Genomic DNA, 72,089 nt, shown 5'->3' on the forward strand with positions numbered 1-72,089 from the left:
GACTCTCTCACCAGCCCACCCGGCTGACTCTCTCACCTGCCCACCCGGCTGACTCTCTCACCAGCCTACCCTGCTGACTCTCTCACCAGCCCACCCTGCTGACTCTCTCACCAGCCCACCCTGCTGACTCTCTCACCAGCCCACCCTGCTGACTTTCTCACCAGCCCACCCTGCTGACTCTCTCACCAGCCCACCCTGCTGACTCTCTCACCAGCCCACCCGGCTGACTCTCTCACCAGCCCACCCGGCTGACTCTCTCACCAGCCCACCCTGCTGACTCTCTCACCAGCCCACCCTGCTGACTCTCTCACCTGCCCACCCGGCTGACTCTCTCACCAGCCCACCCTGCTGACTCTCTCACCTGCCCACCCTACTGACTCTCTCACCAGCCAACCCTGCTGACTCTCTCACCAGCCCACCCGGCTGACTCTCTCACCAGCCCACCCGGCTGACTCTCTCACCAGCCCACCCGGCTGACTCTCTCACCAGCCCACCCTGCTGACTCTCTCACCTGCCCACCCTACTGACTCTCTCACCAGCCAACCCTGCTGACTCTCTTACCAACCCACCCAGCTGACTCTCTCACCAGCCCACCCGGCTGACTCTCTCACCAGCCCACCCGGCTGACTCTCTCACCAGCCCACCCGGCTGACTCTCTCACCAGCCCACCCGGCTGACTCTCTCACCAGCCCACCCGGCTGATTCTCTCACCAGCCCACCCGGCTGATTCTCTCACCAGCCCACCCCGCTGACTCTCTCACCAGCCCACCCCGCTGACTCTCTCACCAGCCCACCCTGCTGACTCTCTCACCAGCCCACCCCGCTGACTCTCTCACCAGCCCACCCCGCTGACTCTCTCACCTGCCCACCCGGCTGACTCTCTCACCAGCCCACCCGGCTGACTCTCTCACCAGCCCACCCCGCTGACTCTCTCACCAGCCCACCCGGCTGACTCTCTCACCAGCCCACCCGGCTGACTCTCTCACCAGCCCACCCGGCTGAGTCTCTCACCAGCCCACCTGGCTGACTCTCTCACCAGCCCACCCGGCCGACTCTCTCACCAGCCCACCCGGCTGATTCTCTCACCAGCCCACCCGGCTGATTCTCTCACCAGCCCACCCGGCTGAGTCTCTCACCAGCCCACCCCGCTGACTCTCTCACCAGCCCACCCCGCTGACTCTCTCACCAGCCCCCCCGGCTGACTCTCTCACCTGCCCACCCGGCTGAGTCTCTCACCAGCCCACCCCACTGACTCTCTCACCTGCTCACCCGGCTGATTCTCTCACCAGCCCACCCAGCTGACTCTCTCACCAAAAATAGATAAAAAAACAGGGAAAGAGGAGGATCTCAGGGTGTGTAGGGAAAAGATTTTTCCTTTTATATAAAGTATCACAATTTAAATGGTAATTTGTACCAGGAACCACAGGCAACCGAAAAAAACACTACAAAGAGGTATAGGGGTAGAGGGGATATAGATCCTCTCAAGATGGTTGCAATGACTAGGCTCACTAAATTCAGCAGTGCATAAATAATTTTATTAAGTGATATCAAAACAAGTGAACAAAAATAAACAAAGAATTCATGTAGCTGACATTTCAGCAAAAATGTGGTTAAAATCGCAGGACCCTATGGACCAGGAAAGGTATATTGCTTTTCAGCAATATCCTTACCATGCCACGTCCACCTGGTGGAAATAATCTTAATGTAAAGAGATTATGCAGAAGCTATGGGTGATCAATCCCTTAGGATTGTATTAACCTCTACTGTAATCTTTTCTAAGAGTATACAGAGATGCCTTAAGAAATGCACTTTTCAAATAATAATGATTCTTGCATAAATATACAGATATAAGCAATTTCAAATTTACAGCATGCGCATATAGTCATAGGCATAAAGCTTCTTCCGACCTTGGAAGGATTGGAGATGTAGTGGGTTAATGACCCAATTATGGCAAAAATAGAGTGGGGAGTGAAGATGCCCCTTGAACAAATATATATGTTTGGTTCTTGCACGTGGGTTTAACCGTTGGAGCTCATATAGTGGAGAGATACAATTTAAATGATACAATCCGGATTATGGGCATGACACTATGCAGCGGCTTGGGGTACCATGGAGTACGATTTTATGGAAAAGTAGTGTAGATCAGATATCTGTGGAGACTGAGGGGATATCCTTTCCCTTTGCTGAGCAAGATATGTATGGCTTCTTCTAGGGCTATTGCTTACTCGGCTTTATAGAGGGGCTCATGCTGTAAATTGCTTATATCTGTATATTTATGCAAGAATCAGTATTATTTGAAAAGTGCATTTCTTAAGGCATCTCTGTATACTCTTAGAAAAGATTACAGTAGAGGTAATACAATCCTAAGGGATTGATCACCCATAGATTCTGCATAATCTCTTTACATTAAGATTATTTCCACCAGGTGGACGTGGCATGGTAAGGATATTGCTGAAAAGCAATATACCTTTCCTGGTCCATAGGGTCCTGCGATTTTAACCACATTTTTGCTGAAATGTCAGCTACATGAATTCTTTGTTTATTTTTGTTCACTTGTTTTGATATCACTTAATAAAATTATTTATGCACTGCTGAATTTAGTGAGCCTAGTCATTGCAACCATCTTGAGAGGATCTATATCCCCTCTACCCCTATACCTCTTTGTAGTGACTCTCTCACCAGCCCACCCTGCTGACTCTCTCACCAGCCCACCCTGCTGACTCTCTCACCAGCCCACCCAGCTGACTCTCTCACCAGCCCACCCAGCTGACTCTCTCACCAGCCCACCCTGCTGACTCTCTCACCAGCCCACCCTGCTGACTCTCTCACCAGCCCACCCTGCTGACTCTCTCACCAGCCCACCCTGCTGACTCTCTCACCAGCCCACCCTGCTGACTCTCTCACCAGCCCACCCAGCTGACTCTCTCACCAGCCAACTTGGGTGACTTTTTCACTAGCCAACTTGGCTGACTCTTTTACCAGCCCACCTGGCTGACTCTCAGGAGATCCCCCGGGGAATGTTGAAGACTTGGCATACTGCTGTCCTCAGGGAGACCGGCTACATGTGGCAATCTACCCCCTTGTAAGTCCCCAGTAGGACCCACACCCTCCATCCAGTGAAAAAAACAGACAAAAGTGAAAAAGTGACAATATGAAGGAGAAAATATATTAAATAGTGGCTGTGAAATGTGAACTAGCTAGGCCCTGCAGCCTGGAAACAAATGTAATGCACCCCCTTAGGAGCCGCAGGTGAACTGGGAATCCCCACCCTGCCTAGCCAGGCACACCAAATTTTCCCAGTCATTCCCCAGTCAGAGAGCAGTCCGTGCAGCTGTCCCTTTCTCTATCCCTCCAGGCTAACTCTTCACACCAGTCTTTAAGACTGACTCCATCACCAGCCCACCCGGCTGACTCTCTCGCCAGCCCACCCGGCTGACTCTCTCACCAGCCCACCCGGCTGACTCTCTCGCCAGCCCACCCGGCTGACTCTCTCGCCAGCCCACCCGGCTGACTCTCTCACCAGCCCACCCGGCTGACTCTCTCGCCAGCCCACCCGGCTGACTCTCTCACCAGCCCACCCGGCTGACTCTCTCGCCAGCCCACCCGGCTGACTCTCACCAGCCTACTCCACTGACTCTCTCACCAGCCAACCCGGATGATTCTCAGGAGATGTCCCAGAGAATGTTGAAGACTTGGCATACCGCTGTCCTTAGGGAGACCGGCTACATGTGGCAATCTCCCTCCTTGTAAGTCCCCAGTAGTGCTGTACTACTCACACTGTCCCCTCTTGCTCCCGTGCCTCCAGGAAGGGCTCCTTCCAGCACCTAATCCCTGTCCCAAGGTCACCCCCACCAGACTAGTGGGTACCCCTTAGAGCCTCCTCAGCACTACATCTCCATCTTCTACCCGACTCCCCTGCTGGCCTGGCTCATATTTATGAGGTAAGCCTTGCCCCCTGCCAGCATATTCCTTGGGATTGGCCGAGGCCTCATAAAAATCTTCCAGGCAGCTCCTCCTAACCTCCTGCCCACTAGCTCTAGAAGTTTCTACAACCTTCTAGACCACGGGGGGGGGGGAGCCTGTCAGGGTGAGTCTTCCAGCCCTGAGTCACTGAACACTGGCCCAGATTCAACAGCTCAGGCTTAGCCCTGAGCCAACTAAATTTACCTACACTAACAAGCCCTACACTAACATCTAGCACACATAGAGGGTGCTACACAAAAATTGCTCCGGACTTAGCCAAAAGTCCTAGCCCATAGAGGTGCAGTGCAGGAAAAGTTTTAGTGCCATGACCATGTGTCTGTTCACACAGTGGGTTTCCCACACCAAAGTGATACTAAGACTACCCCTGGGGCAACCTTGCCCAGGGGGCAAAGACACCGTGGGCTCTCTGCCTTCCCAGCCCATGGCCAAACAAGGTAGACCCATTCAAATCAGGAGCCAATGGGCCTCCTGATTTTCCCCATTTTTCCAAGGGAATTACTCCCGTGCCCCAACTGCCTGTGGGTGTCCTGCAATGACCTGGGTTCAGTGGGAGAAACCACAGGGACCAATAGGAAGGATCCAATATATGACTAGCCTGAGGAGGGAGTATCACAGAAAGAAACAAAAAACTAAAATAAAAGAAATGTAAAACCACAAAACATAAATGACAATCAAAACACACAAAAAACAAACAAAAAACAAAAAAACAAAACACTAATTAAAATAAACGGAACTGTTCCAAATAATTCCCTCCCCCTTCCAAAAAAAAAAAAAAAAATCAAAAACCACATTCTTTATATAAAGAATAAACATTTGATTCTTTAGCCTCCTCAATACCATCATGTTACTTTATTTACTTTATTTAAAAAAAAAAAAATGGGGCAAAACTGATATCGAATTGGGGTTTCCAAAAAGGGTTGTATTTGGGGGTCTGTCTTATTTTCTGGCATTTTTTTTTCAACATAAAGTAAAAGAAACATTTTTTTTTTTTATTTAAATGTTTGGTATTTTTTCTATTATATAGGTAAAAAGAACCCCAATGGTGATTAAATACCACCCAGTGAAAGCTCTATCTGTCTAAACAAAAAAAACAAAAACAAAAAAAGCTATACCATGAATTTGGTTCCAGTGTTGTATTCTAGAGTAATTGTCAATCAAAGTATCACAACACTGAAAAATGGCCTACAGAGTACAGAATATGGTATTAATCCCAACAAAGTAAATTATTAAATTGCAGATTCCCCTTAAAATTAAGACAAAAAAATTATAAAGTCACAGTAACAAACAAATTAATATATTGTAGCAGAGTGTCCCAGAGAGAGCCAGGAAAAGTCCTGTTCGGGGTTTATACGTCACCCAGGCATCTCTCCTATACCTTTAGGGATCTCTGAGCCATGATCCAGTTCGGATCTTGGCCTCTTCACCAGGCCAATTTAATCTCACCTGAGACAAACAGCAGGGCTCTCTCAGCCTGGAAACACAGACAACGTTTGTCTAGGAGAGCAGAAGGTCAGTAAAGCCCCATACACACACGCAGATCGTCGTCATACAAACGTCTGCGGACGAAAGATCTGCCGATTGTATGCGTGTTAGTATGGTGCCTCCGACAGCTGTCTGCACACAATCCGCGGACAAGAGTCTTTCTTGCAAACATGAAAATTTTTGTCTGCGGACACCAGAACGGACGATTGTTTGCCTGTCAGTACAGAAATCAGCCGACAGACCGCAGATTTGCAAGACTGGGCATGCTCAGAAAATAAAAAACACAGGGAAAGTTAACCATTACATGACATCACTTCTGCAGTCAGCTGAAGTCTGCGGACAAAATTCTTGTGCTGTCCTTGTGCTGTCTTTGCACTTTTCAACAGACACCGACATCCCGGGGAGAAAAGACGAACATTTGTATGACGACGATCTGCGTGTGTGTATGGGGCTTAAAACTACCTGTGTCTGTCTTTGGAAGCTGACAAGCTGTAGGCTTGCTCAGTCTGGGTTAGTTAGGGACTGCATTGTGTGTAGTAAGCGCCGGGACACGGCTAGGATTTTGTTTATTATTAGTATTCCTGTTTGTTTTCCTTAAAGCACTGTACAGCACCTAATCTGTTAAAGTGCAGTGCAAATACAGCGCAAAAATAAGTGAAATGACTAATAACAATATTTTAAATTATCTAGAATGCAGCTGTTCATAAATAGTGGTATCCAAAATTCATAAATATGAGAAAAATATATATCACAGCGCAAACAATAATAAAGTGGTTACGTTCTACTTAAAAAACTCATAAAGTGCACCGTGCAATTGTGTGCAAAAATTGGGGTGTAGAAACCATATAGACATATACTATATAAATATAATTAAAATGTATAAATATAAAGTGCCAGTCCAGATGTAATAGTTGTTTAAGATCTCAGTAGATGATAAGATGTACACAGTCCCAAAAGATGTCTCACAAAGGTGCTGGAGTGCCAGGAAGAAAGTGCACAAAACATGCAATCTTTTGTGGTGCAGTGAGCCAGTGCCGGACCTCCCCCTTTGGGTGTTCACTTACCGGACAATGGTGACCCCTATGCTGTATAGCAATAGAGATCGACAAGGCTTATGTCCTAGTAAGGAACCGGCTATTAACTCCTCCAAGGCGAAAGTATCTCCACAGATGTAAATACCCCGATACATGTATTGGAGAAAAGGATGCTCATATAGTGTAAATCCGATAAAAGGTTGTTTATTGTGCAAAATAATGAAAATACACTCACATTTCGTTGCTTAGAAAAAGGCATATAGGTTAAAAATCTTGTCCTTCCTGGTAGCAGGTGCCGCTAGAACGCCCCGTGGTTTCGGCGTGCGTTCCACCGCACCGGAAGTGACGTATCGCTAGGACGTAGACCGGAAGTGCGTCGACGCGTTTCGCCCTCCTCTTCCGGGCGTTTTCACAGACGTATTTCCGGTCTGCGGCGATGGGCAGTGTTTAAGTATTGCTCCATCTAATTAGCAAGTGACGAACTTCCTGTTCCACACTGTACAGCACCTGTTTATAAACTTGTATATAACACCAATAAACACCGCACTGTTTGTCACTACATCAGAGGATTTGGTATCTGTGCCTTAAAGACTGCTCATCCCAGGGAGTTTTGCACCTGCTACCTGTTCCCCAGCTTACAATATACAATAACCATGGATTAAAGATAAAATGTAGAATATAAATTAATAAATACTGTACTGTGAATAAATTGTGTGATCCCTTGGAAGCACTGCACAATAAATAACAGCAATTGAACAACAGAAAGTGTCAGACAATAAAAATACAAATATTGCTCCTCTATCTGTAAGTATGACACCCAGGAATTATTACACAATAAATAGGACATAAAAATCAGAATCATTAATAACATCGCATCCCGCACCCAGAGAGCGGAATGATAGTATATAGATGATATATAAATATACAAAGATAATATACAGTATCTCACAAAAGTAAGTACACCCCTCCCATTTTGTAAATATTTTATTCTATCTTTTCATGTGACAACACTGAAGAAATGACACTTTGCTACAATGTAAAGTAGTGAGTGTACAGCTTGTATAACAGTGTAAATTTACTGTCCCCTCAAAATAACTCAACACACAGCCATTAATGTCTAAACCGCTGGCAACAAAAGTGAGTACACCCCTAAGTGACAATGTCCAAATTGGGCCCAATTAGCCATTTTCCCTCCCCGGTGTCATGTGACTCGTTAGTGTTACAAGGTCTCAGGTGTGAATGGGGAGCAGGTGTGTTAAATTTGGTGTTATCGCTCTCACTCTCTCATACTGGTCACTGGAAGTTCAACATGGCACCTCATGGCAAAGAACTCTCTGAGGATCTGAAAAAAAAAATTGTTGCTCTACATAAAGATGGCCTAGGCTATAAGAAGTTTGCCAAGACCCTGAAACTGAGCTGCAGCACGGTGGCCAAGACCATAAAGCGGTTTAACAGGACAGGTTCCACTCAGAAGAGGGCTCGCCATGGTAGACCAAAGAAGTTGAGTGCACGTGCTCAGCGTCATATCCAGAGGTTGTCTTTGGGAAATAGACGTATGAGTGCTGTCAGCATTGCTGCAGAGGTTGGAGGGGTGGGGGGTCAGCCTGTCAGTGCTCAGACCATACGCAGCACACTGCATCAAATTGGTCTGCATGGCTGTCGTTCCAGAAGGGAGCCTCTTCTAAAGATGATGCACAAGAAAGCCCACAAACAGTTTGCTGAAGACAAGCAGACTAAGGACATGGATTACTGGAACCATCTCCTGTGGTCTGATGAGACCAAGATAAACGTATTTGGTTCAGATGGTGTCAAGCGTGTGTGGTGGCAACCAGGAGACTGGGCCGCAGTATTCCAACATAAGGACCCCAAACACCTCCAAGATGACCACTGCCTTGCTAAAGAAGCTGAGGGTAAAGGTGATGGACTGGCCAAGCATGTCTCCAGACCTAAACCCTATTGAGCATCTGTGGGGATCCTCAGACAGAAGGTGGAGGAGCGCAAGGCCTCAAACATCCACCAGCTCTGTGATGTCATCATGGAGGAGGGGAAGAGGACACAAGTGGCAACCTGTGAAGCTCTGGTGAACTCCATGCCCAAGCGGGTTAAGGCAGTGCTGGAAAATAATGGCTGCCACACAAAATATTGACACTTTGGGCCCAATTTGGACATTGTCACTTAGGGGTGAACTGACTTTTGTTGCCAGCGGTTTAGACATTAATGGCTGTGTGTTGAGTTATTTTGAGGGGACAGCAAATTTACACTGTTATACAAGCTGTACACTCACTACTTTACATTGTAGCAAAGTGTCATTTCTTCAGTGTTGTCACATGAAAGGATAGAATAAAATATTTACAAAAATGTGAGGGGTGTACTTACTTTTGTGAAATACTGTATAAATGATATATAAATATACAATGATAATATATAAATATACAATAATAATATATAGATGATATATAAATACTGTATTTAATAATAGTATATAGATGATATATAAAGACATACAATAACATATAGATGTTTAATAGATATACAGTTCAATGATATTATATCAATAATATATACACTGACAATATATAAATGATTAATAAATATACAATGATAATATATATCTCTCTCTGGAGAAGAGACGATTGAGGGGGGATATGATATCAATGTACAAATACTGTACTGGCGACCCCAGCATAGGGAACAAACTATTCAGAGAAAGGGAATACAATAAGACACGTGGCCACTCACTAAAACTAGAGGAAAGGCGGTTTAACCTTAAAATACGTAAGAGGTTCTTCACTGTCAGAGCAGTAAGGATGTGGAATTCTCTTCCGCAAACAGTCGTATCAGCAGGGAGCATTGATAGTTTCAAAAAACTATTAGATGGACACCTTAAAGACCACAACATACAGGGGTATACAATGTACAACATACAGGGGTATACAATGTATAACATACAGGGGTATACAATGTACAACATACAGGGGTATACAATGTATAACATACAGGGGTATACAATGTACAACATACAGGGGTATACAGTGTACAACATACAGGGGTATACAATGTACAACATAGAGGGGGTATACAATGTACAACATACAGGGGTATACAGTGTACAACATACAGGGGTATACAATGTACAACATACAGGGGCATACAATGTACAACCTACAGGGGGTATACAATGTACAACCTACAGGGGGTATACAATGTACAACATACAGGGGTATACAATGTACAACCTACAGGGGGTAAACAATGTACAACATACAGGGGTATACAATGTACAACATAGAGGGGTATACAATGTACAACATAGAGGGGTATACAATGTACAACATAGAGGGGTATACAATGTACAACCTACAGGGGTATACAATGTACAACATACAGGGGTATACAATGTACGACATACAGGGGTATACAATGTACAACCTACAGGGGGTATACAATGTACAACATACAGGGGTATACAATGTACAACATACAGGGGTATACAATGTACAACATACAGGGGTATACAATGTACAACATACAGGGGTATACAATGTACAACATACAGGGGTATACAATGTACAACATACAGGGGTATACAATGTACGGTTAACAGCAAATACACACACATCATAGGGTGGACTGATGTCTTTTTTCAACCTCACTAACTATGTAACTATATAGATGATATATAAAGATATACAATGATGATATATAAACATACAATGATAATATATAGATGATATATAAATATACAATGATAATATATACCGGTAAATATACAATAATAATATATAGATGATATATAAATATACAATGATAGTAGTAGATAGATGATATATAAAGACATACAATAACATATAGATGATTTATAGATTTATACAGTACAATGATATTATATTGATATAAATATACAACGATAATATATAGATGATATATAAACATACAATGATAGAAGGAGAGTGTATATAGCCTTCCCTCTAATGTATAGTTTTCATCATATAGTAGGAATGAAATCCTCTAATTTTAGGAAAAGGAATGAAAGACGGCAATTTTTGGGAGGTGAAAATAAACTTCAGCAAAACAAACTTATAACATAATTGCTACGTATAAAATCCATAGATACAAATTATCACACTGCTTAGTCACAGACCGCGGAGCCATAGACTGTCGCTGTTCTGTGAATTCTTCTTATTTATAAACTGCCGGACGGATAATTACTACTTCCCAGCCTGTGGGAAATCACTTTTAAAGGGCCAGTGAAGTGTATTTAGAGGAGATATACTGTATACTGCTGCTTCTGCCAATGCCACTCTATGGGATTTATGGATTAAAAATAAATAAATTGCTTAGTGGATGTGTTAAAGTGATTGTAAAAGCAATTTTTATTAATAAACCACTTGACCTCCAGAAGATTTTAACCCCTTCATTCATTTTTTGCCATTTAGCACAGTGCTACTTTAACTGGTAATTGCGGAGTGATGCAACGCTGTACCCAAATGCAGTTTATATCATTTCACATAAATAGTTTTCTTTTGGTGTTATTTGATCACCATTGTGTTTTTTTTTTTCTGTGATATAAATATTTTGAAAAAAAAAAAAACAATATTTATTACTTTCTGCTATAAAACACATATATATATATAAAAATAAATAAATAAAAAAAATCAAATCTCAACCACTTGCCTACCGCCGCAAGTACATTTTCAGCCCCGTACAGGCAAAGTGACGTAGTACTACGTCGCTAGCCTGTGAGCCTCTAGGGGGTGAGTGCGCGCCGCCGGAGGCGCGCTCCCGCCCCCGCTCGTTCCCCAACATGTCTGCGCGTGTGACCGGTGGCTCCGATGTCCGCCGGTCACTCGCAATCTCTAGCTGGAGAGGGAGAAAGGCAGACGGCTGATGTAAACAAAGCCGTCTGTCATTCTCCCTGATGTAACTGCAGAGATCATACGATTCTGCTATGTAGGATCGTATGTCTCTGTGGTTGCATGAAAAGCCACGCCCCTTTACAGTAAGAAGCACACCCCTAGGGACACACTTAACCCCTTGATCACTAATAAAGTTAACCCCTTCCCTGCCAGTGTCATTTTTAAAGTAACAGTGCATATATATAGCACTGATTACTGTAGTAATGTCACTGGTAACCCCAAAAGTGTCAAAAATGTCAGTCAAGGGTCCGATCTGCCCGCCGCAATGTCGCAGTCCCGCAAAAAAAAAAAAAAAGAAAAAAAAAAAACCCGCAGATCGCCGCCATTACTCATTAAAAAAAAAAACAATAAAAATGACAAAAATCTTTCCCTTAGTAAACGCAATAACTTTTGCGCAATCCAATCAAAATAGGCTTATTGCGATTTTTTTTTACCAAACATATGTAGCAGAAAACAAATTGACCTATAATGTTAAAAAATTTAGATTTTTATATTTTTTTTGGGAAATTTCATATAAAAAAATGTGAAAAATATTGTTATTTTTTCAAAATTGTCGCTCTTTTTTTGTTTATAGCGCAAAAAATAAAAATCGCACAGGTGATTAAATACCACAAAAAGAAAGCTCTATTTATGGGGGAAAAAAAGACATAAATTTAATTTGGGTACAGCGTCGCACGACCGTGAAATTGTCCATTAAAATAGCACAGTGCCGAATCGCAAAATATGGCCTGGTCAGGAATGGGGTAAAATCTTCCGGTCTTAAAGCGGTTAAAAATACGCTCATTGAGAATTTTTTTGTCAAGGACATGTAGCTAAATACATTTTGGCCTAAATATATGACAAATATTGAATATATTGGATATTTTTTAACTGTCAAAGTATAAAAATATTGTTATTTTTTCAAAATTGTCGCTTTTTTTTTTATTAATATTGCAAAGAATTAAATGCGCAGAGGTGATCAAATACCACCAAAAGAAAGCTCTGTTTGTGGGAAAAAAAGGACGCAAATTTCGTTTGGGTACGGCGTTGCATGACCGCGCAATTGTCAGGTAAATTTGCACAGTCGCGAATCGCAAAAAGTGGCCCGGACGTAAAGCAGGAAAATCGTCCGGTGGTAAAGTGGTTAATGCCCTTCTTAATTTTTTCTATTTTTTCTTAATATTTAATGTTGGTAATATATTCAGGTAATATGTGCAATGAGAGTCCAGCCAATAGAGATTACAGGTTTTTGGTTATTTTTGTATTTTAAAGTTGCACTTCTGTTTGTCAAAAAGCAATATTTTTATTTGTTTAAGAAACTCGGTTTTATTTATAAAGACATTATTTATCACAACGGCTAATCTGTGTCTGTAGTGCGTGTTCAACCCGTAATACCAGAAATAATAACGTTATTACATTTTTACTCCAGGAGTATATAATTAGTTTGGAAATTCTAGAGAAATGGTTAAATAATGCATTACAATTTACCTAAACTCATCGATTTGTAGTTGACTAAAATGTTTGAGATTTTAGTTGACTAAAATGTACTGGAAACTTAAGTCGACTAAAATATTACTAAAACTAAAACAATTCAGATGACTAAAATACAACTAAAACTAAAATTGCATTTTAGTCAAAAGGCTATAACTAAAACTAAAGTGAAATTTGCTGCAAAAATGAACACTGATTAGCATTAAGGGTTAGGGTTACAGGCTAGGGTTAGGGTTAGCATTAAGGGCTAGGGTTAGCATTAAGGGTTAGAATTTAGGACTAGGGTTAGCATTAAGGGTTAGGGCTAGAGATAGGGTTAGCATTAAGAGTTAGGGCTAGAGATAGGGTTAGGGTTAGCATTAACCACTTGAGCCCCGGAGGATTTGGCTGCTCAAAGACCAGGCCCTATTTTGCGATTTGGCACTGCGTGATTTTAACGTACAATTGCGCAGTCATGCGAAGCTGTACCCAAATAAATTTGATGTCCTTTTTTTCCCACAAATAGAGCTTTCTTTTGGTGGTATTTGATCACCTGTGCGATTTTTATTTCTTGCGCTATAAACAAAAAAAGAGCGACAATTTTAGGCCAATTTGTTTTCTCCTACATATTTTTGGTAAAAAAAATCGAAATAAGCGTATTTTGATTGGTTTGCACAAAAGTTATTGCGTTTACCAGTAATGGCGGCGACCTGCGATTTTTTTTTTGCGGGACTGTGACATTGTGGCGGACAGATCGGACCCCTGACTGACATTTTTGGGGGTACAGTGACATCAGTGCTATACATATGCACTGTTACTTTATAAATGACACTGGCAGGGAAGGGGTTAACTTTATTGGTGATCAAGGGGTTTAGTGTGTCTCTAGGGGTGTGATTCTAACTGTTAGGGGGCGTGGCTAGATAAGTAATCACAGAGACAAGCGATCCTATATAGCAGGATCGCATAGCCTCTGTGATCACTTCAGGGAGAATGTATTTCTCCCTCTGCAGTGGAAGATCGCAAGTGGCCGGCGGACATCGGAGCCGCCGGTCACACGCACTGGCTAGGCAGGGAACGAGCGGGGGCGGGAGCTAGTGGGCGAGCGGCGTACCCATACATCACTTTGCCTGTAGGGGGCTGACTGCCGCAGTATATAGTCGTGCGGCAGTCGGCAAGTGGTTAAGGGCTAGAGATAGGGTTAAAGGCCAGGGTCAGCATTAAGGGTTAGGGTTAATGGCAAGGGTTAGGGCTAGAGATAGGGTTAAGGACTAGGGTTAGCATTAACGGTTAGGGTTAAGGTTAGGGGCTAGGGTTAGCATTAAGGGTTAGGGCTAGCGATAGGGTTAGGGTTAGGGTTAGCGTTAGCATTAAGGGGTAGGGTTAGGGCTAATGATAGGCTTAGGGTTAAGGGCTAGGGTTAGCATTAAGTGTTAGGGTTAAGGGTTAGGGTTAGCATTAAGGGTTAGGGTTAAGGGCTAGGGTTAGCATTAAAGGTTAGGGTTAAGGGCTAGTGTTAGCATTAAGGGTTAGGGCTAGAGATAGGGTTAGGGTTAAGGACTAGGGTTAGCATTAATGGTTAGGGTTAAGGGCTAGGGTTTGCATTAATGGTTAGGGTTATGGGTTAGGGTTAGCATTAAGGGTTAGGGCTAGAGATAGGGTTAGTGTTAAGGGCTATGGTTAGCATTAATGGTTAGGGTTAAGGGCTAGGGTTAGCATTAAGGGTTAGGATCAAGGACGAAGGTTTGCATTAAGGGTTAGGGCTAGAGATAGGGTTGGGGTTAAGGTTAACATTAAGAGTTAGGGCTAGAGATGGGGTTGGGGTTAAGGGCTAGGGTTAGCATTAAGGGTTAGCGTTAAGGGCTAGGGTTAGCATTAAGGGTTAGGGTTAAGGACTATTGTTAGCATTAATGGTTAGGGTTAAGGGTTAGGTTTAGCATTAAGGAATAGGGCTAGTGATAGGGTTAGGGTTAACAATAAGGGTTAGGGTTAAGGTTTGCATTAAGGGTTAGGGCTAGAGATAGGGTTGGGGTTTGGGTTAAGGGCTAGGGTTAGCATTATGGTTAGGGCTACAGATAGGGTTAGGGTTAAGAGCTAGGGTTAGCATTAAGGGTTAGGGTTAAGGGCTAGGGTTAGCATTAAGGGTTAGGGCTAGAGGTAGGGTTAGGGTAAAGGGCTAGGGTTAGCATTAAGGGTTAGGGTTAAGGGCTAGGGTTAGCATTAAGGGTTAGGGCTAGAGATAGGGTTAGTATTAAGGGCTAGGGTTAGCATAAAGGGTAAAATTCAGGACTAGGGTTAGCATTAAGGGTTAGGGCTAGAGATAGGGTTAGGGTAAAGGGCTAGGGTTAGCATTAACGGGTAGGGTTAAGGGTTAGGGTTAGCATTAAGGGCTAGGGCTAGAGATAGGGTTAGGGTTAAGGGCTAGAGTTAGCTTAAGGGACTAGGGCCAGAGATAGGGTTAGGGGCTAGGGTTAGCATTAAGGGTTGGGGTCAAGGGCTAGGGTTAGCATTATGGGTTAGGGCTAGACTTAGGGTTAAGGGATAGGGTTAAGGGCAAGGCTTAGCATTAAGGGTTAGGGTTAGAGGTAGGGTTAGCTTTAGGGGCTAGGGCCAGAGATAGGGTTAGGGGCTAGGGTTAGCATTAAGGGTTAGGGTTAAGGGCTAGGGTTAGCATTAAGGGTTAGAGTTAGCGGTAGGGTTAAGCTTAAGGGATAGGGTTAGCATTAAGGGTTAGGGTTAAGGGCTAGAGTTAGCATTACTGGTTAGGGTTAAGGGTTAGCATCCTGGGTTAGGGCTAGAGATAGGGTTAGGGTTAAGGGCTAGGGTTAGCATTAAGGGTTAGGGTTAAGGGCTAGGGTTAGCATTAAGGGTTAGGGTTAGCGGTAAGGTTAAGCTTAAGGGATAGGGTTAGCATTAAGGGTTAGGATTAAGGACTAGGGTTAGCATTACTGGTTAGGGTTAAGGGTTAGCATCCTGGGTTAGGGCTAGAGATAGGGTTGGGGTTACGGGCTAGGGTTAGCATTAAGGGTTAGGATTAAAGAAAAGGGTTGGCATTAATGGTTAGGGTTAAGGGCAAGGATTAGCATTAAGGACTAGGGTTAGCATTGAATAAACAAATAAATAGTGCGCTAACAATAAGAATTGACAAAAATCAATAAATGTGTAAATGTGTTTTCTCCTATACAAGTGTCGATTTTGGGTGAAAACAATAAATAGTCCTTATTGCAAGTCCATATTTGAGTGAGATAACAAAAAATTAACAATAACACAAGTCTCTCAAATAACGTGAAGCCAATAAAACATCAAAAACGTGAGGTAGATAAAACGGTGCCAAAGTGTCGTGTCACAGCCTACAGGTGATGATGTTTCACATAAACTTGAATTCTTATTGCCAGGGTGGCCCCTTACCGCAAAAGACTTCTAAGGTTGGCATTCAAATGGTGGACTTGATGGGACGGTGAAGTGATAACACTTAATGGTAAAGATGGATGCTTACCACAAAACAGGGAGACATGAGCCTGGACTACTTCAAAACAGGAAATCCAGCGAAGAATCCTGGAAGCAAGTCCGCTTTGCAGTGATGTGGTTCCAATGTTGCACGGAGCAATTTCCATGAAAAGGCACCCAATAAAAAAAGGGGGACTGATAGTGCATTACCTCCCCTGCTGCCAATTTCAGCAATGTCTCCTCGCTACTTCGTCCCCTGGGTTAGCATTATTGGTTAGGGTTAAGGGTTAGGGTTAGCATTAAGGGTCAGGGCTAGAGATAGGGTTTGGGTTAAGGACTAGGGTTAGCATTAATGGTGAAGGTTAAGGGCTAGGGTTAGCATTAAGGGTTAGGGTTAAGGGTTAGGGTTAGCATTAAGGGTCAGGGCTAGAGATAGGGTTTGGGTTAAGGACTAGGGTTAGCATTAATGGTGAAGGTTAAGGGCTAGGGTTAGCATTAAGGGTTAGGGTTAGCATTAAGGGTTAGGGCTAGAGATATGGTTAGGAGCTAGGGTTAGCATAAAGGGTTAAGATTAAGGACTAGGGTTAGCATTAGGGGCTAGGGCCAGAGATAGGGTTAGGGGCTAGGGTTAGCATTAAGGGTTAGGGTTAAGGGCTAGAGATAGGGTTAGGACGGGGTTAAGGGCTAGGGTTAGCTTTAGGGGCTAGGGCCAGAGATAAGGTTAGGGGCTAGGGTTAGCATTAAGGGTTAGGGCTAGACATAGGGTTAGGGTTAAGGGCTAGGGTTAGCATTAAGGGTTAGGGTTAAGGGTCAAGGTTAGCATTAAGGGTTAGGGATAGAGATAGGGTTAGCATAAAGGGTTAATATTTAGGACTAGGGTTAGCATTAAGGGTTAGGGCTAGAGATAGGGTTGGGGTTAAGGGCTAGGGTTAGCATTAAGGGTTAGGGTTAAGGGCTAGGGTTAGCATTAAGGGCTAGGGCTAGAGATAGGTTTGGGGTTAAGGGCTAGGGTTAGCATTAAGGGCTAGGGCTAGAGATAGGGTTGGGGTTAAGGGCTAGGGTTAGCATTAAGGGTTAGGGTTAAGGGTTAGGGTTAGCATTAAGGGCTAGGGCTAGAGATAGGGTTAGGGTTAAGGGCTAGGGTTATCTTTAGGGGCTAGGGCCAGAGATAGGGTTAAGGGCTAGGGTTAGCATTAAGGGTTAGGGTTAAGGGCTAGGGTTAGCATTAAGGGTTAGGGTTAAGGGCTAGGGTTAGCATTAACAGGTAGGGTTAAGGGTTAGCATTAAGGGCTAGGGCTAGAGATAGGGTTAAGGGCTAGGGTTAGCATTAAGGGTTAGGGGCTAGGGTTAGCATTAAGGGTTAGGGGCTAGGGTTAGCATTAAGGGTTAAGGACTAGGGTTAGCATTAAGGGTTAGGGTTAAGGGCAAGGCTTAGCATTGGGGGTTAGGGCTAGGGTTAGCATTAAGGGTTAGGGTTAAGGGTTAGCATTAAGGGTTGGGGTTAAGGGCTAGGGTTAGCATTATGGGTTAGGGCTCGAGATAGGGTTAGGGTTAAGGGTTAGGGTTAGCATTAAGGGCTAGGGCTAGAGATAAGGTTAAGGGCTAGGGTTATCTTTAGGGGCTAGGGCCAGAGATAGGGTTAGGGGCTAGGGTTAGCATTAAGGGTTAGGGTTAAGGGCTAGGGTTAGCATTAAGGGTTAGGGTTAAGGGCTAGGGTTAGCATTAACGGGTAGGGTTAAGGGTTAGCATTAAGGGCTAGGGCTAGAGATAGGGTTAAGGGCTAGGGTTAGCATTAAGGGTTAGGGGCTAGGGTTAGCATTAAGGGTTAGGGGCTAGGGTTAGCATTAAGGGTTAAGGACTAGGGTTAGCATTAAGGGTTAGAGTTAAGGGCAAGGCTTAGCATTGGGGGTTAGGGCTAGCGGTAGGGTTAAGATTAAGGGATAGGGTTAGCATTAAGGGTTAGGATTAAGGACTAGGGTTAGCATTACTGGTTAGGGTTAAGGCTTAGCATCCTGGGTTAGGGCTAAAGATAGGGTTGGGGTTAAGGGCTAGGGTTAGCATTAAGGGTTAAGATTAAAGAATAGGGTTAGCATTAATGGTTAGGGTTAAGGGCTAGGGTTAGCATTAAGGGTCAGGGCTAGAGATAGGGTTTGGGTTAAGGGCTAGGGTTAGCATTAATGGTGAGGGTTAAGGGTTAGGGTTAGCATTAAGGGTTGGGGTTAGGGGCTAGGGTTAGCATTACGGGTTAGGGCTCGAGATAGGGTTAGGGTTAAGGGTAGGGTTAGCATTAAGGGTTAGGGTTAAGGGTTAGCATTAAGGGTTAGGGCTTGAGATAGGGTTAGGGTTAAGAGCTAGGGTTAGCATAAAGGGTTAAGATTAAGGACTAGGTTTAGCATTAAGGGTTAGGGTTAAGGGCTAGGGCTAGAGATAGAGTTTGGTTTAAGGGCTAGGGTTAGCATTAATGGTTAGGGTTAAGGGCTAGGGTTAGCTTTAGGGGCTAGGGCCAGAGATAGGGTTAGGGGCTAGGGTTAGCATTAAGGGTTAGGGTTAGCGGTAAGGTTAAGCTTAAGGGATAGGGTTAGCATTAAGGGTTAGGATTAAGGACTAGGGTTAGCATTACTGGTTAGCGTTAAGGGTTAGCATCCTGGGTTAGGGCTAGAGATAGGGTTGGGGTTACGGGCTAGGGTTAGCATTAAGGGTTAGGATTAAAGAAAAGGGTTAGCATTAATGGTTAGGGTTAAGGGCCAGGATTAGCATTAAGGACTAGGGTTAGCATTGAATAAACAAATAAATAGTGCGCTAACAATAAGAATTGACATAAATCAATAAATGTGTAAATGTGTTTTCTCCTATACAAGTGTCGATTTTGGGTGAAAACAATAAATAGTCCTTATTGCAAGTCCATATTTGAGTGAGATAACAAAAAATTAACAATAACACAAGTCTCTCAAATAACGTGAAGCCAATAAAACATCAAAAACGTGAGGTAGATAAAACGGTGCCAAAGTGTCGTGTCACAGCCTACGGGTGATGATGTTTCACATAAACTTGAATTCCTATTGCCAGGGTGGCCCCTTACCGCAAAAGACTTCTAAGGTTGGCATTCAAATGGTGGACTTGATGGGACGGTGAAGTGATAACACTTAATGGTAAAGATGGATGCTTACCAGAAAACAGGGAGACATGAGCCTGGACTACTTCAAAACAGGAAATCCAGCGAAGAATCCTGGAAGCAAGTCCGCTTTGCAGTGATGTGGTTCCAATGTTGCACGGAGCAATTTACACGAAAAGGCACCCAAAAAAAAAAGGGTGACTGATAGTGCATTACCTCCCCTGCTGCCAATTTCAGCAATGTCTCCTCGCTACTTCGTCCCCTGGGTTAGCATTATTGGTTAGGGTTAGCATTAAGGGTCAGGGCTAGAGATAGGGTTTGGGTTAAGGGCTAGGGTTAGCATTAAGGGTTAGGGTTAGCATTAAGGGTTAGGGTTAAGAGCTAGGGTTAGCATAAAGGGTTAAGATTAAGGACTAGAGTTAGCATTAGGGGCTAGGGCCAGAGATAGGGTTAGGGGCTAGGGCTAGCATTAAGGGTTAGGGTTAAGGGCTAGGGCTAGAGATAGGGTTAGGACCGGGTTAAGGGCTAGGGTTAGCTTTAGGGGCTAGGGCCAGAGATAGGGTTAGGGGCTAGGGTTAGCATTAAGGGTTAGGGCTAGACATAGGGTTAGGGTTAAGGGCTAGGGTTAGCATTAAGGGTTAGGGTTAAGGGTCAAGGTTAGCATTAAGGGTTAGGGATAAAGATAGGGTTAGCATAAAGGGTTAATATTTAGGACTAGGGTTAGCATTAAGGGTTAGGGCTAGAGATAGGGTTGGGGTTAAGGGCTAGGGTTAGCATTAAGGGTTAGGGTTAAGGGCTAGGGTTAGCATTAACGGGTAGGGTTAAGTGTTAGCATTAAGGGCTAGGGCTAGAGATAGGGTTATGGGCTAGGGTTAGCATTAAGGGTTAGGGGCTAGGGTTAGAATTAAGGGTTAGGGTTAAGGGCAAGGCTTAGCATTAAGGGTTAGGGCTAGCGGTAGGGTTAAGATTAAGGGATAGGGTTAGCATTAAGGGTTAGGATTAAGGACTAGGGTTAGCATTACTGGTTAGGGTTAAGGGTTAGCATCCTGGGTTAGGGCTAGAGATAGGGTTGGGGTTAAGGGCTAGGGTTAGCATTAAGGGTTAAGATTAAAGAATAGGGTTTGCATTAATGGTTAGGGTTAAGGGCTAGGGTTAGCATTAAGGGTCAGGGCTAGAGATATGGTTTGGGTTAAGGGCTAGGGTTAGCATTAAGTGTTAGGGTTAAGGGTTAGGGTTAGCATTAAGGGTTAGGGTTAGCATTAAGGGTTAGGGCTAGAGATAGGGTTAGGGTTAAGAGCTAGGGTTAGCATAAAGGGTTAAGATTAAGGACTAGGGTTAGGGCTAGAGATAGAGTTTGGTTTTAGGGCTAGGGTTAGCATTAATGGTTAGGGTTAGGATTTACCTGAGAAACCATCAGAAGGTGCGACCAGCCGCTCCTATAGGTCAGTGGTCATCAGCCCTGGTCCTCAGGGCCCGCTAACAGGCCAGGTTTGCAAGATAACTGAAATACATCCTAGGTGATATAATTTGCTGCTCAGTGATTGCAGTATTCTAGTCTGTATCTCCACAAGGTAATACTTAAAATCTGGCCTGTTAGTGGGCCCTGAGGACCGGATTTAAGGACCTCTGCAATAGGTGATCAATAAGTAGATCCTCTTCGAACGTCTCTATGGCCTTGGAGGACCAGACCAACATCATGAGGTCACTTTGAGTCCAGGCTGGAAGTATTTCTTTTTTTTTTAAAACCATTTTTTTTTTTTAATTTTGCTATTAAAAGGTAAAGAAGAGATTTGGGGTGTTTTTTGACCCCATACATATCCATAAAAAGGAACTGTCATCCTTATTTCTGTTGTAGGAAGTGTTACATAATTACATAGTTAGTCAGGTTGAAAAAAGACAGAAGCCCATCTAGAACAATCAATAAAAAAAAAAAAAAAAGCAATAAAAAGAAAGTAATAATATAAAAAAAAAAAATGAAAGAGACAGTGTAAAAAGAAAAAAGAAAAAGTAAATAAAAGAAAAAAAAATTTAAAGCACCCCCGTCCTCTCGTGCTCATGCTCAGAAGCGAAAGCATACGTACGTCACGCACACATATGTAATCGGCACCACACGTGAGGTATCGTTGTAAACAGTAACACGAGAGCAATAATTGTAGCGTTAGATCTCCTCTGTAACTCTTAGGCTCGGTTCACACTATGTCGCTCCGACTTAGGGGGCGACCTGTGAAGTCGCTGCACCGCGACTTCAGCGCGACTTGCACGGACTTCATAAAATGAATGTCTATGCAAGTCGCCTCCAGGTCGCCCCAAAGTAGTACAGGACCCTTTTTCTAAGTCGGAGCGACTTGTGTCGCTCCTATTAGAACCGGTCCTGTACTACTCAATGGACCGCGACGGTGTGGGACTTGCGAGGCTGACCAAGTCGTAATAGTGTGAACCGGCACTAAACTGGTCACCTGTAAAGAAGTTTAAAATGTCGCCTATGGAGATTTTTAAGTACCGTCGTTTGTTGCCATTCTACAAGCGTGCGCAATATTAAAGCGTGACATGTTAGCTATCGAACTACTCGGTGTAACCTCATCTTTCACATTTTACAAAAAAATTAGGATATATATATATATATATATATGTGTGTAATTTTTGGGTGTTCTAAAAAAATTCTCTAGCAAGAAAAATGATGATTTTGACATGTAGGTAGGAGAGAAGTGCCAGAATAGGCCTGGGCTGGAGGTTTGTATTTATGTCACCGGCGCAATCTAGACAATAAAATCCTAACCAATATGTGGTTTGCTGCAGCTGGGGTAACTCTTTACAGAAGTTTATGCAAAAATCTATAAGTAGCTGCGCAAACCAATACGTGAATTATTAATACCCCAAATTACCATGAAAAAAATACTCCAACACCGCTAACAATGTGCTCCAAAAATATAAATTATGATATTGATAAAAATATAGTGTTCAATAATCCATTCCATGGCAATAATAGTGATATCTTGTATATAATTGCTCAAATGGTGATACACCCAACTATATCATGCCTACATATGAGGGTGGTGATTAATGGGGAGTACTCTGATTGGGCGGGTGTGGAAAGTGGGGTCCCCCAGGGTTCTGTCCTGGGACCAATCCTGTTTAATTTGTTCATAAATGATCTAGAGGAGGGGATATCTAGTACAATCTCAATATTTGCGGATGATACTAAACTAAGCATGCCAATATCTTCTATGCAGGATGTGGAAACCTTACAAGCGGACCTGAACAAAATAACGGGGTGGGCAACTACATGGCAGATGAGGTTTAATGTTGAAAAATGTAAAGTAATGCACTTGGGTGCCAGAAACCAGAAAGCAAGCTACTCACTAGGGGGGGGGGGGGACCTCTGGGTGAGTCTAGGATGGAAAGGGATCTGGGGGTACTGGTAGACAACAGGCTTGGCAGTGGCATGCAATGCCAAGCCGCTGCAAGCAAAGCCAACAGAATACTGGGATGTATAAAAAAGGGGATTCACTCCAGAAATAAAGAGATTATTCTCCCGCTCTACAAGACTCTGGTCCGGCCACATCTGGAGTATGCTGTCCAGTTCTGGGCACCGGTCCTCAGGAAGGATGTGCTGGAACTGGAAAGAGTCCAGAGAAGGGCAACAAAAATAATTAGGGGAATGGAGGACATCAGCTATGAGGAAAGACTACAAGCACTGAACTTATTCTCTCTGGAGAAGAGACGATTGAGGGGGGGATATGATATCAATGTACAAATACTGCACTGGTGACCCGGGCATAAGGAACAAACTATTCAGAGAAAGGAGATACAATAGGACACGTGGCCACTCACTAAAACTAGAGGAAATGCGGTTTAACCTTAAAATACGTAAGGGGTTCTTTACTGTCAAAGCGGTAAGGATGTGGAATTCTCTTCCACAAGCAGTGGTATCAGCAGGGAGCATCGATAGTTTCAAAAACGATTAGATGGGCACCTTAAAGACCACAACATACAGGGGTATACAATGTACAACATACAGGGGGTATACAATGTACAACATACAGGGGTATACAATGTACAACATACAGGGTTATACAATGTACAACATACAGGGGTATACAATGTACAACATACAGGGGTATACAATGTACAACATACAGGGGGTATACAATGTACAACATACAGGGGTATACAATGTACAACATACAGGGGGTATACAATGTACAACATACAGGGGTATACAATGTACAACATACAGGGGTATACAATGTACAACATACAGGGGGTATACAATGTACAACATACAGGGGGTATACAATGTACAACATACAGGAGTATACAATGTACAACATACAGGAGTATACAATGTACAACATACAGGGGTATACAATGTACAACATACAGGGGGTATACAATGTACAGCATACAGGAGTATACAATGTACAACATACAGGGGTATACAATGTACAACATACAGGGGTATACAATGTACAACATACAGGGGTATACAATGTACAACATACAGGGGATATACAATGTACAACATACAGGGGATATACAATGTACAACATACAGGGGGTATACAATGTACAACATACAGGGGGTATACAATGTACAACATACAGGGGGTATACAATGTACGGTTAAGAGCAAACACACACACACATCATAGGTTGAACTGGATGGACTGATGTCTTTTTTCAACCTCACTAACTATGTAACTATATCCACCACAAAATTTACACTCACCAATCAGCAGCGCAGTATGGGCCTGATCAGTATAAACGTCTCCCAGGTCTATGCAATGGCGTTCCACTGACTCCTTGTTTGCTCTAACCGCCTCCTCTCTCATGCTCTCAGGTAATCAAATAATAACCATCATTGTGCAATATTACATTCAGTTTTATGAAAAATCCCCTTTAAAAAAAATAAAAATCTCACTCACATATAGAAGTGCCCTTCGACCGGCACTAAGTCTATCCAGCAATCCACGGAACCTGTGCGGCCGCCGCTCCGTCCAATGAAGCCGGAGTGCGTTCCAATCCTCGGTTACGATGCCGGTGGTGAACCGGAAGTAGCGCAAACCTCACTCCACCTGCCTCAACGCATTTCGCAATATTCATGCGTCATTGTAAATTTTATTCACTAGGATCCCTGCTAAAAAAAAAAAAAAAATTATAATATTTGGGGGTTCTGAGTAAATTTCTAGCAAAAAAAAAAAAAATGATGATTTTTACATGAAGAAGTGTCAGAATAGGTTTGGGCTGGAAGAGGTTAAAGTGTATTTTTTTCCACACAAAATTGCATTTAAAGCGGAGTTCCACCCAAAAGTAGAACTTCCGCTTTAGGTATTCTAACCCCCTGACATGCCACATTTGGCATGTCATTTGTTTGGGGGGGGGGGGGGGGGAGCGGCGCCCTGAACGGAAGTTCTCCTCTCCCCCTCCCTCCCTGCAATCTTCTGGGACATGTCAGAGGTCCCAGAAGATTGCCGGCCAATCAAGACGCGCAGCGCAACTCGCGCATGCGCAATGGGTACCCGGCTGTGAAGCCGCAAACTGTTACAGCCGGGTGCCCACAGCAGTGATGCCGGCGCCGAGGGAGAGGATCGAGGCTTCGGGCGGCCGCATTGCTGGACCGTTGGACAGGTGAGTGAAATGGCTGGAACTCCGCTTTAAGAAATTGCTGTGCAAATAGCGCGTGACAAAAAAAATTCCAACGATTGCCATTTTATTCTCTAGGGTCTCTGCTAAAAAATAATTGTATAATGTTTGGCGGTTCTGAGCAATTTTCTAGCAAAAAATAGTGAATTAAACTTGTAAAAAAAGGTCAGTAAGTAATTGATTATTCTTACTGCAGTTCAATGAATAGAAATGTGAGCTCTGCAGATTGAGGCTGTCATGTCGCTGTATTGGCGGTGCCACCAGGGGTCGCTGTGAAGTGCCTGCGTCTTATCTCTCTGGTATAGAAACGACCTGTTTGTTTAATGTCAACGGCGGGCTGTGATTGGCTAAGCTGAGGACGGCGGACGCTTTGATTGGTTGGAGTGATGACAGCGGGCACGGTGATTGGCCGGAGTGATGTCAGCGGACACGGTGATTGGCCGGGCCGTACTTCCGGGTGCGCACGTGTGTGTTGGGCGATGGCGGCGGAGTGGCCGGAGGTGGATCGGGCAGAGAAGGAGCGGAGAAGGGAGTTGGTCCTCCAGGGGGCGGATGACCGGCTCCGGGTGAGTGGGGGGCGCCTCCCCCCGGCTCTCTTCTCTCTCTCCCTCCTGAATTATCTCCAGGTGAGCGGCTGTGCGGAGCTCCGGGAGGTTCCGGAGGAGATCGGCCGCCTCACCCGCCTGCAGAGCCTCGTCCTGTGCGGGAACCGGCTGCGGGTCCTCCCGGTGGGAGTGGCGGAGCTCCGGGGATTGAAGGTGCTGGATGTGTCCGGGAATGAGCTGGAGAATCTCCCGGAGGAGCTCAGCCGTCTGTCCGATCTCAGCTCCCTCAATGTGTCCGGGAACCGGCTGGAGGAGCTTCCGCGGGGGCTGGGCCAGTGCACCCGACTCTCCACCCTCCACCTATCAGGGAACAGGCTGAAGACCCTCCCCCCAGGAGTGCTGAGCTCACAGCTCCCCCTACTGGCTGAAATCATCGCCTCCGACAACCAGATCCAGGAACTCGGTCCCGACATCGCGCTTCTCACCGGCCTCAAGGTACCGATCCATGGGATGGAGGGATGGGGCGGGTGACCCGTAGGACGGAGGGGTGGGATGGGGTGACCCGTAGGACGGAGGGGTGGGATGGGGTGACCCTTAGGACTGAGGGGTGGGATGGGGTGACCCTTAGGACTGAGGGGTGGGATGGGGTGACCCGTAGGACTGAGGGGTGGGATGGGGTGTCCCTTAGGACTGAGGGGTGGGATGGGGTGACCCTTAGGACTGAGGGGTGGGATGGGGTGACCCTTAGGACGGAGGGGTGTGATGGGGTGACCCTTAGGACTGAGGGGTGGGATGGGGTGACCCGTAGGACTGAGGGGTGGGATGGGGTGACCCGTAGGACTGTGGGGTGGGGTGGGGTGACCCGCAGGATGGTGGGATGGGGTGGCCCATAGGACGGAGGGATGGGATGGGGTGAGCCGCAAGACGGAAGGATGGGATGGGGTGACCCTTAGGACGGAAGGGTGGGATGGGGTGACCCTTAGGACGGAAGGGTGGGATGGGGTGACCCTTAGGACTGAGGGGTGGGATGGGGTGACCCTTAGGACTGTGGGGTGGGGTGGGGTGACCCGCAGGACTGTGGGATGGGGTGACCCGCAGGACGGAGGGGTGGGATGGGGTGACCCGCAGGATGGTGGGATGGGGTGGCCCATAGGACGGAAGGGTGGGATGGGGTGACCCTTAGGACGGAGGGATGGGGTGACCCTTAGGACTGAGGGGTGGGATGGGGTGACCCTTAGGACTGAGGGGTGGGATGGGGTGACCCTTAGGACTGAGGGGTGGGATGGGGTGACCCTTAGGACTGAGGGGTGGGGTGGGGTGACCTGCAGGACTGTGGGGTGACCCGCAGGACGGAAGGGTGGGATGGGGTGACCCGCAGGACGGAGGGATGGGGTGACCCGCAGGATGGAAGGATGGGATGGGGTGACCCGCAGGACGGAAGGGTGGGATGGGGTGACCCGCAGGACGGAAGGATGGTGTGGGGTGACCCGCAGGACGGAGGGATGGTGTGGGGTGACCCGCAGGACGGAGGGATGGTGTGGGGTGACCCGCAGGACGGAGGGATGGTGTGGGGTGACCCGCAGGACGGAGGGATGGGGTGGGGTGACCCGCAGGACGGAGGATGGGGCGGGGTGACCCGTAGGACGGAGGGATGGGGTGGGGTGACCCGTAGGACGGAGGGATGGGGTGAGGTGACCCGTAGGATGGAGGGATGGGGCGGGGTGACCCGTAGGACGGAGGGATGGGGCGGGGTGACCCGCAGGACGGAGGGATGGGGCGGGGTGACCCGCAGGACGGAGGGATGGGGTGGGGTGACCCGCAGGACGGAGGGATGGGGTGGGGTGACCCGCAGGACGGAGGATGGGGCGGGGTGACCCGTAGGACGGAGGGATGGGGTGGGGTGACCCGTAGGACGGAGGGATGGGGTGACCCGTAGGACGGAGGGATGGGGTGGGGTGACCCGTAGGACGGGGGGATGGGGTGAGGTGACCCGTAGGGCCAGGGGGGGGGAGAAGTAATAAAGGTGAATCTCGTAAAATTAGAAGATCATGGAAAAGTTAAGAGATGTGTGGGTTTTTCTTTCTGAATACTTTCCTCAGTGGATGCAGCGTCCTCCCCCGACACCTCTACACTGAGAACTAGGGCTGAAACAACTAATCGATTAATCGATTATAATCGTCAACTAATCGATTATGAAAATAGTTGTCAACTATTTTCATAATCGATTAATCGGTCAGCCGCTTAGTTGTCCTGCATACAGAATGCATTATTTGTTTACATATCAGAAAATACAGTGCAGCACACATACAGCTCAGTAAACCATCCATACATGTCAGTAGATGGCAGAGAACTTGTGAATGTGTGAGGAGCAATGCCTCATGGGAAATGTAGTCCTGGGCAAGAGAAGGAACCAAGTGATTCTAAAGGCAGAGTTTTTTTTTACCTTGCTATAGGGACACTCTGTACAGTACTATACTTTGCTGCTTCCTATAGGGGCACTTTGAAGGCAGGAGAAGCCAGAAGTGCCGTTGGGGGGGGGGGGGGGCGCAGAAGAGGAGAATCAGTGCTGCTCTGTGAAAAATCATTACACAGAGAGGATAAGTATGACAAGATTTTTGTTAAAAAGAAAAAAAATCCAACGTTTACAATCACTGTAAGGGCTCTGTGCAGGGAAGATCAGCATCTGAACCCAGAGAAGGTGGAGGCCGATAGACTAGAGGTGATATAAGGCATTACAATTACATTTTAAAGTAAAAGTTTACTAGTATTGTGCATTATATTTAAAATGATTATATCCATGAAAAACAAAAAAAAGTCTCAGCTTTTAGTAATACTTTAACCTCCCCCCGTCCGCGCTACAGCCTATATACGGCTGCAGCGCGGACTCGAATTTTCGGGAGGCCGTTTTTAAACGGCCTTCCAGTGACACGCCCCCAGCGCGCTCCCGCGAGCGCGCTGCGGGGAAAATCTGTGTCGACCGTGTCCCTTGGACACAGCCGATCACAGATCGTGGTGAATGGCCAATCACAGCGGCCATTCACCACGTGATCTGGCCGTCCAATGAGCGATGATCTCATATGTAAACATATGAGATCATCTCTCATCGCCGGCGCTCCTTCCTCACACGGAGCCTGCAGTGTGAGGAAGGAGGGGGAGCCGACAGCCGCTGGGGACACAGGAGAATGTAATCAGGGCACCGATCACCAGTGCCCTGATTACTAAAAGGTAAAAACACACACACAGTGCCCGCCATCAGTGCCCCCATCAATGCCCACAATCAGTGCCCCCATCAATGCCCACAATCAGTGCCCATAGTGCTGCTAGTCAGTGCCCATCAGTGCCTGCTCATCTAGGCACTGATGAGCACTGACTGGCAGCACTATGGGCACTGAGTGTGGGCACTGATGGTGCTGCCCATCAGTGCCGCTCATCAGTGCCACCCGTCAGTGTCCAGTGCCGCCTCTCAGTGCCCATCAGTGCCGCCTCTCAGTGCCCATCAGTGCCGCCTCTCAGTGCCCAGCAGTGCCGCCTCTCAGTGCCCAGCAGTGCCGCCTATCAGTGCCCAGCAGTGCCGCCTATCAGTGCTCATCAGTGCCGCCTCTCAGTGCTGCCTCTCAGTGCCGCCTCTCAGTGCTCATCAGTGCGGCATATTAGTACCTCCTCATCAGTGCCCATAAGTGCCACCTCATCAGTGCCCATAAGTGCCACCTCATCAGTGCCCATCAGTGCAGCCTATCAGTGCCCTTCAGTGCCGCCTCATCAGCGCACATCAGTGAAGGAGAAAAATTTATTTTCAAAATTTACTCGCAGAAAATAAGAAAAACTTTTTTTTTTTTTTTTCAAAATTTTTTGTCTTTATTCTTTTTTTTTTGTAAAAAATAAAAAACCCAGAGGTGATTAAATACCACCAAAAGAAAGCTCTATTTGTGTGAAAAAAATGATAAAAATTTCATATGGGTACAGTGTAGCATGACCGCGCAATTGTCATTCAAAGTGTGACAGCGCTGAAAGCTGAAAATTGGCCTGGATGGGAAGGGGGTTTAAGTGCACAGAAGGCAAGTGGTTAATATAAAAATTTCATTTCCCCCCTCCACCCTTCATATAGCTTCATATCTGACTCCCAGTTAAAATATCCGGCATATCCGACTTCTGGGCATATTTTTTTCATATACATACACATGAAAAAAAAAAAAAAAAGCATGCTGCTGCTACTAAAGGTCTTCTGCTGCCCATACATGTATTGGATTTTTGGACAAAAATAATTGCATCTATATTTGTTCAAAAATGATTTGTATATTTGTTGAATGGACGAGTGTTGTTTGAAAATTCCACTTGCTTTTAACAATAAATTTTAAAATGAATAGAACTTCTGAGCAAAAACCACATACACTGTTTGAAGATTTGTTTGATCGAGAAGTTTTCTATTCTGTTCCTTCAAATTTTCCTGTCACTGGGGTTGACACCGGACACCAAATACACTAATGGTTAGAAAAATCGGATGAATGTTTTTAAAAATTTTCTAAAAAAAATGTAGTTTGTGTATTACCAGCATAAGTGACAGCAGGCACAGGGAGCTTCTATCAAACTACCTGCCTATTAATAAGGGAGTCTATCATGATTATTATATACCAATCCGGTCTGAAAATTTGCAAAACAATGTTTTAGGTCTTTTAAAAATATTGATCTCGGAGTCTGATATGTACCACATTTATACCTCTAATAATACATATATCTGTTTCAGAGTGGATTAAATATCCAACTATATAGCTGGCTAGTTATATTTACCACTACATATAGATATTCAAGAATATTAACTAAATTATACACTTTTTTTTTTTTTTTTTTTTTATCCGATTAGTCGATTAATCGAAGCAATAATCGGCCAACTAATCGATTATGAAAATTATCGTTAGTTGCAGCCCTACTGAGAACCGAGCGATCAAACACCGCCAATCACTCGGTTCTGACAGCTCCCCACTTTCTGCTCTGCTATGTACAGTATAGTATGCACTCGGTCGCAGTGAGGGCAAGATGGCCCCCACTCCACTCTATGGTCTTGGAGGACCGGAGCAATGTCATATGTCACTTCCTCCCAATGGCCTTAAGGGGCCCATTTTTTAAAACATAACTTTTATCTGTAATGAATTGGCACTGCACGTTTTTATGAGATCAGACATTTCATCAATTGCTTTATTACATTCTCAGAGCTGCTCCTGGAACAGCAATGAACCCATCTGATCAATGTTTACAAACAATGTTGCTTTGTATCTCTCTATCTCCAGTCTGATCAATGTTTATAAACATTGTTACTTTGTATCTCTCTATCTCCTGTCTGATCAATGTTTATAAACAATGTTACTTACTTTGTATCTCTCTCCTGTCTGATCAATGTTTATAAACAATGTTACTTTGTATCTCTCCATTTCCCATCTGATCAATGTTTATAAACAATGTTACTTTGTATCTCTCTATCTCCTGTCTGATCAATGTTTATAAACAATGTCAGTCCATTTTTGAGAGTAGCATCTTCTACAGATACAGAGCATCCGGAAAGTATTCCCAGCGCTTCACTTCTTCCACATTTTGTTATGTTACAGCCTTATTACTAAATGGATTAAATTAATAACCCTAAATAAAAAATACCGGGGTTATGGCAACTATCTGCTATCTGCTGCCTTAACATCAGTATTTAGTGTCAAATGTATTGACGTAAATCAACGGCGGTCGGTCGCTAAGTTTTTAAACTTGAATAGATAGAATTTTTGTTGTACTTTAGTTAGATTTTCGTGTCTCCAGCATTCTATGTGGGTTTGCTGACCCGTATTCACATTCTCTCTCTTCTCCCCTGCAGACTCTGGACCTCTCCAACAACGAGCTCACCGAAATCCCCTTCCAACTCGCCGACTGCGCCAAGCTGAAGGAAATCAACTTCAAGGGCAACAAACTGAAAGACAAGAGACTGGAGAAGATGGTGAACGGCTGCCAGACCAAGTCCATCCTGGAGTACCTGCGGGTGGGGGGCCGGGGTGGGGGGAAGGGGAAGGCAGAGAATGCGGTGAAGGAGGACCCCAAGGAGCGCAGGAAGAAGAAGCAGCAGAGACAGAAGGAGAGCGGAGGGGAGAAGGAGGAGGAGGTGGAGGACGTCAGTAAGATGATGCTGAGAGTTCTGCACATTGCGGAGAACTCGCTGCCCCTCGCCGTCAGCGTCAGTCCAACTATCAAAGATGTCCGACCGTATATCGTGTGCTGCGTGGTGAAGGGGATGAATCTGAAGCCGGGCAACGCCCTGAAACGCTTCCTGACCGCTCAGGTAGGAATATCCCAAAATGTTCTTTGCCTGCTGCGCAACTTTATTATATAGAGGATGGCGGGGTGCACTGGGCCCCCCCATGCACAGCATCCTCTCCACCTCCCCTCCAGCCCTTACCTAGCCAGATCAGCATTCCTGCATACAGCGCAGAGGGCAGAGCGAGGAGCGGGGCCACGCCTGCACAATACGGGACCTTCTCCTCCCCCAATGTGTGTACAGCTCCGGATGTGTCCACTCACCTCAAGTGGGGGGGGGGGGGGGGCACCTACCTGCACTCCTCCTGGCCAGGGGTCTTTTTACTGGAGGGAGGTGGTAGGGGGCTGTATTCGGGCTCCCTCTGATCACCCCCACCCCCCCAGTACTCCCCCTGGCAAGGGGGTCTTCTTTAACTGGTAGGGGAGGGTCCTGGATAAGGGTCCTCTCACTGGAGGGAAGGGGGGGGGGGGGTTCTTCTGTTCTTTCATTCTGTCTGTATTTTTGGTGGGATCAGAAAGGGGCCCCCACGCACTCCTCCTAGCCAGGGGTCTGTTACTGGAGGGAGGTGGTGGGGGGGGGGGGTCTTCCTATATTCCTGAATGGGGGTCTCCCTGTCCTTGTCTGTATTCCTGGTTGGATTGAAAAGGGCTCCCCTTTGATCACCCCAACACCCCCGCCCCCCTCGCAGTCCTGGTCTGTTACTGGGGGGAGGTGGTGGGGGGGGGGTCTTTCAACTGGAGGGTAAGGGTCTTCCTATATTCCTGGATGGGGGCTCCCACTGATCACCTCCCTGAACACCTATATGGGGGTCTCCTACTGGAGGAAGGAAAGGGGTTCCTGAATGGGGGTCTCCCTGTATTTGTCTGTATTCCTGGATGAATGGGAAGGTTCCCTCTCTGATCACCCCCCAAAACTCCTCCCCTGTATGGGGTCTCCTATTGTAGGGGGTCAGTATTCTTAGATAGGAGAGAGGGGCTCCCTCTGATCACCCCCTTTGCGCTCCTTTGTGTTGTAATGGGGGATCAAGCACTCCTCCCCTTCAGGAGTCTCCCATTGTAGGGGGTCAGTATTCCTGGATAGGGGGAAGGGGTCCCCTCTGATCGCCCCCCCTCCCCCCCCCCCTCTCCTTGGTGTTGGGGATCTCTGAATATTTCACCTCTACACCTTGAAGTGTGTTCCAGCATAGCTCAGCTCACAATGGTTGCCCCACCCACTACGCCACACAGGGGTAGAACATTGGGGACAATTTGACAGTTTTGCCTCGGGCACCTGCTGACCTCCTCCTGGCACTGTTTCGGGGTCTGCATTGGTTTCCTTCATTGAATCGCTGTGACCGTTCTGTTAGGATTGGCGCCATTCCCGTGTGATTTCTTGGCCACAGTGGTGAGATCGCTGCACTTTGTTCTCCAGGTGTTCCTCCAGGGTGGGGGGGCACGGTGTGTTTCAATTTCTGGCTTCATTTAAAGTTACAAGAATGCAACAGGCATAGCGGGACCACCCTCAGGGGCAATACATTGGGCCACAAGGGGGGGGGGTCATACATCGTCTATAGGGGGGCAGGCCATATATCGAGCTGCAAGCAGGGGCGGGCCATACATGGAGCCGCAAGGGAGGGGCGGGCCATACATGGAGCCGCAAGGGAGGGGCGGGCCATACATGGAGCCGCAAGGGGGGGCGGGCCATACATGGAGCCGCAAGGGGGGGCGGGCCATACATGGAGCCGCAAGGGGGGGCGGGCCATACATGGAGCCGCAAGGGGGGCGGGCCATACATGGAGCCGCAAGGGAGGGGCGGTCCATACTCCATTCTCGCCCAATATGTCTCTTTTTTGTCAGTTTTCTCTGCTCTGTTGTTTTTGGTTACATTGATGATTTTCTTTTTCAGACCAAACTCCATGATGAGATCTGTGATAAGAGGACGCTGGCCACCATTGCCACCCATGACCTGCAGCTGGTGAAGGGGCCCCTTCTGTACGATGCCAGACCCCCCAAAGAGTTCAAGGTGAGCTGTGACTGTATTACATTCTGCAGGGAGGTCGGAGGTCCCGCCGGGGTTTGGGTGTACATTGGAAAAGGACATTAAAGGAAATCTGTGAGATAATTTGTAACCTATGGAGACGTTTCATAAAGTAACCAATGAAATGTATCAAAACACGAAGATGTTTTCCATTTGTTTCCACATGGTGATCCTGCCAGTAACACATCCAACCATAGGACGTCAGCCTAGGGGCAATTCCACACTTGGGGGGCGCAGCCCTGGACCCCTGCACGCGGCGCAGGCCTGAGCCCTGCACAGGCAACTGAACGGGGGTGTTCACATGTATGCCACATCAAAACGTATACCTGCAGCCGCGTATTACCACCCATTCAAGTGAATGGGGCCGCCCTGCAACCATGTGTAATACACACAGTTGCTGTGAGGAGGTGTGGCATTTACAGGTTTAAAGTAGGTGGTGGGATATATTGCTACCTCCCACCACCTGTCAAATGTCTCTGAAAAGCAATCTCATCACGGATCACTCCCTTTCCTCTTTGACATATGGGGGAGGTGTTTTGTAGTCAGCAGAGGAAGCTGGAAAATGAATTCGATGTCAGTTGTGAATTTATTTTGTAGCAGTGCAGTAACAATATTCACCAGCAGAGGGCGACTTTGTCACATCTATGCACACAGCAGATAAAATAGATTCCCAGACCGGTAACGGACAATAGAAGTACAGAGGGCCAGAATTTCACACATCTGAATCATTCCCCTACTCCGCCACCTCCGGCCCTCCGCTCACCCCCGACACTTGTAATTACAGAAACCTTCCGTATGTACAAGGACGGCTTTCCTCCCCACGGCTCACTGATCCCTGTCTGCTCTGCACTCATGGCGGGGACAAGGGAGGTGCAGTATGGGATGGGGCATCACGTGTTAGGCTGCACTGTGACCCTCATCTGTGCCCGGGTGCCATCCAGTGATCTTCTTGCAAGTGAGTGAGAGAGCTGGGAGGTACTAGAGCCTGGCCTGGTAGGTGAGATGAGTGCTGGGGAGAGAGATGTGTACAGAGGTGGGGGGGGGTGCAGAGGTCAGAAGTGGGGAGCGGTGAAAGTGAGATGTGAACAGCCCTGCACCCTGTGCGCGGCCCTGCAGTCTGTGCGTGGCCCTGCACCCTTTGCGGGGTCTGGAACCCAGTGTGTGGCACGGCCCTGCACGCTGTGCGCGGCCCTGCACCCTGTGCGCGGTCTGGAACCCAGTATGTGGCGCGGCCCTGCATGCTGTGCGCGGCCCGTAACCCTGCACGCGGGGCGCACCCCTGAACTCCACACATAATGCACTCCTGGTATTTATTGTCCCTTTAGCTTCTTCCCTCTAATACTGCAGTTTGGCCACACCTACCATTTGCTGCTGTTTAGCAGGGGGTGTGTGAGTTCCTGCACTTGTTCTCTATGAAAAAAGCCCTGGATACGTTTTATGTAGTCTTACAGATACAACCGGCCCTTTTAGGGCAACCAGAATGTTGATTTGGCCTGTGATGAAATAGTTTGACACCCCTGCTCTGAGGGACAAGGTTCCTCCAATACCTATACATGCTTAGTCCTCCATATCAGTCGGCATTTCCTAGGTATTTATCCATCATGCATCTGTCCTCCAGCTTTGTAAGACCACCTGGCCTTCAGTTCATACTTCCAAGTTTTACCAGGAGAATGTGCAGACAGCCAAGTTCTTTCCGTGGCACCCTGAGTTGGGTCTACTGACTTTTGTTGTTGGGTCTGTTGGCACAATCCTTTTACCTTCTTGTTGCTGAGCTTTGTAGGGTCACCGCCTGGCCTTCAGGTTTTACTTTCTTCAAGTTTTACCAGGTAGGTGTCCAGGCCTTTGACTGCGAGCTTCTTTCAGGGATTGTTGACCTGTGTTGGTGGTGGTGTTGGGCTTATTGGCACAGTTCTGTTTGCCTAGTTGTTGTTGTTTTTTATTTCTTGGGGACATCCCAGGATCTATGAATAATCCGCCTGTATGGTGGTGGTTGTTGTGGTTTGTGGTGGTTGGTTGTTGGGGTGGTTGGTGTGGTTTTTGGTGGTTACTTTTTGGGATTGTTGTGGTTGTGGTGGTTGTTTGTTGGTGTTGATTGTTTTGATGGTGGTTGGTTGGATTGTGGTGGGGGGTTGTTGATTGATGGGGTGGTTGTTGTGGTTTGTGGTGGAGGTTGTTAATGGTTGTGGTTGTTAATGGTTGTGGTTGTTGGTGTTGATGTGGTGGAGATGGTGGTTGGTTGTTGGGATTGTTATTGTGGTTTGTAGTGGAGGTGGTAATGGTTGTGGTTGATTGTTGGGCTGGTGGTTGGTTGTGATTGTGGTGGGAGTTGTTGATTGATTGAGGGGGTTGTTTTGGTTTTTGGTGCAGGTGGTAATGGTTGTGGTGGTTGGTTGTTGGTGGTGTTTGGTGGAGGTGGTGGTTGGTTGTTGGGGGGGTGGTGGTTGGTTGTTGGGGGGGGTGGGTGGTTGGTTGTTGGGGTGGTGGTGGTTGGTTGTTGGGGTGGTGGTGGTTGGTTGTTGGGGGGGGGGGGTGGTGGTTGGTTGTTGGGGTGGTTGGTTGTTGGGGGGGTGGTGGTTGGTTGTTGGGGGGGTGGTGGTTGGTTGTTGGGGTGGTGGTGGTTGGTTGTTGGGGTGGTGGTGGTTGGTTGTTGGGGTGGTGGTTGGTTGTTGGGGTGGTGGTATCTTACTGTACAATTAAGATAAAAGGAATTTGAACTTTCCTGTAAATCCTATATCTTGGAGTTCGGTGTAGGACATGGGCTCTCCTCTGTGTTCCTGCATTACTCATTTGCTACTAAACCAAGGAGCTATGAAGTGGGGGGGAGGGTTATGGAGGGGGAGGGGGATTCGGACGCCTGGGGTATGTACCCAGCAAAGCATTTACCAATGTCCAATCACCTGTAGGTATGAGCCTATACCCGGGGTCTATGTACACTCAGCCTGTGTCCGGTCTCCCAGGTATGGACTATACAGGTAGGTCCTCCTATTGGTGGGTGAGGGGCTCCTGTGAAATGAGCGCCTCGTGTTGTGAACTTTGCTCGGCCTCCGGCAGCCTCTCATACAGGACAATGTACCGCAATCTCACACCAGATGCAATTACAGATCCTGTTATCTGTGCGGAGGAGGGGATCAGTTTACTCGGCCTGTCAGTCATGGAGCTCCTGGATATAAAGAAGCCGGTGTCACCTTCTCTCCGGAGGACGTGTTGTAGAAACGGCGGAGGATGGGCACAGCCTCTACTATGGAGGCAGACAGGTGTCCTAATAATGTCTGACTTCTCCGCACTGCTTTGTATTCCCACAATGGCTCCTCTGATTTCCTCTCACTCTATGAGGAGCGCGGTGCAGGCTGTACACAGAGCCACCTTTTGCTGCGATTACAGCTGTAAGTCGCTTGGGGTATGTCTCTATCAGTTTTGCACATCGAGAGACTGAAATTTTTGCCCATTCCTCCTTGCAAAACAGCTCGAGCTCAGTGAGGTTGGATGGAGAGCGTTTGTGAACAGCAGTTTTCAGTTCTTTCCACAGATTCTCGATTGGATTCAGGTCTGGACTTTGACTTGGCCATTCTAACACCTGGATATGTTTATTTGTGAACCATTCCATTGTAGATTTTGCTTTATGTTTTGGGTCATTGTCTTGTTGGAAGACAAATCTCCGTCCCAGTCTCAGGTCTTTTACAGACTCCATCAGGTTTTCTTCCAGAATGGTCCTGTATTTGGCTCCATCCATCTTCCCATCAATTTTAACCATCTTCCCTGTCCCTGCTGAAGAAAAGCAGGTCCAAACCATGATGCTGCCACCACCATGTGTGACAGTGGGGATGGTGTGTTCAGGGTGATGAGCTGTGTTGCTTTTATAACGTTTTGCATTGTTGCTAAAAAGTTAGATTTTGGTTTCATCTGAGCAGAGCCCCTTCTTCCACATGTTTGGTGTCTCCCAGGTGGCTTGTGGCAAACTTTAAACAACACTTTTTATGGATATCTTTAAGAAATGGCTTTCTTCTTGCCACTCTTCCATAAAGGGCAGATTTGTGCAGTATACGACTGATTGTTGTCCTATGGACAGAGTCTCCCACCTCAGCTGTAGATCTCTGCAGTTCATCCAGAGTGATCATGGGCCTCTTGGCTGCATCTCTGATCAGTCTTCTCCTTGTATGAGCTGAAAGTTTAGAGGGACGGCCAGGTCTTCGTAGATTTGCAGTGGTCTGATACTCCCATTTCAATATTATCGCTTGCACAATGCTCCTTGGGATGTTTAAAGCTTGGGAAATCTTTTTGTATCCAAATCCGGCTTTAAACTTCTCCACAACAGTATCTCGGACCTGCCTGGTGTGTTCCTTGTTTTTCATGATGCTCTCTGCGCTTTAAACGGACCTCTGAGACTATCACAGTGCAGGTGCATTTATACGGAGACTTGATTACACACAGGTGGATTCTATTTATCATCATTAGTCATTTAGGTCAACATTGGATCATTCAGAGATCCTCACTGAACTTCTGGAGAGAGTTTGCTGCACTGAAAGTCCTGGCGGCTTCTACCTGGATAGGGCAAAGGCCATCGCCTCCCTCGCCTCGGACAGTGCATGCCACCGAATGGCGGAACTGGACCAGAGAAGACACGCTAACCAGCCAGCCACCCACCAACCCACAGCAGGGTGCTCCTAGCCAGCCTCCAACCAACAACATGGTGCACCTAGCCAGCCAGCCACCCACAGCAGCGGACTCCTAGCCAGCCAGCCACCCACAGCAGGGTGCTCCTAGCCAGCCAGCCACCCACAGCAGGGTGCTCCTAGCCAGCCTCCCACTCACAGCAGCGGACTCCTAGCCAGCCAGCCACCCACAGCAGGGTGCTCCTAGCCAGCCAGCCACCCACAGCAGGGTGCTCCTAGCCAGCCACCCACCAACCCACAGCAGGGTGCTCCTAGCCAGCCACCAACCAACAACATGGTGCACCTTGCCAGCCAGCCACCCACAGCAGGGGACTCCTAGCCAGCCAGCCACCCACAGCAGGGTGCTCCTAGCCAGCCAGCCTCCCACCCACAGCAGGGTGCTCCTAGCCAGCCAGCCTCCCACCCACAGCAGGGTGCTCCTAGCCAGCCAGCCTCCCACCCACAGCAGGGTGCTCCTAGCCAGCCAGCCACCCACTCACAGCATGGAGCACCTTGCCAGCTACCAACCCCCAGCAGGGTGCACCTTGCCAAGCCAGCCACGCACAGTATGTATAGAATGTATTATGGGATGTATCTGTATGTATACAATGTATTATGGGATAGATCCTGTATGTATACAATGTGTTATAGGATGGATTCTGTATGTATACAACTTATTTTTCTTTTCAGAAGAGGAAGGAAAGCCAGGGGTTGGGCTAACAGTGACTCATCACTGTGATAGCCAATCAGAGGCTATCACAGCGATCAGGTGACCCGTAACTGACAGTCCCGGGTCCGGATCGTTGGCAGGTGACCCAGGGTTCCCCCTCTCTGTGCGGCTCTCTCCCAGCACAAAGGGAGATACACATATACGCGGCCCCCACAGAAAAAAGCCAACTTCCATGAGGCCGCATATATGTGTGTGCGATCGGCGCAGATGGGTTAATTTAAAAAGAAAAAAAAAATGACTCTTGAGCTAGCTTTGATAAAAAAAAAGTCACCCCCTTCCCACTGAGTGGGCGCGCGCACACACGCACACACACACACGCACACGCACACACGCTCTCGCTGAATTGGGTCTTTTCCTGTGGAGCCGCACATGTGTGTACTGGTTTGTACTGGGAACGCGCCACGCTGCGCACTCCCCAACACAGAGACTGGGCTCAACGTCTTCTACTAAAGGTTGTACACTGGGAGGACCGCCTTTCAATCACATGATCCCAGTGATTGGTCACTCTACAGCCCGCCCCTTTACTCTTCTTTTTCCTCTTGAATGGAGAAAAGGATTCATTTGTATTTTTCTCCTCCCTAGAGGAAATATTGTAATAAGAATAAAAATTGTATAATGTGAAGATCGAATCGCCAGAAAAGGGTTCCAGGTCAGGATCAAGGCTAGACTCAAAGGTCATGCACAGTGTGTGGATGTCGTCCTCTCACCCCCCCCCCCTCCCCTCCCCCAATTGGGATCTGAGCTTTTCATATACACTGACGCTGGAATTCTTCTTATTTTGCAGATTGTTCCGCTGAATCGGAAGGAAATAAACGCCAAGGATCTGGTGCGTCAACTTCAATTCGAGGCGGAAGAACAGAGAAAGCAGAAGAAACGCCAAAACGTCTCCGGACTGCACAAGTCAGTATTACCACATGAGGGGGGCAAAAAGTGCACCTGTCATATTGCGTGCTGGGGGGGGGGGTTGTATAGTGCACCTGTCATATTGCGTGCTGGGGGGGGGGGGTTGTATAGTGCACCTGTCGTATTGCGTGCTGGGGGGGGGGGGGGGGTTGTATAGTGCACCTGTCATATTGCGTGCTGGGGGGGGGTTGTATAGTGCACCTGTCATATTGCGTGCTGGGGGGGGGGGCTGTGAAGAGCACCTGTCATGTTGCATGCTTGGGGGGGGGGGGGCTGTGAAGAGCACCTGTCATGTTGCATGCTTGGGGGGGGGGGGTCTGTAAAGTGCACCTGTCATGTTGCAGGCTGGGGGGGGCTGTAAAGTGCACCTGTCATGTTGCAGGCTGGGGGGGGCTGTAAAGTGCACCTGTCATGTTGCATGCTTGGGGGGGGGGGGGGGGGCTGTAAAGTGCACTTGTCATGTTGCATGCTTGGGGGGGGGGGGGGGCTGTGAAGAGCACCTGTCATGTTGCATGCTGGGGGGGGGGCTGTGAAGAGCACCTGTCATGTTGCATGCTGGGGGGGGGGGGCTGTGAAGAGCACCTGTCATGTTGCATGCTGGGAGGGGGGGGGGCTGTAAAGTGCACCTGTCACGCTGCATGCTTGGGGGGGGGGGGGGGGCTGTAAATTGCACCGGTCACGTTGCATGCTTGGGGGGGGCTGTAAAGTGCATCTGTCGCGTTGCATGCCAGGGGGGGGGGGGGCGGCTGTAAAGTGCACCTGTCATGTTCATGCTTGGGGGGGGGGGGGGGCTGTAAAGTGCACCTGTCACGCTGCATGCTTGGGGGGGCTGTAAATTGCACCTGTCATGTTGTATGCCAGGGGGGGGGGGGGCTGTAAAGTGCACCTGTCATGTTGCATGCTGGGGGGGGGGGGGGGCTGTAAAGGGTACCTGTCATGTTGCATGCTTGGGTGGGGGGGGGGGGGCTGTAAAGTGCACCTGTCATGTTGCGTGCTTGGGGGGGGGGGGCTGTAAAGTGCACCTGTCATGTGGTGACAACTATTTTTTTTTTAACCTTTTGCTGACCGTATACAGAATACGTGCGGCAGTGTGGAGGGTGGGTGTGTACTTCCATGGTGGTTGAGGGGCTCTATGATAAGAGCGCACTTATTGCAGGCTCCCAGCCAGGTACTGAGCTGTCACCAACAGGCTCTAGTTGTAGTCGGGAGATTCCGGGACAGGAGTGTCGGGGACATAGACAGCAATAAAGCCGGACTCGGGTTGAACTCTTCCATACTCCATCTTTAGAGGCCAAATTCACCTTTTACAGAAACTGACCACTTCACAGTATTGTGTTTTTATTGGTACATTACAAGTGCTCCTGAAATCTATTGTTGGGGCATGATGGGAGTAGTAGTCCCGGGGCCTCCAGGATTGGCCTTCCTTTCTCTGTACTCACAACCCCCTGGCTCTGTGGTGCAGACAATGGCGGGGGATCGGCGCACACTTACAGGAAGGATCATCAGTGTGTTGGAATCGGTCAGCAGGGCCGGGCCCTAGGACCAGTCCTATTGTCCGGTGATGTGACCGCGGTGTGATGATTATACATGAGGAGGCGATGCGGGTAACGCGGTGTGATGATCGTACATTGAGGAGGCGATGCGGATAACGCGGTGTGATGATCGTACATTGAGGAGGCGATGCGGGTAACGCAGTGTGGTGATCGTACATTGAGGAGGCGATGCGGGTAACGCGGTGTGGTGATCGTACATTGAGGAGGTGATGCGGGTAACACGGTGTGATGATCGTACATTGAGGAGGTGATGCGGGTAACACGGTGTGGTGATCGTACATTGAGGAGGCGATGCGGGTAACGCGGTGTGATGATCGTACATTGAGGAGGCGATGCGGGTAACGCGGTGTGATGATCGTACATTGAGGAGGCGATGCGGGTAACGCGGTGTGATGATCGTACATTGAGGAGGCGATGCGGGTAACGCGGTGTGATGATCGTACATTGAGGAGGCGATGCGGGTAACGCGGTGTGATGATCGTACATTGAGGAGGCGATGCGGGTAACGCGGTGTGATGATCGTACATTGAGGAGGCGATGCGGGTAACGCGGTGTGATGATCGTACATTGAGGAGGCGATGCGGGTAACGCGGTGTGATGATCGTACATTGAGGAGGCGATGCGGGTAACGCGATGTGATGATCGTACATTGAGGAGGCGATGCGGGTAACGCGGTGTGATGATCGTACATTGAGGAGGCGATGCGGGTAACGCGGTGTGATGATTGTACATTGAGGAGGCGATGCGGGTAATATGAATGGATGAGGTGTGTACAGAGTCGGTTACATAATCCTCTTGTCTTCTGATGGAAGATTTTCCATTCCCTCTATAGGAGAACGCACAGCGCTGAGCTCAGGGTCGGGCTGTACTCCAGTATTGTGTGCCGCCTCTCCCCACACCCGTATATTGTACATACCGGATTACATACCATTCCTAATCCATGTGCTCAGAGCGTATAGATCATATACCTGACACCGGATAGTCACCACACCCCCCCCCCCCCCCCCCCATATATTGTTACCAGCAAAACATGTGCCGATCCCTTATTCATGTGCAGCCCTGGCCTGTCTGGGTTGGATGGACTCCATAGCCTGGGCACCCAAACCAGTAACCAGTTTTCACTCATGCCCAGGCTGGTATCACAAGGGGGCGCTATTCCTATTTACAGTGAGCCTGGCCCCAGTGTGCTCATACAAAACGGAGAATCTGTTTCACAGGATCAGTCCAATGTTTGAATGTAGCAACATCTCATGATTGATATGCATTCTCTAAAGCCTGCAGAGCATTGCACCCACCATCAGTGCGTCCTGGATGCAATGTATGGGCTCTAGCAATGTCCCAACCCCCCCACCCCCCAATCCTTAGCTATGTATGGAGGAGCGGTCCTGCTATTATAGGTCGGGAGGAAGATAGGAGAGAGATCCCAGGAGCACTCTGCATATTTTCTATCCCCCATCTTTAAGTCTGCATGGAGGAGCGGTCCTGCTGTTATAGGTCGGGAGGATGTTGGGGGAGAAGGGATCCCAGGAGCACTCTGCATAGCTCTGCGTATTCTCAATACCAGACCTTGATGCCGCTGGGTGGAGTTACACATAGCCGTGCTAAATTAAATGATGGAATTTTGATAAAGATGCCCCCCCCCCCATGATTTATATAATGGGGGGGTTGGGGTTTGGCTTTTGACCACGCTTCATGTGACACCCTAAATATTAATATTATACGGGATTTATATAGCCCCAGCAGTTTGCACAGCATGAGGGTACAGTTACAATACAATTTAATACAGGAGAAATAAGATGGCCCCCGCTCATTAGAGCTTACAATCTAGAAGGGAGGGTCAAGTGTAACAAAAGGGTAATAACTGTGGGGGATGGGCTAATGGAGAAAATGGAAGTACAGTTGTTAGATGTGGGTAGGATAGGCTTCTCTGAAGAGGGTTTTCAGGGATTATCTAAAAGCTAATCGAGTAGGAGATAATTGGACAGATTGGGGTAAGGAGTTCCATAGGATTGGAGAGGCTCTGGAAAAGTCCTGGAGGTGAGCATGGGAGGAGGTGACAAGGGAGCTGGAGAGCAGGAGGTCTTGAGAGGAACAAGAAGGATGATTGATTGATTGGGTTGGTATTTTGAGACGAGGCTGGTGATGTAATTGGTGGCTAAGCTGTGGATGGCTTTGTAAGATGTTAGTATTTTGAATTTAATTTCTTGGGTGAGCGGAAGCCAGTGGAGGGATTGGCAGAGCGGGGTGGAGGACACTGAGCGAATGCCAGTGGAGGGGTGGAGGACACTGAATGGAGGCCAGTTTGGGGGATTGGCGGGGGAGAATGGAGGACACTGACTAGAGGCCAGTGGAGGAATTGGCAGGGAGGGGTGGAGGACACTGAATGGAGGCCAATGGAGGGATTGGCAGGGAGGGGTGGAGGACACTGAATGGAGGCCAGTGGAGGGATTGGCAGGGAGGGGTGGAGGACACTGAATGGAGGCCAGTGGAGGGATTGGCAGGGAGGGGTGTGGAGGACACTGAATGGAGGCCAGTGGAGGGATTGGCAGGGAGGGGTGGAGGACACTGATTGGAGGCCAGTGGAGGGATTGGCAGGGTGGGGTGGAGGACACTGATTGGAGGCCAGTGGAGGTATTGGCAGGGAGGGGTGGAGGACACTTAATAGAGGCCAGTGGAGGGATTGGCAGGGAGGGGTGGAGGACACTGAATGGAGGCCAGTGGAGGGATTGGCAGGGAGGGGTGGAGGACACTGAATGGAGGCCAGTGGAGGGATTGGCAGGGAGGGGTGTGGAGGACACTGAATGGAGACCAGTGGAGGGATTGACAGAAGAGTAGCAGATACTAAGCGGTTAGTAAGGTGGATGAGCCTGGAAGCAGCATTCATGATGGATTGAAGGGGGGAGGAGCCTATCTAGAGGTAAACCAATGAGAAGGGAGTTGCGGTAGTCGAAGCGAGAAATAACCAGGGAGTGAACTAGGAGCTTGGTTGTGTCATTGGTTAGAAAGGGGCGTATTTTGGAGATGTTGCGGAGGTTAAGGCAGTAAGATTTAGACAGTGATTGGACGTGGGGCTTGAAGGAGAGTTCAGAGTCCAGGACTACACCTAGGACCTTGGCATACCGGAAAGGGCTAATATTTGTGCCATCGATTTTGACCGAGAGATCGGGGGAAGGGGCTCGCAGTGGAGGAAAAATTATAAGTTCAGTTTTGGATGGATTGAGGAAGTGGTGAGACATCCAGACCGATGTATCTGATAGTAAATTAGTGATACGTGAGGAGACTGAGGGAGAGAGCTGAGGGGTAGAGAAATAGATTTGGGTATCGTCAGCGTAGAGATGGTATTGGAAGCCATGGGAGGCAATCAGCTGACCCAGAGAGGAGGTGTAGATTGAAAATAGGAGAGGTCCAAGAACAGAACCTTGGGGGATCCCAACAGAGAAGGGAAGAGGAGGAAGTAGAATTGCCAGTAATGATAAAGGTGTGGTTGGATAAGTAGAAGGAGAACCAGCGAAGAGTACAATCACGAAGACCAAAGATGTGGATTTTCTTGATCAGCCGTATGAAAGGCAGCAGAAAGGTCCAGGAGTACAGAATGGTGTCCATTGGTTTTGGCTGTTAGTAGATCGTTTGTTAGTTTTAGGAGAGCGGTTTCTGTGGAGTGTTGAGGATCAAATCCAGACTGAAGGGAGGGGATGAAGAAGGCTATTCTCGGCATTGGTCGGTTGTAGACCACACATTTAAGGAGTTTGGATAAAAAGGGGAACAAGGAAATGTGACGTAGGTTGTGAAGATTGGATGGGTCCAGTGAGGGCTTTTTAAGTTCTGGAAGATGCCAGAAGAGAAGGAGAGATTGAAGATGTGGGTTAGAGTGTAGAATAGAGGCAGAGGGTGAACGTAGCATTGGCGAGGGAACAGGGTCCAGAGGGCAGGTGGTTAGCTGGATGGTGGCAAGTAGTTTAGCAACCTCCGTCTATAGTGGTGGGGTTGAATGAGGGAAGTAGCGATTGTACTTGTGGGCATGAAGTGTAAAGTGTGGACGGTATCTGACACAATTGGTGAGGAGATCTTCTGTTTGAAGTGATTGGCTATCTCCTGGGCGGTGAGTGAGGTAGTAGGTGGAGGCAGTGGAGGATGAAGTAGAGAGTTGAAGGTAAAGAAGAGTTGGCGGGGACTGGATGATAAGTTAATGAGTGATAAATTGGGTCTGCTTGGCAGTGTGGAGGCTGGAATTGTATTTTTGGAGGGCAGATTTATATTGGATGAAATCTTTCCAAGACTTAGTCTTACGCCAAATATGGATGTAACATGAAAAATGGTCTAAAAAGTTAGACTTGGCTTAAAAGGGTCCCTCTGCCCAGAAGTGATACTTAAAGCAGACTTTGGCTCCCTTTTTTCAGGGTCCCTTCACCTGCATGTCCACCCCCCCCCCTTTCCCTCTTACACACAGGGGGCTCTGCCAAGTATGTCTGCATGTGCAGGGAAGCGGATCTATGTACAGAATGTACAGACATGCCATTGGGCTCTGCCAGGCACCGTAGCCCTATTTACAGTGAGCCTTGTGCCCATGTGGTAGGACTACATAGCAATAAGGGTTCCCCAGAGCAGTCTGCATAGCAGAACAGTCCTTTCCTGTGGCTCTATCAATGTCTCCCTCCACCCCCCACAGCCTCAGGTCTGTATGGAGGAGCGGACTTGCTGTGGGGGGGGGGGGGGAGGATGTTGTGTCAGGACTGCATAGGGGAGGAGGGATCCCCAGAGCACTCTGCATAGCACACTGGACGTGTAGTCATTTCCATTCAGCAATCCGGACCTTGGTGACATGGCTGTACAGGTGGAGCTACAAACAGCCACACTGAATTAAAATACAGTTCTGCTGGAATATGCACCCCCCCCCCACCCCGTGATTTAGATAAGGGGGGTGGTTTGGGTTTTGAGGATGCCGTATGCGAGCAAATGCCGCTGCGGTGTCTGCCAGGACTGCACATGTCTGTACATGTGTCGGAGATCCAGCACATGCATGGACACACCATGGGGGTCTACCATGTTCCATATTCATGATAGGCCTGGAAAATACCTCCCCCCCCCCAGTGTGTCTGTACATGTGCCAGAGAAGAGCAGAGCATTGCTGGACTTGGCGTCATTTTTGTCAGGGTGGAGTTTGTCCCTGGGGTGGAGTTTGTCCCTGGGGTGGAGTTTGTCCCTGGGGTGGAGTTTGTCCCTGGGGTGGAGTTTGTCCCTGGGGTGGAGTTTGTCCCTGGGGTGGAGTTTGTCCCTGGGGTGGAGTTTGTCCCTGGGGTGGAGTTTGTCCCTGGGGTGGAGTTTGTCCCTGGGGTGGAGTTTGTCCCTGGGGTGGAGTTTGTCCCTGGGGTGGAGTTTGTCCCTGGGGTGGAGTTTGTCCCTGGGGTGGAGTTTGTCCCTGGGGTGGAGTTTGTCCCTGGGGTGGAGTTTGTCCCTGGGGTGGAGTTTGTCCCTGGGGTGGAGTTTGTCCCTGGGGTGGAGTTTGTCCCTGGGGTGGAGTTTGTCCCTGGGGTGGAGTTTGTCCCTGGGGTGGAGTTTGTCCCTGGGGTGGAGTTTGTCCCTGGGGTGGAGTTTGTCCCTGGGGTGGAGTTTGTCCTGGGTGGAGAATTGTGGTTTGATGAAGGAAGTGATTTAGTTTGTAGATATTGCTACCTCCTCATTATTGATTATGTGTCCATAGCTGCCTTCAGTTTGGGGGAATTTTGTAATAATTCACAAAAATTCCATTTCACAGATATCTTCATCTATTGGACGGCAAAGAGAATTACCCGTGCTTGGTGGATGCAGAAAATGCGGTTATATCTTTCCCACCAATCACCAACAGCGACAAGACGAAGGTGAGATACCCGAACCTATAGGAAGAAATGGGAGTAGGAAGAGAGGGAGTAGAAAGGTGTTTTTTAGACCCTTTTACATTACTCACCGTATTTTAGACTCAGTCCCAAACTTGTTCAGTAGGGATGAGGTCAGGTGGATCAGTAGGGATGAGGTCAGGTGGATCAGTAGGGGTGAGGTCGGGGGATCAGTAGGGGTGAGGTCGGGTGATCAGTAGGGAATAAGGTCAGGTGATCAGAAGGGAATAAGGTCAGGTGATCAGTAGGGAATAAGGTCAGGTGATCAGTAGGGAATAAGGTCAGGTGATCAGTAGGGAATAAGGTCAGGTGATCAGTAGGGAATAAGGTCAGGTGATCAGTAGGGAATAAGGTCAGGTGATCAGTAGGGAATAAGGTCAGGTGATCAGTAGGGAATAAGGTCAGGTGATCAGTAGGGAATAAGGTCAGGTGATCAGTAGGGAATAAGGTCAGGTGATCAGAAGGGAATAAGGTCAGGTGATCAGTAGGGAATAAGGTCAGGTGATCAGTAGGGAATAAGCCATGCTGGAACAGAAAAGGGTCTTCACCAAACTGTTAGCACAAGGCTGGAAAAAGCCCAATAAAAATAATGGCACTATAAGAATAAAGAACATATAGGTCAGGGATCCTCCAACTACGGCCCTCCATCTGTTGTAGAACTACACATCCCATGAGGCATTGTAAAATTCTGACATTCACAGACATGACTAGGCTTCATGGGAGTTGTAGTTCCTGAACAACTGGAGGGCAATAGTTTGGAGACCCCTGATATAGGTTCTACCCTCCCCCACTCTATCCTAAACGGAAAAGCTATTGGTTGGAGTTGGGTTTTAAAGGAACACTGACCTCATTTGGAAGACACTTGGATTACAATGACTATCGTTCTTCTTCCACAGATCACCAAATCCACCCAGGCCCTCTTGTTGGAGGTGACCAGTGGCAGCAGCCTGCAGACCTGTAAGGATGTCATGGACGCTCTGATTGAGGTAAGTGACATCTCCATTGTTCTGCTTGGATGGTTGGGGCCATTTGGATCTCGCTAGATCAGGGGTCTCAAACTGGCGGCCCTCCAGCTGTTGCAGAATTCTCCGCTGCCAATGAATAAAATACATCCGTGGCAGCAAAAGTTTGTTAACCGGTTCCCGACCGGCCGCCGCCTTTTTACTGCGGCAATGTGGCTCTGCTGCGCAAATTGGCGTACACCTACGTCCATCGCAGGCAGCTAGGGGGCGAGCTGCACTCCTGCCCCCACTCGTCAGCGGGGACTCTGATGCAGGGGGCTCCGATTGCCGTCTGACACCTGCGATCGCTCCCCGCTGAGAGAGGACGGTCGGATGTTGTAAACACAGCTGACCGTCCTTCTCTCTGGAATGATCACAGAGCTCCTTCTATATAGGATCACATGTCTCTATGATCATTTCGCAAGCCCCTCCCCCACAGTTAGAATCATGCCCCTAAGCTCACATTTAACCCCTTGATCACCCACTGTTAACCTCTTCCCTGCCAGTGTCATTAGTACAGTGACAGTGCATATGTATAGCACTGATTACTGTAGTAATGTCACTGGTCCCTCCAAAAGTGTCAAAAATGTCAGTTAGGGGTCCGATCTGTCCGCCGCAATGTTGCAGTCCCACTAAAAATCGCAGATTGCCGCCATTACTAGTAAAAAATAAACAATAAAAACGACATAAATCTTTCCTGTAGTTTGTAAATGCGATAACTTTTGCGCAAACCAATCAAAATACGCTTATTGTGATTTTTTTGTTTGTTTTTTTTTTTTTTTTTTTTTTCAAAAATATGTAGCAGAAAACAAATTATTTTTTTTTTTTTTTTGAGAATGTCGTATAGCAGAATGTGGGAAAAAAAAAAAATATTTTTTTCAGAATTGTCGCTCTTTTTTTGTTTATAGAGCAAAAAATATAAAAATCGCACAGGTGATCAAATACCACCAAAAGAAATCTGTTTATGGGAAAAAAAGGACATCGGTTTTATTTGGGTACAGCGTCGCACGACCGCGTAATTGTCCGCTAAATTAACACAGTGCCGAATCACAAAATATGGCCTGGTCATTAAGGGGTAAATCTTTCCGGTCCAGAAGTGGTTAAGTTTATAAAAATTGTGTAATGAGTGCAAACTTCTAAATCCAATCTCTATCACATTGCACTTTACATTGCTGAGCTGGTGGTAGATGTGAAGGCGATGGTGTAGTGAATGGTCGGCTTTATATCCAGTATAAAGTGGAAGTGGAAAGGCCGGACTGACTGGACACAATGTAACGTATATGGGGACCATTAGAATTATTTGTAGGTCGGGGTGACTATTGGATGATGGGATGACGCGGATTGTCGTTGTGAACTGGAGCAGTGAAAGTGATCCGCCTGATATCCACCTGAGAGTCGCTTTAGTTTGCCGCCCCGGCACTCGATGGCAATCCTCTCCCTGTGATAACGGCGGAGGAATATTTATAGAAACCGTTTCCTTTTCGGTGGAAATCTCTCACAATCTGTGACGGGTGGAATTTCATCTCTTTTGATATGGCGAGTGACGTTCCGACCAAGCGGAAAATTTCCTCCTTTGGGGGGGGGGGTTTAGCAAAGAGCGACATCTGCCGTTCCTAGCGAGTTCAGTAAACTCAGCGGACGGTGCGGGGGATGGATGAAAAGTAGAAACTCAATAAAAAGTGTATCTGAAAAGAGGAGAAGATTTCACCCCTCATTCAAAGGGAGTGCTTTCTAACTGTGGGGGGAGTGGACTGACTGCAGTAAGAGAGAGATCCGTGTTCCTGATTAGTAGGGACACACAATCTCATCAGCCAATTGGGTCTGATGGTATCAACCTTCGAGGCGGTTCCGTTTGCTCAGTTCCACACCAGACCTTTGCAACGAGAGATTCTGGTCATATGGAACAAGGATCCAAAGTCTTTAGACAATTTGATTCAGTTGAGCTGCAACACCAGGGCTGCACTGTTATGGTGGCTTTACTCTCCAGCACTATGCCAGGGCAAGTCCTTTCTCCCGATGTTTTGGACAGTGGTAACCATGGACGCCAGCCTGTCGGGCTGGGGCAGGGTTCTGGGGAGGTTCTGTGCCCAGGGAACTTGGACAGTAGAAGAGTCCAAACTACCGATAAATGTTTTGGAGCTCAGACCAATACAGCTTTGTCTGAGCCACTGGACGCCTCGTCTCCAAGCTTGTCCGGTTCGGATTCAGTCGGACAATGCCACAGCTGTGGCTTACATTAATCACCAGGGGGACACCAAGAGTGTCTTAATGGCCAAGGAGGTGGCCGAACTTTTGGACTGGGCAGAACAGTTTGTCCCAGCCCTCTCTGCTGTGCACATCCCAGGTGTGGAGAATTGGCAAGCGGATTACCCGAGTCATCAGATGTTGGATCAAGGGGAGTGGTCCCTACACCCGGAGGTGTTTCATCTCCTGTGTCAGGTGGGGGACACCCAAGGTCGATCTGTTTGCTTCTCGTCTCAAGAAGGTGCAGATCTCGAGATCCTCTGGCCCACGCCACAGACACACTGGTGGATCCTTGGGGTCGGTATTGGCTGATCTATGCATTTTCTCCGCTGAAACCTCTGCCGAGGCTTCTACACAGAATAGAGGTGGAAGGGATTCCAGTCATTCTGGTGGCTCCAGACTGGCCCTGCCGGTCTTGGTACACAGACCTAGTAAGGTTGGTCGCCGATGCTCCTTGGAGACGTCCTCTCAGGGAAGATCTGCTGTCTCAGGGTCCGATCTCCCCTCCTGCTTTACAGTCGCTGGCTTTAATGGCATGGCTGTTGAAAGCCAGGTGTTGAGAGATGGAGGTCTTGCTGACTCTGTGATTCATACGCTCTTGAAGGCTAGGAAGTCGACTTCCAGAAAGATAGATCATCGTAAGTGGAAATCATACATTTCATGGTGCGAATCGCTGAAGGTGCACCCTCGCTTGTTTTCGGTTGCTAGGGTTTTGGCCTTTCTGCAAGAAGGGGTTGGCTTTGGGCACTATCAAAGGCTAAGTGTCAGCTTTAGCGATATATTTTCAACACCCGTTAGCTATGCATGCCTTGATTTGTACCTTCATTCAGGGAATGCGCTATTTGGCTTCTAAGAGGCGGTCCCCGCTACCTCCAAGGGATCTGAATCTGGTATTATCTGTTCTTCAAAAGCCTCTCTGCTTTCGAACATTAGGGAGCTTTTTCTGCTTTCGTTGTCTCAGAAAGTTGCCTTTTTGGTGGCTATCACTTCCGCTTGCAGTGTCTGAATTTGCAGCGTTGTCCTGCTGTTTGCCTTATCTGGTGGTCCACAGAGATAAAGTGGTACTCCGAACAAATCAATCTTTTCTCCCTAAAGTGCTTTCTGATTTTCAGACATTGTGCTGCCTTCACTCCGTCCCAAGCATCCTAAGGAAATTGCCTTGCATTCTTTGGATGTGGTTCGAGTGATCAGGGTTTACCTGGCGGTTACGGAGTCTTTCTGAAAGTCAGACGCTCTTTTTGTCTTTACTGAGGGTCCTAGTAAGGGATTGGCTTAGTCTGCGGTGACCATTTCCAGGTGGATCAGGCAGACGGTTGTTCAGGCTTATTCACTGAAGGGTCAGGTTCCTCCTTTCCCAGTGACAGCACATTCTACTGGAGCGCTGAGTGCCTTTTGGGCTTTTCGCTATAAGGCATCGGTGATGCAAGTTTGCATGGCTGCGACTTGGTCGTCTGTGCATACGTTCACAAAATTCTACAAAGTTGATGTGTTGGCATCTTCAGATGCTTCCTTTGGCCGCAAGGTCTTTCAGGCTGCTGTATAAAGAGAATCTTTTTTGTTCTCTTTGAGGGTGTTTTTACTAGGTGAGCGGGTTGTTCCTGGTTGAGCTCCACATTACCTGGTTGGCTATGTTTAGCCTTTAGGGAGTTAATTTCTTCTTTTGCGTTTTTCTTCCCACCCCTTATATTAATACTGCTTTGGGACATCCCAATGGTCTAAGATATGGAGCTGCGTCTGTCAATGAACGATAGAGAAAACTAGATTTCTCTATCGTCCATCGACAGACGCAGCCTCATCTCTAAGAGCTGAGTGGGTTTATGCTCCTTCCATCTGGAGTAGTCTAGGCAGGAAAATTTGAAAATCCACGCCCAGGGGGCTGTCCCTCCAGGCATAAACCCCACTGCACAACCCAGCACATCAGTTTTTCTGCCTAGAGGAGTAGGACCTAGGTTTCCTGCTGGGACTCCGGTCTCCGTTTTTTATTTCTTTTAGAAAATGTTTTCTTTTTATTTTTCTTTACTCACTTGCTAGCTAGTATTCAGGGAAGAAATTCCTGGTGATCTGCAAGCAACGATGCCGGCTGGGGCTTTGCACTGGATAATCTAGATCCTTATTGTACTCCCGCCCCTCCCCCCGCAGTCTTGTCTACGAGCGTAAGCAGGTTATAGTTCTTACCTAGGCCTAGCCACGACGGTGCTCCCTTGTCCTGAGGGGGACGAGCCTGCGAGCGGATGCCTCGCCGGGACACAATGACCTGGAACGCCCTGAGTCGTAGCATACCCCTCGGCTGGCAGCAACCACTTCGGGGTGGGAGGCAGTCTGCCAGGAGCGGAGCCCACCCAGTCCATGGTATGGTGAGTAACTGTGCCCCCCTTGCCCCTGCTGACCTTTGGGGGTTATGGGCCTTCCCCTGGGGATAATGGGATTTGTGCCTCCCAAGAGATCACCCCTGGTCTGCCCGGTCTGTGTGTCCTTTCCTGTCCCTGCGGGGGCTGTGTGTCTGGAGTATTTACTGTAAAATCCTTTCCTCTGAAGTTAATCGACAGACGCAGCACCCGCCCCTCTACTTCTGAGTGAATGGGGTTTTTTTGTCTTTTAAACACTGCTTGCAACAAAACTAAATGCTGTAGCAGAGTGTGTGGGGTTATGCCTGCAGGGACAGCCCCCATAGGCGTGGTAAAGCTGTTTCCTATTCCTGATGGGAGGAGCATAACCCAATGGTCTAAGAAGATATGGAGCTGCGTCTGTCGAATTTCAGAGAAAAGGATTTTATGGTAAGTACAAAAATCTAATTTTTTTTTTGCTTTTAAAGGTAAAGAAGAGATTTGGGGTCTCTTTGACCCCAGATCTCTTCAAAAAGAGGACCCATCATCCTTCTTTCTATTACAAGGGAAGTTTACATTCCTTGTAATAGGAATTGTCAAGTGATTAAAAATAAAGGGACAGTGTAAAAATAAAAAGTAAAATGAATAATAAGAAAAAAAAAAAAAAAAATTAAAGCGCTCCCATCACTCTATGCTCGCGTGCAGAAGCGAACGCATATATAAACGGTACCACATCTGAGGTATCGCCAGGAACGCTGGAGTGAGAGCAAAAATTCTAGCACCAGACCTCCTCTGTAACGCTAAACTGGAAACCTGTAAAGGCGTTTAAATTGTCGCCTATGGAGATTCTTAGGTACGGTAGTTTGTTTCCATTCCATGAGTGTGCGCAATTTCAAAGCGTGACATGTTTGGTATCTATTTACTCGGCGATGCTGTAACATATTTTGTATTGCACGAAAAATTTGGGGTAATTTTTTAATTTTTTTTACAAAAAAATGGCATTTGCAAAACTGCTGCGCAAATGCTGTGTGACATAAAAAAATTGCAACAATCGCCATTTTATTCCTTCGGGTCTCTGCTAGAAAACAAAATGTACATTGTTTTGGGGTTCAAAGTAATTTTCTAGCAAAAAATACTGATTTAAAATTGTAAACCATAAATGCCAGAAAGAGCCGGGTCAGCAAATGGTTATGTCCGCTTTTGTGTGTGTGTGTGTGTATATATATATATATATATATATATATATATATATATATATATATATATATATATATATATATATATATATATATATATATATATATATATATATATATATATATATATATATATATATATAAATGTCTGGACTTTTATAAAGATTTTTTTTCTTGGAGTGAGTTATATTTCTTTAGTGTTACAATGTATTTTATTCTAGTATTATTAATGATCATTATTTTGTGTTTTTTGTTTCTTTCCTATACACAGAAAATGGCAGAACTCAATAAATTCACGATGGAGAACAAAGAGGAGGAAGTAGATTCCGATACAGAACATCCGGGGGACTTGGCGTCTCAGAACCTGGAACCCCCGGAGCGCCCCCAGCTGGTGCTGGAACAAGTGCGCGTTACTGATGTGGACGGCAACCTGAAGGTCCTGTACCCATCCAAGACCGACCTGAACCTCAGTGCTTCCTCCTTTGTGATTGTCCGCTAGTATGAAATGTCTTCTCCTTTCCTCCAGTAACCAATCACATCCTTCGGTTGTCAATGAAGAATGACGATTGGACACGGAGTGATTGCTGTGAGTGAAATGAACGATTTGCGCCTGTACAGGAAACTCTGAATTCATCCTTCATTTCCAGCGTTTTAGCACTTGTAGAGATACACTAACACAAGGAATCCTAATTTATTTTTTATTGTCATTTTTTTTTTATATGTTGGCTGTTTTGTTTCCTCGTGTGCAGATATCTGAAATATCGCTGCCATTGTCTGTTAATGTGATATCAGCCAAAATAAAATGGCAGTTCAGAAATGGTGTGTTAGTAATTTGTGGCGGTGCAGCTTTTTTTAAGGTTAAAACAAAGTAAGGAGGTGACACATCCCCTCACCCCCTCTGAAAAGCATTCCACAACTGTGAATTGCTTTTCAGAAGGGGAAGGGGCTTCCACATGTATGGCAGTAGGATGAGGAATAATTCCCCTTCATTGGTGTCAGTGGGAGGAATAGTGCCCCACCATTGGTGTCAGTGGGGGGAATAGTGCCCCACCATTGGTGTCAGTGGGAGGAATAGTGCCCCATCATTGGTGTCAGTGGGGGGGGGGAGAGGAATAGTGCCCCATCATTGGTGTCAGTGGGAGGAATAGTGCCCCAAGGGCTGGATAAAGGCAAGCAAAGGGTTGCAGTTAGGAGACCACTGATCTACACCGATGGCACTTTCTGGGATTTGATTGAATACATTCCTTGTAGAAAGCATCTAATACCTCCTGGACACGGGGCAAGTGAGGCTACCAGTCTGTCCATATATCCTCCAGATAAACGGCTGGCGGGGTATTAGGGTTCTCTCTCTGGTCCTCTGAGATATCAGGGGGGCATTTTGTAAACTTCAAAGCATATTTTTCTTTTGAAACGACCCCTCAGGGGTCACAAATGCTGTCTTTTCCTTGGTACTTTCAGTGAAGGGGATTTGCTGATATCCCTTTGTCAGGTCAGTGGTCAGATAACGGGGCCTTCCCAGGTCCGACTGTGAGCTCCTCTACCTGGTCCATGGGGGGGTAAGAGTCACATCAACCCAGCAAAGGGGGGGGCTCAGTGTCCCATCTACCCAGCCCATGGGGGGTAAGTGTCACATCTTCTCACTGATCAAAGCTTTTTGCAAATCCTCCAACTACCGTCTGGTTTTGGGTCTATAATAATGGGACTGGACCGATCCCTACTGGACTCTTCAATGACGTCTGGCTCCAGCATCCTCTTCATCACAGATCTCTCCTCAGGAATCCGGGACGGTTTGTGTTATTATGAAGCATCTATACAGCCCTCCAGTCACCCTTAGTGGTGCAGCACTGCTAATAAAACCCTCTTCTGATTATAGGAAAGTGATGGAAGTGATCATCCCATGTTCAGAAATATTCCTTATCAATAGAATCACACAAATCAAGTCCACCCTGTGACGTCACGTATGTACCCCAGAGGTGCCAAATTTTTTATTTTTTTTGGGTATGGGGGAGAATCGGAGCCTCAACTCCAGATTCTGACATCACCAGGGGGCCCTACATAAAAATCAGTGACTATTCAGTCTGAGACCCACAACAGGATATAGTCAGACTATGGGCAGAGACTGCATGCGATACAAGGGATATAGTCTGACTGTCTCCTGGGCATAGTCTGACTATATCTCTTGTATCGCATCCGCAGTCTCTGACCGTCTCCTGTACCATGGCTGCAGTCTCTGACCGTCTCCTGTACCATGGCTGCAGTCTCTGACCGTCTCCTGTACCATGGCTGCAGTCTCTGACCGTCTCCTGTACCATGGCTGCAGTCTCTGACCGTCTCCTGTACCATGGCTGCAGTCTCTGACCGTCTCCTGTACCATGGCTGCAGTCTCTGACCGTCTCCTGTACCATGGCTGCAGTCTCTGACCGTCTCCTGTACCATGGCTGCAGTCTCTGACCGTCTCCTGTACCATGGCTGCAGTCTCTGACCGTCTCCTGTACCATGGCCGCAGTCTCTGACAGTCTCCTGTACCATGGCTGCAGTCTCAGACTATGGGCAGGAGAAAGAGACTGCAGACATGGTACAGGAGACGGTCAGAGACTGCATGCGATACAAGAGATATAGTCAGACTATGGGCAGGAGACAGTCAGACTATATCTCTTGTATTGCATCCACTGTCTCTGACCGTCTCCTGTACCATGTCTGCAGTCTGTCTCCTGCCCATAGTCTGAGACTGCAGTCATGATACAGGAGATGGTCAGAGACTGTGGATGCGATATAAGAGACGTCCGATCATAACTCTCATCTATGCAAACCATATGAAGGAGAAGAGGGCACCATAGTATAAAGTGCTTTTCGATTTAAAATCAGCAATGTATAGGAATTGGCCCCACCATTGATCGGTGTGGGCGGGTCTCCTGTGTGGGATGATGTAATCGCCTAAAGCCCCGCCCATCACTTTTCATCTTCAAGAATGGCGTAGTTGCCATTCATAACTATGATATACAAGACAGAAAGGATTAATACAATAACTATAACATGGACCCCTCCCTATACAACGTATGCCTCCTAACTCTTTATCACCATCCCATAATAATAAATAACATGCCCCCCCTCTACAATGTATGATTATTACTTCATCGCCATCCCATAATATCCAATAACATGCCCCCTCCACTACCTGTTTGTTCTTCAAGTAAAAATAAAGACAAATTTGTTTTCATTTAATAGTGTATAATTTACCCTTAACCTTTTATCACCATCCCATAATAATCAAAAACATGCCCCCCCTTTCCCCTCCCCCCATCTGTTCATCTGTCAAGTGATAATCACTGGGTGGGGCTAGAGAGGGGGCGGAGCTGCTGTCCTCATAGCTGTCGCCGGTAACCAGTTAAAATAGGCGGTGCTGACTGAGGACATCTATTGGCAGAAGAACGGCACTGCGGAGGTCAGCTCTATAATTCTGTGTGATAACCGTTGATATGAAGAGGGCGGAGCCAGTTACCTGCTTAGTAATTACAGAGACAGTTATAGTAAATCCGGCCTGATTTATTTTTTTTATAATAAATTCTCATCACTCTGCACATTTCCTGATATTTTGCGGCTTCTCATATTAATATATCAATGTATGAAAAAATATACCAAGGTATATTCCCCGCGCCAAGGAGTGTTTTAGCAATTATGATATTTAAAGTATAAGGTGCAGCAGCAGCTATAGAGTAAGGAGATAAAGGAAAATTCAGCCTTAATAATAAGGCCAGCTACAGCGCTTGCTGAGTGTAACCCTAGTGGTGAAATGAAGTAATGGTTCACTAAACTGACAAATTAATAAAAAAAATAGGCAAATAATATATGACAAGTGATAAATATCCTAATTTACATCTGTGACTTTTACAATTACAAATTAATCAATATATAGTAGTAATAAACATATAGTGATCAAATATGAAAATATCAAGTCCAAAGTAAGTGACTGTTGTGCCCAAACAGTTGAAACAAAATTACACAGAGAAAAAAAAAAAAAAATGGTATTCAGCAGCCAATCAGCTTCAAGCTTGATGCCTATTGGTTGAGTGTGTTGTGGGCGGAGTCACACAGTGCTGGGCAGGGTATAAAAGGCAGAGTCAGAGCTGGAATCAGCCAGTGTTCTCTAAGTGTGATTGGTGAACATATCTCTCTGCGTTCCACTGAGACATCCGCCATCTTTACTTCTACTGATCATAGCAAAGTATGTACCAATTTATCTTTATACTTATATACATTATATACTAGGATAACACATTATATACTGTATATATATATATACCAATCTATACACTTCTATTATATATATATATATATATATATATACACACCAATTTTTTTTTTTTTTTTTTTTAATTTTATTAAGGGTTTGAGATAAGTCTGTACAACAAAAATATAAATTATAATCATGTAATTTACCAATGTAGGAAAAAGTATGGTTCTTACATCATTTTTAATACAAATATATAACAATCACAATCTCTTATCCCAATTTATCTGCAGTCCCCGACTTCTATTCCTATACATCCAACTTATTTATTTACCGATCTATACACTTCTATTATATACATTATATACTAGGATAATACACATTATATACTGTATATATACAGTGGGTACGGAAAGTATTCAGACCCCCTTAAATTTTTCACTCTTTGTTATATTGCAGCCATTTGCTAAAATCATTTAAGTTGATTCTTCTTCCTCATGAATGTACACATAGCACCCCATACTGACAGAAAAACACAGAATTGTTGACATTGTTGCAGATTTATTAAAAAAGAAAAACTGAAATATCACATGGTCCTAAGTATTCAGACCCTTTGCTCAGTATTTAGTAGAAGCCCCCCTTTTGATCTAATACAGCCAGGAGTCTTTTTGGGAAAGATGCAACAAGTCTTTCACACCTGGATTTGGGGATCCTCTGCCATTCCTCCTTGCAGATCCTCTCCAGTTCTGTCAGGTTGGATGGTAAACGTTGGTGGACGGCCATTTTTAGGTCTCTCCAGAGATGCTCAATTGGGTTTAAGTCAGGGCTCTGGCTGGGCCATTCAAGAACAGTCACGGAGTTGTTGTGAAGCCACTCCTTCGTTATTTTAGCTGTGTGCTTAGGGTCATTGTCTTGTTGGAAGGTAAACCTTCGGCCCAGTCTGAGGTCCAGAGCACTCTGGAGAAGGTTTTTGTCCAGGATATCCCTGTACTTGGCCGCATTCATCTTTCCCTCGATTGCAACCAGTCATCCTGTCCCTGCAGCTGAAAAACACCCCCACAGCATGATGCTGCCACCACCATGCTTCACTGTTGGGACTGTATTGGACAGGTGATGAGCAGTGCCTGGTTTTCTCCACACATACCGCTTAGAATTAAGGCCAAAAAGTTCTATTTTGGTCTCATCAGACCAGAGAATCTTATTTCTCACCATCTTGGAGTCCTTCAGGTGTTTTTTAGCAAACTCCATGCGGGCTTTCATGTGTCTTACACTGAGGAGAGGCTTCCGTCGGGCCACTCTGCCATAAAGCCCCGACTGGTGGAGGGCTGCAGTGATGGTTGACTTTCTACAACTTTCTCCCATCTCCTGACTGCATCTCTGGAGCTCAGCCACAGTGATCTTTGGGTTCTTCTTTACCTCTCTCACCAAGGCTCTTCTCCCCCGATAGCTCAGTTTGGCCGGACGGCCAGCTCTAGGAAGGGTTCTGGTCGTCCCAAACGTCTTCCATTTGAGGATTATGGAGGCCACTGTGCTCTTAGGAACCTTAAGTGCAGCAGAAATCTTTTTGTAACCTTGGCCAGATCTGTGCCTTGCCACAATTCTGTTTCTGAGCTCTTCAGGCAGTTCCTTTGACCTCATGATTCTCATTTGCTCTGACATGCATTGTGATCTGGAAGGTCTTATATAGACAGGTGTGTGGCTTTCCTAATCAAGTGCAATCAGTATAATCAAACACAGCTGGACTCAAATGAAGGTGAAGAACCATCTCAAGGATGATCAGAAGAAATGGAAAGCACCTGAGTTAAATATATGAGTGTCACAGCAAAGGGTCTGAATACTTAGGACCATGTGACATTTCAGTTTTTCTTTTTTAATAAATCTGCAACAATGTCAACAATTCTGTGTTTTTCTGTCAGTATGGGGTGCTATGTGTACATTCATGAGGAAGAAGAATGAACTTAAATGATTTTAGCAAATGGCTGCAATATAACAAAGAGTGAAAAATTTAAGGGGGTCTGAATACTTTCCGTACCCACTGTATATATATATATATATATATATATATTCCACTGCAACATCCGCCATCTTTACTTCTACTGATCATAGCAAAGTATGTACCAATTTATCTTTATACTTATATACATTATATACTAGGATAATACATATTATATACTGTATATATATATATATATATATATACTGTACTAGCATATAATATACATAATAGAAGTGTATAGATAGATGTTTAGATCGGTATATATATATATATATATACAAAGTATGTAATGTGTATTATCCTAGCATATAATATATATATATATATATATATATATATATATATATATATAGTGTATAGATTGGTATATATATATATATATATATATATATATATATATATATATATACACTTCTAATATATATATATATATATATATATATTATATGCTAGGATAATACACATTACATACTTTGTATATATATATATATATACCGATCTAAACATCTATCTATACACTTCTGTTATGTATATTATATGCTAGCACAGTATATATATATATATATGTACTTGGCATATGCTAATTTATATATATATATATATATATATATATATATATATACACACCAATCTATACACTTCTATTATATACATTATATTCTAGGCTAGTACACATTATATAATGTGTGTTTGTGTGTGTATATATATATATATATATATATATATATATATATATATATATATCGATATATATACACACAAACACACATCTATACACTTTTATTACATACATTATAGTCTAGGATAATACACATTATATACTGTGTGTATATATATATATATATATATATATATATATACCTATCTATATATACAGTTCTATTATATATATATTATATGCTAATGTAATATTAATATAAATATATAAATACTTGGCATACACTAATCTATACACACCTACTTTATACAATATGTACTAGTATACACTCAGTATTTCCACCCTTATCCACCTCCCAGCATCACCCCTTGTCTCCACCCCTATTCACCTCCAAGCAACGCCCCTTGTCTCCACCCTTATCCACCTCCTAGCATCACCCCTTGTCTCCACCCCTATTCACCTCCAAGCAACCCCCCTTGTCTCCACCCTTATCCACCTCCCAGCAACGCCCCTTGTCTCCACCCTTATCCACCTCCCAGCAATGCCCCTTGTCTCCACCCTTATCCACCTCCCAGCATCACCCCTTGTCTCCACCCCTATTCACCTCCAAGCAACGCCCCTTGTCTCCACCCTTATCCACCTCCTAGCATCACCCCTTGTCCCCACCCCTATTCACCTCCAAGCAACCCCCCTTGTCTCCACCCTTATCCACCTCCCAGCAACGCCCCTTGTCTCCACCCTTATCCACCTCCCAGCATCACCCCTTGTCTTCACCCCTACTCACCTCCCAGCAACGCCCCTTGTCTTCACCTCTACTCACCTCCCAGCACTGCCCCTTGTCTCCACCCCTACTCCCCTCCCAGCAACGCCCCTTGTCTCCACCGCTACTCCCCTCCCAGCAACGCCCCTTGTCTCCACCCCTACTCCCCTCCCAGCAACGCCCCTTGTCTCCACCCCTACTCACCTCCCAGCAATGCCCCTTGTCTCCACCCCTACTCACTTCCCAGCAACGCCCCTTGTCTTCACCCCTACTCACCTCCCAGCAACGCCCATTTTCTCCACCCCTACCCACTTCCCAGCAACGCCCATTTTCTCCACCCCTACCCACCTCCCAGCAACGCCCCTTGTCTCCACCCCTACTCACCTCCCAGCAACGCCCATTTTCTACACCCCTACCCACCTCCCAGCAACGCCCATTTTCTCCACCCCTACTCACCTCCCAGCAACGCCCCTTGTCTCCACGCCTACTCAACTCCCAGCAACGCCCCTTGTCTCTTTTACAATTGGTGCGGTCAGAGCTCCAATCCAAACAAACTAAAGACAATATCATTATTTATTGTATTTTAAAATCAGTAACCAATTACATAGACCCCTCCCCCGCCCATACAATGTTTGATCAACTTTCCATCACCATCCCATAATAATCTACAACGTACCCTTCCCCCCACCCCAGCATCACCCCTTGTCTCCACCCCTATTCACCTCCAAGCAACGCCCCTTGTCTCCACCCTTATCCACCACCCAGCAACGCCCCTTGTCTCCACCCTTCTTATCTCCCAGCAACGCCCTTTGTCTCCACCCATACTCACCTCCCAGCAATGCCCCTTGTCTCCATCCCTACTTCCCTCCCAGCAATGCCCCTTGTCTCCATCCCTACTTCCCTCCCAGCAACGCCCCTTGTCTCCATCCCTACTCCCCTCCCAGCAACACCCCTTGTCTTCACCCCTACTCACCTCCCAGCAATGCCCCTTGTCTCCATCCTTACTCCCCTCCCAGCAACGCCCCTTGTCTCATCCCTACTCCCCTCCCAGCAACACCCCTTGTCTTCACCCCTACTCCCCTCCCAGCAACGCCCCTTGTCTCCACCCCTACTCCCCTCCCAGCAATGCCCCTTGTCTCCACCCCTACTCCCCTCCCAGCAACACCCCTTGTCTTCACCCCTACTCAACTCCCAGCAATGCCCCTTGTCTCCACCCCTACTCCCCTCCCAGCAACACCCCTTGTCTTCACCCCTACTCACCTCCCAGCAATGCCCCTTGTCTCCACCCCTACTCCCCTCCCAGCAACGCCCCTTGTCTCCACCCCTACTCCCCTCCCAGCAACGCCCCTTGTCTTCACCCCTACTCCCCTCCCAGCAACGCCCCTTGTCTTTACCCCTACTCACCTCCCAGCAATGCCCCTTGTCTCCACCCCTACTCCCCTCCCAGCAACGCCCCTTGTCTTCACCCCTACTCACCTCCCAGCAATGCCCCTTGTCTCCATCCCTACTCCCCTCCCAGCAACACCCCTTGTCTCCATCCCTACTCCCCTCCCAGCAACACCCCTTGTCTTCACCCCTACTCACCCCCCAGCACTGCCCCTTGTCTCCACCCCTACTCCCCTCCCAGCACTGCCCCTTGTCTCCACCCCTACTCCCCTCCCAGCAACGCCCCTTGTCTCCACCCCTACTCACCTCCCAGCAATGCCCCTTGTCTCCACCCCTACTCACCTCCCAGCAATGCCCCTTGTCTGCACCCCTACTCACCTCCCAGCACTGCCCCTTGTCTCCACCCCTACTCACCTCCCAGCAAGTCACCTTGTCTCCACCCCTACTCACTTCCCAGCAACGCCCCTTGTCTCCACCCCTACCCACCTCCCAGCAACGCCCATTTTCTCCACCCCTACCCACCTCCCAGCAACGCCCCTTGTCTCCACCCCTACTCACCTCCCAGCAACGCCCATTTTCTCCACCCCTACCCACCTCCCAGCAACACCCCTTGTCTCCATCCCAACTCCCCTCCCAGCAACACCCCTTGTCTTCACCCCTACTCACCCCCCAGCACTGCCCCTTGTCTCCACCCCTACTCCCCTCCCAGCAACGCCCCTTGTCTCCACCCCTACTCACCTCCCAGCAATGCCCCTTGTCTCCACCCCTACTCACCTCCCAGCAACGCCCCTTGTCTGCACCCCTACTCACCTCCCAGCACTGCCCCTTGTCTCCACCCCTACCCACCTCCCAGCAACGCCCATTTTCTCCACCCCTACCCACCTCCCAGCAACGCCCCTTGTCTCCACCCCTACTCACCTCCCAGCAACGCCCATTTTCTCCACCCCTACCCACCTCCCAGCAACGCCCCTTGTCTCCACCCCTACTCACCTCCCAGCAACGCCCTTTGTCTCCTCCTGTACTCACCTCCCAGCAACGCCCCTTGTCTCCACGCCTACTCAACTCCCAGCAACGCCCCTTGTCTCTTTTACAATTGGTGCGGTCAGAGCTCCAATCCAAACAAACTAAAGACAATATCATTATTTATTGTATTTTAAAATCAGTAACCAATTACATAGACCCCTCCCCCGCCCATACAATGTTTGATCAACTTTCCATCACCATCCCATAATAATCTACAACGTACCCTTCCCCCCACCCCAGCATCACCCCTTGTCTCCACCCCTATTCACCTCCAAGCAACGCCCCTTGTCTCCACCCTTATCCACCACCCAGCAACGCCCCTTGTCTCCACCCTTCTTATCTCCCAGCAACGCCCCTTGTCTCCACCCATACTCACCTCCCAGCAATGCCCCTTGTCTCCATCCCTACTCCCCTCCCTGCAACACCCCTTGTCTTCACCCCTACTCACCTCCCAGCAATGCCCCTTGTCTCCACCCCTACTCCCCTCCCAGCAACGCCCCTTGTCTTCACCCCTACTCACCTCCCAGCAATGCCCCTTGTCTCCATCCCTACTCCCCTCCCAGCAACATCCCTTGTCTCCATCCCTACTCCCCTCCCAGCAACACCCCTTGTCTTCACCCCTACTCACCTCCCAGCACTGCCCCTTGTCTCCACCCCTACTCCCCTCCCAGCAACGCCCCTTGTCTCCACCCCTACTCACCTCCCAGCAATGCCCCTTGTCTCCATCCCTACTCACCTCCCAGCAATGCCCCTTGTCTGCACCCCTACTCACCTCCCAGCACTGCCCCTTGTCTCCACCCCTACTCACCTCCCAGCAAGTCCCCTTGTCTCCACCCCTACTCACTTTCCAGCAACGCCCCTTGTCTCCACCCCTACCCACCTCCCAGCAACGCCCCTTGTCTCCACCCCTACTCACCTCCCAGCAACGCCCATTTTCTCCACCCCTACCCACCTCCCAGCAACGCCCCTTGTCTCCACCCCTACTCACCTCCCAGCAACGCCCATTTTCTCCACCCCTACCCACCTCCCAGCAACGCCCCTTGTCTCCACCCTTACTCACCTCCCAGCAACGCCCATTTTCTCCACCCCTACTCGCCTCCCAGCAACGCCCCTTGTCTCCTCCTGTACTCACCTCCCAGCAACGCCCCTTGTCTCTTTTACAATTGGTGCGGTCAGAGCTCCAATCCAAACAAACTAAAGACAATATCATTATTTATTGTATTTTAAAATCAGTAACCAATTACATAGACCCCTCCCCCACCCATACAATGTTTGATCAACTTTCCATCACCATCCCATAATAATCTACAACGTACCCTTCCCCCCATACAATGTACGAATAACCCTTTATCCCCATCCCATAATAATCAACAACATACATTCAGTATATACTAATGTATATACTTCTATTATATACACTTTATACCCATCTATATTCTTCTATTATATACACTGTATACCCATCTATATACTTCTATTATATACACTATATAACTATCTATATACATCTAATATATACACTATATACCATCTATATACTTCTATATATACACTATATACTCATCTATATACTTCTATTATATACACTATATACTTCTAATATATCTCTACACTCATTATATACTGATATACACACTTCTATCATATACAGTATATACTGGTATAGTACTAATATATATAAATGCTGTCATATATATACTTCTATGCTGAGGCAGCAGATAAAGGTATACACATGTCATAGCAGGAGTTACACCCCCTTTTGCTTTTGGTGGGTGCCACCGCCCCTCAACTGCGTCCCATTCAAGTAAATCGGGCCGCTCTGCAAGCACCCCACAACTGCATACTTCTGCGGGGTCCAAGGGGTTAAATCGGGTGGTGATAAAACACAACACTGCCTGCTTTAACCCCTTGGTTGCTGTACTTCACAACTTTGCAGGGCACTTGCAGGGCCGCCTCATTCATTTGAATGGGTCATGCTTGTAACACCCATGAACCATGACAGGGCGTATAACACCTGCTGCACCAGCGACATGTGTACACCCCCTCCCCCCCGCCACTGCAGTTAAAGGGGGTGCGGTTGGGGAAGGGGTAGAAAAAAACACGGTCCCTCTGCTGCCAGCACAGCTGCAACTCTACAAGTAGTCCCTCTACACTGCACCCTGTTTGATGCTCTGGGATGGAGGGTTGGCAAGCCCAGAGCGCGATCTGCCAGTGACCTGGCTGCCATCAACATATATATACTTCTTATCATATACAGTATATAACAGTATAATACTAATATATATACTCAGTAGTACATTGGTCCATCACAGACTTGGAATTGTGTCAGATTTAGTTTAAGAACAATTAAATAGAGTAGAGATCTTCCAGAAGGTTCCTCTAAGAGTACTAACTTCTATTTTTGTTTACAGGTGTGAAAGTGAAAATGACTACAATGAGAAAGAGACCGACTTTATGCCGGAGCTTAGACATCTTCTCCGATGAAGGGATCAGCAATCAGCTGACCTCATTTTTCCAAAGGAAAGATGACAAAATGGATACCCCAATTAACCAGAATTCAGACGTTTCCTCCAAAGATGGGATCCGCAGTTGGCTGACCTCATTTTTCCAGAGGAAAGATGATAAACTGCATTCCCAATCTAACCAGAATTGGGACGTCTCCTCCAATGATGGGTTCGGCAGCCAGCTGAGCTCATTTTTTCAAACGGAAGACGACGAAATGGATTCCCCAACTAACCAGAATGCGGAAATCTCCTCCAATGAAGGAATCCGCAGTTGGCTAAGCTCATTTTTCCAAAGGAAGGATGATAAACTGCATTCCCCAACTAACCAGAATGCCGAAATCTCCTCCAATGAAGGAATCCGCAGTTGGCTGAGCTCATTTTTCCAAAGGAAAGATGACAAAATACATTCCTCAACTAGCCAGAGCCAAGAACTGGTGGGGACCGAGACCAAGGATGACAGAGTCAAGAGAGAAGTACAGGAGCAGCGTCGTGACCAGGCCATTGTAAAACTTCAGTCGCTCATCAGAGGCTACGTGGCCCGAAAACATTATCAATCATTAATGAGAGACGAGAATCCTCCTCTGAGAACGATTAGATACTTTTCCCGGCTCCTGGACCCCGTTGACCCAAGCTTTGTTCAGCAAGTTGAGCTGAACAGGTTGAAGGATGAAATTGCTTCTAAACTGAAAACCATCGATGAACAGAAAGAGGAGATGAAATCTCTCGAAAATGACATAGTCTCATTAGTAAAGGACAAAACCGTTCAGCAGGATCTTCTGTCCAAACACAAAAAACTGACGAGTAAAAACAAGAATGAAATCAAAGAGGCGATCACCATGGGAAGGCAGGCGGTTTGTGAGGCTATAAAAAACAGAGAGAGGGTAGATTCCTACGAACACCTCTTCTATTGTCTCCAGACCGATCCAACTTACCTGGCAAGGCTTATTGGCCAGATATCTGACCCTCAGGATATGACGACGATTGTGGACCGATTGCTCCCCAGTCTCTATAACTATGCTTCAACGCCACGTGAAGAATACTTTTTTGTGAAGTTGATGGAGGCCACTCTTCGTGAGGAAGTGGAGACAAGACTTGATTCCATTCAGGATGTATTGAATGGGAAATCAATAATTTTCGCGCTAATCATGAAATTTTACATGCATCAGGCCAACTACAAGGGCCTAGTCAAGGCGCTGACACCAGCAATAAGGGAGATACTCAGCGTCGCATATAATCTTGCCATCTTTGCAACAATTGATGAGGTCTCTTTGTACAACATGGCAGACAAACTTGTAGAGTCCATATTCTCCTCTCATGACAGCATTCCTTATGGGCTGAGATACCTAACAAAGGTCCTTCAAAAATCTCTGCAAACAAAGTTTCCAGAGGAAACTGAAGATGTTGTGTTAAGGACTGTTAGTCAGTTCCTATATCAGTACCTCCAGCCAGCCATAGAGAGACCAGATCTCTTTGGTCTCATTAAACCAGACATGTATTCATATTCAGTCCAGAAGTGGTACCTCGTGTGTGTGAAAAGCCTGTATGAACCTTACCTGAATATCTATAGCCACAGGAACATTCCAGGGTACAGGAAATTCTTTCATAATGTTCTGAATGTTCCAGAGCCCGAGGAAAAATTCAAATTTAACAAGTATTTTGAGGCTATACAGGTTCCTGTGGTGAAGATCCCCGCAGAGGACATCGTCTATACACATTCTCTGCTTGCTAGATATGAGAATGTTGTATTTTGCGACCCCATAGACATCGCCTGCCAAGTGTTCAAGGATATTGGACCAGTCCCTCACGTGGACGATCTTCTTGCCACTGATGCAGCAGACTATGACGAAGCAGAGAAAAGAATTAAAATCTGTTTGTATATAAGCAGCAAATTTCCTCTACTGCACAATTTTAATACTGAAATGGAAAACCTTAAGATTGCCACCCAAAAACTAGCCTTGGATGTGATTCGTCTGGTGCCTGGAGAAACTCTCCAAGACGTTCTAATGACACCTATTTCACTGGCACAAGAAGAGCATCATAGGCCTGTAATGGGAGGCACACCTTCCACCAGGACTAATGTTCCACAGGACATCACAGAGTCCTGTGGAAGATTAATGGAAGATCATGATCTCCTCCTGCAGATTAAAAGTTACAAGATCAGTGCAAACCTGGACACTTTACAAAAAGTTCATAAATTCTCGGAGGTAAGGAACCACCAAAACATCCTCAACCTAATCGCCCGGGAGATCAAAGAGAAGCACAAACTGCGTCTGGAAAGAAAATCTGAGATGGAAACCATCAAGGAGACATTAGCTGTACTCGTCAAGATGTCTGAATATCTGCAGAACCTCAAAGACTTGTACAAGAGATACTGGGAAAACTGTGTCGACAACATTCTCTGCCGCAAATTGTGTCCTGGAGGTAAGATCCGGAAGGTCCGATTTGAAGAGAAAAGGGGGATTACATACACTGCAAAAAAACTTTTTAAGAAAGGAGTCATTGTGGACACACAGGGGAAACTCAGCAAACTGAAGAACGAAGTCCTCTGTATAAAACTTGCGGGTAACCTCTTTGATGTAATTTTAGACAACAAAGGTGTCCTCCTTCAAGTTGTCGATGTGCTGCGTCTTCATCATAGCAGCGATCCAACGTTGAAGCTTTTCCATTATGAATTTGATGTTGGCATGTTTTTATTTTTCCTACAACTGTAGCGCCTCTCACCCGTCCATTCTGCCCTCTTTTGAAGGCACCAAGTGAACATCCTGATCTCCGGTGTGATCCACTGCTGGTCTTCATTGACTTCTTCAGCTCCAAAAACCTATACTTCACTCCACCATCTTCCATTCTGGATTGTGATTATGCAAGGCTTTGCATAGAATTAAACCTGGTGATTTACCACAAGAACCTACAGGAGGGTTATGTCTTCTTAGAGAGGTTTAGAGGACATCCCGTTACATCAATAGACTGTCAGGGGTGCCGCGGCATTCTGGTAGAGAAAGCCTATCAGATGAGAGTGGACTCCAAATCCCCAGCCAAACTCCACATCAGCACTGAGGGAGCTCAGTAAGGCATTGAATGCACTCTACAAAGTGAAACCAATGAAAGGGTAGGCGTCTTCCCGAGCGTGTGCTGTGCTCTCTGCCTTCCCCTACAGTGCAGTACCTGGCTGTGTGAGGGAGGGTACGATACTGCAATTTTTTAGAAGTCTGTATATAAGTGTGTGTTTTTATGTATACGTATATTCTGTGTGTGTTTATATATACGTATACTGTGTGTTTGTGTTTATATATACCTATAGGGTGTGTGTGTGTTTTGATGTGTATAAGTAGGAAGGGAGGGGAGAAAGGGGGAGGGAAGAGAAAGAAATAGGTGGGATTGAGGGGCAGAGAAAGAGGGAGGGGAGAGTAGGAAGGTAAGGAGAAGAGGGGGGAGTGAAGGGAGATAAGGAAGGGAGAAGAAAGAGGGGGTAGGGGAGAGAAGGTGGGAGGGGAGAGAGCGAAAGAGGGGAAAGGAGAGGAGGAAGGGAGGGGGCAGAGTGAAAGAGAGGATTAGGAGGGGAAGGAGAGAAATAGAGGGGGAGGGGAGAGGAGGAAGGGAGAGGGGAGAAAAAGGGGGGGGGGTTAAGAGGGGAGGAAAGAGGGGACAGGGCAAAAAGAGAGGGGGGTGGGGAGGGGAGAAAGAGGGGAGGTGGGGTCTCTTCTCTCCTTTCATATCACTAGTGGGACCACCGGCAGGAGGACCCCACTTCCTCTATAATCTTTATATCACTAGAGGGATCACCAGCAGGAGGAAAGAGGTCCTGATTCCTCTATATAGATCTATACATGACTAGAGGGATCACCAACAGGAGGAAGGAGGTCCCAATTCCTCAATATAGAAGAGCGCCTCTATGTGTAATATTTATTGAACAATTAAAGCATCCAGCCAAATTAAGACTCACATGGACATAAAGATAAGCAGGCTTGTTTATCTTTATTATTCTCTGATGGAAGAATGAATTTGCACCTCCGATCTGGGATGGTGTAACGCCATGGTATGACAGGGAACTCGCCAGCAAGTCCGAGTCGTTCCAGGTTGAAGCTGGATGGATGGTGGCTTCAGAGCTCAGCGCTGACTAGCGTGTGATGTCACCAGAGGGGAAAAAACCACAACACGTTTCAGAGCATGCGCAAGACTCGTTCAGAGCATGCGCAATCCTTAGAGGTGGTTCTGGCCAGCTCACTAAATTGCTTTAAAAAAAGCCTGGATTCTTTCCTAGGTGTACAAGATATAACTGGTACTAATATTTATAGGTAAAGTTGATCCAGGGATTATCCGATTGCCTCTTGGGGGATCAGGAAGGAATTTTTTCCCCTGCTGTAGCAAATTGGATCATGCTTTGCTGGGGTTTTTCGCCTTCCTCCGGATCAACTGCAGGTAAAGGCTTGTGTATAAGGGGTTGTATGGTTGGGTTTTCTTTACTGTCTTTTGTTTTTTATTAGTTGACCCAGATGGACTTGTGTCTTTTTTCAACCTGACTAACTATGTAACTATAATGGTTTATTGTTACTGTGTTTTATTGTTAACCATTTTTTGCTTTGCAGGTACGCCCATCAGCTGCAGCACTGATTTGTTTGCTCTGACAGCAATAGTGTTTGCTATCAGCATATACGAATTCAATGATTGTAGCGCTGTAGGAGGTGATTTCACCACTGCAGTTAAAAAAAGAGCATACATGGCGAAACATAGGGGATGGGGTGTGGACACATAGGGCGGATCTCCTCTATGCGTCGCCATATATTTTTTAACACGTTTCTTGGCAGAGATTTCTTTATTCACATCGATCGATGCGAATGGAGTAATCTGCTATGTTCTTTTTTTTTCCTTCAGCCCATAAAAACAACATTGCATGTATGCCCATCATTAGAAGTGGGTGGATGCTGGGAGGTCTAATGGTGGGCATACCACACATTTTCTGGTATCGTTTCTTACAGCCAGTGGCCAGCTTTCATGTAAAAGCAATCCTAACAGATAATTAGCCGCTAGACTCTGTGGCAGGATGGCTCATCTGCGCACCCCACCGCCCCTGGATGTTTTGATTTGGTTCAGAACCGATCAGTCATCACGTCCAGACCAATGATTTTCGGCCTGGACCTATTGATCAGTTCTGATCAA

The 72,089-nt window shown here is 47.0% G+C and overlaps 1 protein-coding gene across 1 annotated transcript; it reads left to right on the forward strand.

The window, feature by feature from the left end:
* Positions 1 to 25,509: 25,509 nt before the first annotated feature.
* On the forward strand, positions 25,510 to 54,879 carry LOC309567637 (leucine-rich repeat-containing protein 47-like; the record flags this gene model as incomplete). The annotated part of the gene is made up of 7 exons (XM_082273054.1): positions 25,510 to 26,103; positions 31,460 to 31,918; positions 33,779 to 33,895; positions 40,074 to 40,189; positions 47,498 to 47,600; positions 48,512 to 48,601; positions 54,652 to 54,879. Exons 1-7 carry the CDS (start codon positions 25,543 to 25,545, stop codon positions 54,877 to 54,879), a joined length of 1,674 nt encoding a protein of 557 aa, XP_082129180.1. The 5' UTR covers positions 25,510 to 25,542.
* Positions 54,880 to 72,089: the final 17,210 nt, after the last annotated feature.

This window comes from Pelophylax lessonae (assembly GCF_965119305.1).
Source record: "Pelophylax lessonae genome assembly, chromosome: 12".
NCBI classification, from domain to species: Eukaryota; Metazoa; Chordata; class Amphibia; order Anura; family Ranidae; genus Pelophylax; species Pelophylax lessonae.